General features: G+C 49.7%; 2 protein-coding genes across 5 annotated transcripts; one reads left to right on the top strand and one right to left on the bottom strand.

Moving 5' to 3' along the window:
* The first annotated feature begins 26,595 nt into the window (after nt 1-26,595).
* On the top strand, nt 26,596-30,611 carry IRGC (immunity related GTPase cinema). 4 transcript variants are annotated; one of them, XM_025367228.1, is made up of 2 exons: nt 26,596-26,725; nt 29,083-30,611. In XM_025367228.1, exon 2 carries the CDS (start codon nt 29,149-29,151, stop codon nt 30,538-30,540), a length of 1,392 nt encoding a protein of 463 aa, XP_025223013.1. In that variant the 5' UTR covers nt 26,596-26,725; nt 29,083-29,148; the 3' UTR covers nt 30,541-30,611. The 4 variants fall into 4 exon arrangements, with proteins under 4 accessions (XP_025223013.1, XP_025223012.1, XP_025223015.1 ...); XM_025367227.1 differs by having other exon boundaries at nt 26,658-26,725; nt 28,970-30,605; XM_025367230.1 differs by having other exon boundaries at nt 26,664-26,725; nt 29,185-30,605.
* Nucleotides 30,612-41,991: 11,380 nt separating this feature from the next.
* SMG9 (SMG9, nonsense mediated mRNA decay factor) lies at nt 41,992-66,882 on the bottom strand. Its single transcript, XM_025367935.1, has 14 exons — nt 66,497-66,882; nt 62,416-62,571; nt 59,783-59,857; nt 59,439-59,703; nt 59,248-59,345; nt 56,619-56,731; nt 51,643-51,754; nt 49,654-49,749; nt 49,129-49,214; nt 45,602-45,708; nt 44,458-44,565; nt 44,151-44,279; nt 43,687-43,831; nt 41,992-42,517 (listed from the first exon to the last, which is right to left on the bottom strand). Exons 2-14 carry the CDS (start codon nt 62,563-62,565, stop codon nt 42,439-42,441), a joined length of 1,563 nt encoding a protein of 520 aa, XP_025223720.1. The 5' UTR covers nt 62,566-62,571; nt 66,497-66,882; the 3' UTR covers nt 41,992-42,438.
* Between the last annotated feature and the right edge of the window lie 3,492 nt (nt 66,883-70,374).

Raw genomic sequence — 70,374 nt, 5'->3', positions numbered from 1 at the left:
GAGGTGGGAGGATCACGAGGTCAAGAGATCAAGACCATCCTGACTAACACGATGAAACCCCGTCTCTACTAAAAATACAAAAAATTAGCCAGGCGTGGCGGCGGTAGTCCCAGTTACTCAGGAGGCTGAGGCAGGAGAATGGTGTGAACCCAGGAGGTAGAGCTTGCAGTGAGCCGAGATCGCGTCATTGCACCCCAGCCTGGGTGACAGAACGAGATTGTCTCAAAAAAAAAAAAAAAAAAAAAGGCTCATCAAAGAGTGTGTTTACTGAATTTTCAGGCAAAGCTGAAACATTCTCACCTTAGCTTCTTCAAATCTCCAGCTGCCAGGAGTTTTCCTTTTTTAAACTGAGCAGTGGATTTTTTTTTTTTTTTTTTTTTTTTTTTTGTGAGACAGAGTCTCACTCTGTCAGTCAGGCTGGAGTGCAATGGTGTGATCCTGGTTCATTACAACCTCCGCCTCCTGGGTTCAAGCTATTCTCCCTGCCTCAGCTTCCCAGGTAGCTGGGATTACAGGTACCCACCACCACACCTGGTGAATTTTTGTATTTTTTGTATTTTTAGTAGAGACAGTGTTTTGCCATGTTGGTCCGCCTCAGCCTCCTAAAGTGCTGGGATTACAGGCGTGAGTCTGTAATTTACAGCAGATTTAATTAATTATCACAATGAAGAAAAAAGGCTGACTTAGGAGCTCAAAATTTACAATACGGAAAGAAAAAGGGCAAAATAGGAAGACTGACAACAGAAATGTGGGACACGGAATTTTTGCACACATGATCCCTGTGGACACAGACACGGAACATATCTATGCATGGACACACAGGCTTTCATATACATGACGTGGAAAAGAGGCACAAGCACCCACAAGCATACAAAAGCACAAAATATACACAGGCAAGCTGAAATACATTACCAACATCCACGAGCGTTCACATCTGTACACCAACATATCTATATATATATATACCCCCACGCCTTGATGGAAACACAAACACACCCAGCCACAGAAACACACACATACCCTTAAAACCAGCTTTATACACATACACATAAACACACACCCTTGTTTATACAGACATGCAGGTAAACACTTACTCACACAGTGTCCTGCAGAGCTACACTCTCCTCTGAGCTCTCACCAGTCAGTTTCCTAGCTTGAGCTTCCTTACAGTATGGTGACTGGCTTCTGAGAAGGAAGAAGTGGGAACAACCAGAAGAAGTGGGACACATCCCTGCCCTCCTGCAGACAGTTTCAGAAACACACAGATAATTCAACACAGGAAGGCACAGCCAGATGTGCACACAGACTTAACAGGCCTGCAAACTTGCACACACAAATGGCATTCTTGCAGAAGTGCGCACACGAAGGCACTTTTGCGCACTCATGGGCACATATTGATGTGCCCAGAAACTCAGCTCCATGCACGTGCATGCACACTGGTTGTCTTCCGTCCGGTTCATCTTCCTCTGTCCCCAGGTCCTCATGCAACTGTGACACACGCCAAAGCTGAGACCACCATCTGCTTCACCTGCTCAGACCTCCACAGCTGTGGCCCACTTCCGTGCCCAGAGGATAATAACTACTGCCTTCAGATGGCGGGCATCACAGGTGAGTGCCCATGGGGACAGAAATGGGGCCTGGGGCACAGCAAGACCTATCCTCACTCTCCCACTTTGCTGCCTTGCTCCAGCCATTGTAGCCTTTTCCTGGGCATGCAGGACAGAGGCTGGGGTGCAGTGGAGGGTGTGAGTTTAAAATCTACTGCCATTGTTGTTTAAGTTACTGCTGAATAACGAATTGGCCAGAACTTAGTGGCTTAACCGGTCATAAAAAGACAAATACTGTATGATTTCACTGAGTTATCTAGAGTAGTCAAAATCATTGAAACAGAAGATAGAATGGCGGTTGCCAGAGGTTGTGGGAGGGGGAAATGGAAGTTGTTCGATGGGTACAGTTTCAGTTGTGCAAAATGAGTTCTAGAGATCTGTTACACGCAACAATGTGAATATAGTTAACATTACTGAATTGTGCACTTAAAAATTGTTAAGAAGGCCAGCCGGGCATGGTGGCTCACACCTTTAATCCCAGCACTTTGGGAGGCCAAGGCAGGCGGATCATCTGAGGTCAGGAGTTCAAGGCCAGCCTGGCCAACATGGTGAAACCCCATCTCTACTAAAAATATAAAAATTAGCTGGGTGTGGTAGTATGCACCTGTAGTCCCAGCTACTTGCGAGGCTGAGGCAGGAGAATCGCTTGAACGTGGGAGGCGGAGGACACAGTGAGCCAATATCATGCCACTGCACTCCAGCCTGGGTGACAGAGTGAGACTCCGTCTCAAAAAAAAAAAAATTATTAAGAAAGCCACACATGATGGTTTATGCCTGTAATCCCAGCACTTTGGGAGTCTGAGGCAGGAGGATCACTTGAGGCCAGAAGTTCAAGACCAACCTGGGCAACATAGTGCGACCCCATCTCTATTTTTTTTTAAAGGTTAAGAGGGTATATATTATACTGTGTGATTTAAAAAAAAATCACAATTGGCAAAATAAGCTTCTCAGATTAGACAAGTATTTGTTATTTCTCACAATTCTGCAGCTGACTGGACTCAGCTGGGCAGTTCTGCTCTAAGTGGTAAAGGCTGAGGTCACTTATGTGATTGCATTCAGCTGGGAGCTTGACTGCAACTGGAATGTTCAAGACAGCTGGGGAGAGGATCTCTCCTCTGAGCTCTCACCAGTCAGTTTCCTAGCTTGAGCTTCCTTACAGTATGGTGACTGGCTTCTGAGAAGGAAGAAGTGGGAACAACCAGGCCTTCTTCTTCTTTTTTTTTTTTTTTTTTTTTTTTGAGACGGAGTCTTGCTCTGTCGCCCAGGCTGGAGTGCAGTGGCGCAATCTCTGCTCACTGCAAGCTCCGCCTCCCGGGTTCACTCCATTCTCCTGCCTCAGCCTCCCGAGTAGCTGGGACTACAGGCGCCCGCCACCACGCCCGGCTAATTTTTTGTATTTTTTTAGTAGAGATGGGGTTTCAACTTTACTGTTAGCCAGGATGGTCTCGATCTCCTGACCTCGTGCTCTGCCCGCCTTGGCCTCCCAAAGTGCTGGGATTACAGGCGTGAGCCACTGTGTGTGGCCACAGCCAGGCCTTCTAAGTGATAGACCCAGAACTGTCACAGTGTCAGTTCTGCCACAGTCTATTTGTCAGAGCAAATCCCAAGGCCAGCTCAGATTTAAGGGGTGAGGTAATAGATTCCACCTCTTGATGACAGAGTGGCAAGGTTAGGTTGCACAAGAGCATGCAGGATGGGGGATACAGTTGTGGCCATCTTGGTATCTACTACAACACTCTGGGCAGGCAGCCCCCCTTAAGGCTCCTGTCACTCTGCCCCCACAGAAGGAAAAAGTGGACTCTTCTGTAAATGGGAAGAGGAGTTCAACTTGAAATCAGCTCTTTGCTATCTTTTTACAGCATAAAGAGGCATAATAAAGATGGTGTTCCAGTCTCCAGTTCTAGATATTTCTGGGATCTTAGAGAAGTTTCTTACTAAGCCCATGAGGTGCTCATAGACAGGGTGGGGAGACTTCCCAGGTACAGAGCCGCCCTATTAATTGGAACCCTAAGGAGAGAAGGCAGGGGATCATGGAAGGCTTTCTGAACTATGTGATTTTTTATTGTTGTTGTTGTTTTGAGACAAGGTCTCAATCTGTCACCCAGGATGGAGTGCAGTGGTGCAAACTTGGATCACTGCAGCCTTGACCTCCTGGGCTCAAGCGACCCTCCCACCTCAGCCTCCCAAGTAGCTGGGACTGCACCACTATGTCTGGCTAATTTTATTTTATTTTTTTGTAGAGGCGGGGGTCCTACTATGTTGGCCAGGCTGTTCTTGAACTCCTGGGTTCAAGTGATCCTCCTGTCCCAAAGTGCCAGGATTATAGGCGTGAACCATTGCCCCCAGCCTGAACTTCATGTGTCTTAATGAACAATGACCAGCTTTGGATGTATTATGGGGAGATCTCAGGCAGAGTGAATGCCATCAGGGAAATACCCAGAGAGATTTGGGGAGTTCGGTTGGGTGGTGGGTTGTGATTGCCTTTCCTCACTAACCTGGCCTCCATCTCTCTCCAGACTTTGGAGAAGGTAACCCTGTCTCCTGGAGAAACGGTTTCTGTGTGACCTCCAAGGACTGCAAATTTGGCAACTCCATCTATGCCCTGACCTACGGCGTTGGCTTTGGCTTCTGGGTCAACACCACCTGTTGCCAAGGCAACTGCCAGGAGCCCACCCCTCTCGGTATGCTGTCACCAGAAAGCAGTCAGATGGGTGGCCACGGAGGTGGTGGGTGACTCTGGAGGCAAAGTTGGGGAAGGAATGCAGGAAGGAACATCACTCAACCCCCATCCACAACCAGGCTGCCCTCAGGCACCCTGACCCCAGCTTGGGAGGAAATCCCATCAAGGTCATGACAATGTCAAGGTCGTGACAATATTAAGGTCGTGACAATGTGGTAGAGCCTAGGAGTGCACCAAGGGCTCCGGGAGGTTCTGAGATTCCTTCTGACTGACCCTCATCCTCTTCTACACAGCAGCTTATCTGGCCTCACACACCCTGAGTGAGATCTTGTGTCCTACATGTCCTGGGAGCTCCTTGGAGCCCTGCAATTCTTCCTTCTACATGCAGTGTCCCAGTGGGGAAACTGAGTGTGTCCAGCTGGACCTGACGTCTGAAGAAGGTAATGGGGACAGCACGTGTGTGTGTGTGTATGTGTGTGAAGAAGGTAATGGGGACAGCATGTGTGTGTGTGTAGGTGTGTGCACATGTGTGTATGCATGAGTGAGCCTGAGCACGTTGGATTTGGACACTGGTGTGCTTGAGTTTGGAGTCTCCCCTCCATCCTTTACTCTGTGTAGCTCAAGGCAAGGGACTTTATCTCTTTGAGCCTCAGTTTTCTCTTCTGGTAACTGGGGATGGTAGACACACACCTTGAATAGTGTTGTGAGGACAAAGTGAACTTATGAGAGAGGTGACAGAGTAAAGGGCATGAGAACAGGACCCTAGGGCCAGGCTGCCTGGGTTCAAATCCTGAATCCACCACCTATGACCTGGGTGACCTTGACCAGGTGACTTTGCCTCTCTGTGCCTCAATTTCTCCATCTGTAAAAGGGGATAACTTGGTATGCAACAAGTTCTTTAAAAAACAGGGGAGGGCCGGACACGGTGGCTCATGCCGGTAATCCCAGCACTTTGGGAGGCCAAGGTGGGCAGATCATGAGGTCAGGAGATTGAAACCATCCTGGCTAACATGGTGAAATCCCATCTTACTAAAAATACAAAAAATTGGCCCAGCATGGTGGCAGGTGCCTGTAGCCCCAGCTACTCGGGAGGCTGAGGCAGGATAATGGCGTGAACTCAGGACGCGGAACTTGTAGTGAGCTGAGATCACGCCATTGCACTCCAGCCTGGGCGACAGAGCGAGACTCCATCTCAAAAACAAAACAAAACAACGACAACAACAACAACAACAAAAAAACAGGGGAGGCCGAGCGTGGTGGCTCACACCTGTAATCCCAGCACTTTGGGAGGCTGAGGCGAGCAGATCATCTGAGGTCGTGAGTTCAAGACCAGCCTGACCAACATGGAGAAACCCCATCTCTACTAAAAATACAAAATTAGCCAGGCGTGGTGATACATGCCTGTAATCCCAGCTACTTGGGAGGCTGAGGCAGGAGAATCGCTTGAACCCGGGAGGCAGAGGTTTGGTGAATCGAGATCGCACCACTGCACTCCAACCTGGGCGACAGGACTCTGTCTCAAACAAACAAACAAACAAACAACAACAAAAAACAGGGGAATAACAACAGTGGCTAAGTCCTAAGACTGTTGAGAGAATTGAATAAGATAATCCAGTAAACTGTATCAGTGCTGTCTGAAAGAAATGTAATGTAAGACGCGTGTGTAATTTAAAATGTTCTGGGCCAGGTGTGGTGGCTCACACCTGTAATCCCAGCACTCTAGGAGGCCAGGATCGCTTGAGCCTGGAAGTTTGAGACCAGCCTGGGCAACAGAGGCTGACCCTCTCTCTACCAAAAATTGTCAAAATAATTAGCTGGGCCTGGTGGTACAACCTGTAGTCGCAGCTACTCAGGAGGCTGGGGTGGGAGGATCACCAGAGCCCAGGAGGTCGAGGCTGCAGTGAGCCATGACTGTGCCACTGCACTCCCGCCTGGGTGACAGAGTGAGACCCTGTCTCATTAAAAAAAAAAAAAAAAAAAAAAAAAAAAAAAAAAAAATTTAAAAAGGAAACAAACATTGCACACAAGTGAAAACACACCTGTAACATACGTGTAAGGTAGAAGGAGTGACAATGAGAGAGACAGCGGTGACCAGCCTCCAGCTCAAGGAAAAGAACATTCCTCATGAGCTTTCACGAAGGACATGGACTCGAGGGGCTCGCGGACACTGAGTGTGCAAGGCACTCTGCCTGAGCGCGCCCCCACGTCCCCTCCTTGCACCCTGTCTCCGTCTCCGCAGGCGGCCGGAACGTGAGCGTACGCGGCTGCGGCTCCCGAGACCTGTGCAGCGCCCCGGACTGGACCCACGGGCTCTCGGTGCTCCCGAGACATCGGCTGTCCAGCCACTGCAGCCCCGGCCGCCGCGCTGTCCTAGAGTCCCACTGCCGCTCGGGCGCCGCGCGCCCACCCTGCCGGTTCTGGCGGTAGTCCTGGCGACCGCGACGCTGTCCTAAGGAATCCCGCCTGGACCACCCTGCTGTCCAGGAGGCCCCCTCCTCCTGCTTGTTCGGCACGTTGCTAGATGGTGCCCTGGCTCCCCTCTGCTGGGGCAATGCGCGGACCTGGAAGCTTCTGGTGAGGAACTCAGGAAGTAGGGGTGATCTTCCTCCCTCAGACTAGCGCTTCCCAAAGCCAGACCTTTTGCTCCAGACTCAGGGCTTACTCAAGGCTAAGTCCTCTTTCCTCCCACCAGGGCCCCAAAGGCCATGCCTCCATCAGCCTAGGGTGTGTCTTCCCCCCTCAGACTAAGGCCACTCACCCCCTGCTGAGATCAGACCTCTGCTCAGCTAAGGGGGGGGCGCTGTACCTCCCCCCTCTGATTAGCACTTTCCCCAAGGCCAAACCTCCTCTCTCAGAAGAGGGCTGTTCTTCTTCCTCAGGTTAAAGACGTTAGGGACATCCCCATAGCTACACATTCTTTCCTTTAGATCAGGGGGCCTCAAAGACTAAGCCTCCTTCTTCAAACGAGGGGGTCCCCAACATCTGGCTGTTCCCGGACACCAGGGATGTGTCTCTTCTACCACACACTGACAAGCCACTTCTCCTCTTTCGTTCTCCCTCTTTGGGGTCTAGCAAAATCCTGGGCAGCCAAGGTGGGGCTTGAGGATCCAATACACCCGCTTCCAAGGTTTTCAGGGCAGCCTCCTCCACCCCTACCGTGGGCCAAGACCCGGCAGGGGGCTTGGGTGGGGTGAAGAGCCCTTCTTCTGTGTGGGCTCAATCTCCCAGCTGTAACCAGATCTGAATGAATCACATGTCACAATGCCAAGTGGTCTGAGTTTCCTTTTTCTGACGTTTTAACCTCAAAGAGGGACCTGATGTGGTCCTCCTTCCTCTGGGGCTAGAGGAGGTTAAGCCTCTTCAACTGGGGAACCTGGAGGGGACATACCGACAACAGTGTCTGGGAGCCAGGGTGGGCATAAGACCAAACGCTGCATCTAGAACTGAACTCAGAGGACTGAGCGGAGAGGTGACACTGGGGAGCTCACCATAGGCACAATGCCAGGAACCGTTTGCTTTCTGCTGAAAGTGGCTGGGCGTGGTGGCTCACGCCTGTAATCCCAGTGACCCGGGGCTGACAGTGGGAGAGAGGGCTACCTAAGAAACCACTCCAGGCCATGCACCAGACAGATTAGATGGCGTAGCTCTAGGGTGCTTGAAAGAGACCGCCCCCGCCGGGCGCAGTGACTCACGCCTCTTATCCCAGCACTCTGGGAGGCTGAGGCGGGCAGATTACTTGAGGTCAGGAGTTTTAGACCAGCCTGGCTAACATGATGAAACCCCTGTCTCTATTAAAAATACAAAAAATTGGCCGGGCGCGGTGGCTCAAGCCTGTAATCCCAGCACTTTGGGAGGCCGAGACGGGCGGATCACAAGGTCAGGAGATCGAGACCATCCTGGCTAACACGGTGAAACCCCGTCTCTACTAAAAATACAAAAAACTAGCCGGGTGAGGTGGCGGGCGCCTGTAGTCCCAGCTACTCGGGAGGCTGAGGCAGGAGAATGGTGTAAACCCGGGAGGCGGAGCTTGCAGTGAGCTGAGATCCGGCCACTGCACTCCAGCCTGGGCGACAGAGCGAGACTCCGTCTCAAAAAAAAAAAAAAAAAAAAACAAAAAATTATTTGCGGGTCATGGTGGCGGGTGCCTGTGTTCCCAGTTACTCAGGAAGCTGAGGCAGGAGAATCACTTGAACCTGGGAGGCGGAGGTTGCAGTGAGCTGAGATCGCACCACTGCACTCCAGCCTGGGCAACAGAGCGAGACTCCGTCTCAAAAACAAAAACTGAAAGTAACAGAAAGCCCAGCCAAAAGAACAGAAACAATTTATTTAACATTCATCTAACAAATCTTTATCAGTCACAAGCTATGCATCTTTTTGTAAGTGAGACACTTGTGATACAGACAAAATTCTCTGCTCTCATGGAGGTTGTGTTTTAGTGGAGGAGACACATAATAAATAAATATCACCTATCATACATCACACATCAGTGAGTACTAGGAAGGAATCATAGTGCAGGGAAGGAGAATGGGCAATGCTGCCAAAGAGGTATGATCTTATATATGGTGAGTAAGAGCCTCAGTAAGGTGACGTTCGAATAAAGACCTAAGTGAGGCAAGGGAGAAGACCATGCAGGTGTCTGAGGAGGGGGAGGGGGGCATTCCAGGCACAGGGAACTGCAAAGGCAAAGGCTCCAAGGCAGATACAGTAAGAAACAGTTAATGTGGACCAGACGCAGTGGTTCACGCCTGTAATCACGTGTGATTTTAGGAGTCTGAGGTAGGAGGATTGCTTAAGGCCAGGAGTTCAAGACCAGTCTGGGCAATACAGCGAGAGCCCATCTCCACAAAACATTGAAACGTTAGCCTAGCATGGTGGTGGCTACTTGAGAGGGTGAGGCAGGAGGATCACTTGAGGCCAGAAGTTCAAGGCTGTAGTGAGCTATGATTGTGTCACTGCACTCCAGCGTGGGCTACAGAGTGAGACCCTGTCTCAAAAAAAAAAAAAAAGAGAGAACGAGAAAAAGGGAGAAAAAAGAAAGGAAGGAAGGGATGGAGGGAGGGAGGAAGGGAAAGAGAAAGAAAGAAATGAAAGAAAGAGAAAGAAAGAAAGAGAGAAAGAGAGAGAAAGAAGAAGGAAAGAAAGAAAGGAGGGAGGGAAGAAGAAAGAAAGGAAGCAAGGAAGGAAGGAGGGAGGGAGGGAAGAAGAAAGGAAGAAAGGGAGGGAGGGAAAGAAAGAAAAAGAAAGGAAGGAAGAAAGGAAAGGAAGGAAGGAAGGAAAGAAAGACAGAAAAAGAAAGGAAAGAAAGAAAGGAGGGAGGGAAGAAGAAAGAAAGGAAAGAAGGAAGGAGGGAGGGAGGGAAGAAGAAAGGAAGGAAGGGAGGGAGGGAAAGAAAGAAAAAGGAAGGAAGGAAGAAAGTAAAGGAAGGAAGGAAGGAAACAAAGAGAAAGAAAGAAAAAGAAAGAAAAGAAAGAAAGAAAAAGAAAAAGAGAAAAGAAAGAGAAAGAAAGAAAGAGAAAGAAAGAAAGATGGAGGGAGAAGGAAGCAAGGGAGGGAGGCAGGAGAAAGAAAGAAGTTAATGTTATACAAATGGAGGTAGAGCAGAGGGTATCCAGAGGTCAGTAATTCAGCGATTCAAAGGAAACATTGAGAAACTCTTTCTCCTCTGCTGTCCTCTGCATGTTTCCATGATGATGGCCATAGCTGCAGCATCATGGCCTCGTACAACCATATCCAAAGCCAGAAGTGGGGGACCTCTCATCCTTGTCTTTCCAGAAGCCCCATCCCCTAGCAGACTTCCCCTCGTACCTCCTTGGCCAATATTGAGCCAGCCAATCCCTGGCAAGATGATAGACTTATCATGATTGACTTCACCTAATCAAGATTCAGTCCCTGGGGTTGAGAAATGTTCCAGTCTCTCCTATGGATCATGGCTGCCCCAGAGTCTGGACAAATATGGGGTTTGAGAAGGGGGAAATGAAAAAAATACGGGGTTTGAAAAGGGGGACATGGTGAAAATATGGGGTTTGAAAAAGGGGAAAAGAAAAAGAAGAAATGGATCAATAAGGATCGGTCAGAAAGACAAGTTACCCTAGGCATTTCAACAGAAGGAATTTAATGCAGGGAGTTGGGAAGGGTTGGGAGAGCAAAAGGGAGAAGCAGGGGAGCTGGAGAGTAGAGAGGAAGAAATTGAGGGTTCAGTTACTGTGGCTGTGTGACATATTTCCCCCCAAAACTTGGTGGCATAAAACAATTCAGGACTGTGAATCAGGATTTAGGGGTGGGGTGTGATGGTTAATACTGAGTGTCAATTTGATTGGATTGAAGGATGCAAAGTATTGATCCTGGGTGTGTTTGTGAGGGTATTGCCAAAGGAGATTAACATTAGCTTCTAATTTAAGATTACCAATTTCAGCCGGGCGCAGTGGCTTATGCCTGTAATCCCAGCACTTTGGGAGGCTGAGGCGGGGGTATCACCTGAGGTTGGGAGTTCAAGACCAGCCTGATCAACATGGAGAAACCCCATCTCTACTAAAAATACAAAATTAGCCGGGTGTGATGGCTCATGCCTGCAATCCCAGCTACTTGGGAGGCTGAGGCAGGAGAACCGCTTGAACCCGGGAGGTGAAGGTTGTGGTGAGCCAAGATTGCACCATTGCACTCTACCCTGGACAACAAGAGTGAAACTCCATCTCAAAAACAAAAAAAAACACAAAAAAACAAGATTACCGATTATCAATTTCACTTTGAGTTCATCAATAGGGAGATCATCTTGGTGGGCTTAATCTACTCACACAAGCCCTTTAAAAGTAGAATGTTTTCTCTTGCTGGTAGCAGAAGGGGAAGTTAGATTTGAAGCATGAAAAGGGTTTGGTGCGGCATTGCGGGCTTGAACATTGAAGGAATCAGGTGGAAAAGACCTAAGAGTAGCCTCTAGGGGCCAAGAGTGACCTGAGACAAGAGCCAGCAAGAAAGTGGGGGCCTCAGTTCTATAACTGCAAGTAGCTGATTCTGTTGAACACCTGAATGAGCTGTTTTTTGGTTTATTTATTTATTATTTATTTATTTTGAGACAGAGTCTCGCTCTGTTGCCCAGGCTGGAGCACAGTGGCACGATCTTGGCTCACTACAACGTCTACCTCCCAGGTTCAAGGGATTGTCCTGCCTCAGCCCCTGACTCCCACCCCGGTAGCTGGGATTACACGCCTGGCTAATTTTTGTATTTTTAGGAGACGGGGTTTCACTATGTTGGCCAGGCTGGTCTCGAACTCCTGACCTCTGGTGATCCACCCACCTTGCCCTCCCAAAGTGCTGAGATTACAGGCGTGAGCCACCGTGGCCCGCCATTTTATTTTATTTTATTGAGAGACACAGTCTTGTTCTGTGGCCCAGGCTGGAGTGCAGTGGCGCCATCTCAGTTCATTGCAACCTCCAATTCCCAGGTTCAAGGGATTTTCCTGCCTCAGCTTCCCAAGTAGCTGGGACTACAGGCGTGTTCCACCACAACCAGCTAATTTTTGTCTTTTTTAGTAGAGACAGGGTTTCACTTTATGTTGGCCAGGCTGGTCTCAAACTCCTGACCTCAGGTGATCTGCCCGTCTTAGCCTCCCAAAGTGCTGGGATTACAGGTGTGAGCCACCGCACCCGGCCCACCTTAATCATTTCTAAGTGTGCAATTCAGTAATGTTAAGTATATTCACATTATCGTGGAATCAATCTCCAGAACTTTTTCATTTTGCAAAACTGAAATTCTATACTCATTAAACAGTTCCTCCTTTCCCTCTTCCCAGTCCCCAGCCACCACCATTCTACTTCCTATTTCTATGAATTTGACTACTCTAGATACTACGTATAAGTGAAATCATACAATATTTGTCATTTTGGGACTGGCTTATTTCACGTAGCATAATGTCCTCAAGGTTCATCCATGTTACAGCGTGTGTCAGAATTTCCTTCCTTTTTAAGGTTGAATAATATTCCATTGTATGGATAGATCCAAATGTTGATCTATTCATTGGTTGATGGACACTTGGGTTACTTTTGCCTCTTGGCTATTGTGATGCACATGCTGAATGATGCTGCAATGATCATAAGCATGGTTATACAACTCTCTCTTCAAGACCATGCTTTCAATTATTTTGGATATATACCCTGTAGAATGGGTGGATGATGTGGTTATTCTTTTTTTTTTTTTTTTAGATAGATTCTTGCTCTGTTGCCCACCAGGCTGGAATGCAGTGGCGCAATCTCGGCTCACTGCAACCTCTGTCTCCCGGATTCAAGCAATTCTTCTGCCTCAGCCTCCTGAGTAGCTGGGAGCCACAACACCTGGCTAATTTTTGTATTTTCAGTAGAGACAGGGTTTTACCATGTTGACCAGGCTGGTCTTGAACTCCTGACCTCGTGATCCACCCTCCTTGGCCTCTCAAAGTGCTGGGATTATAGGCATGAGCCACCGTGCCTGGCCTGATGTGGTAAATCTATGTTTAATTTTTTGGGGACCACCATACTATTTTCCATAGTAGTTACATAATTTTGCATTGCCACCACCATTTGTTATTTTCTGGTTTCTGTCTGTGTGTGTGTGTGTGTGTGTGTGTTTTAATTTTTTACATTTTTTTAGAGACAAGGTCTCACTCTGTCACCCAGGCTGGAGTACAGTGGTGCAATCACAGTTCACTGCAGCTTCGAACGTCTGGGATCAAGTGATCCTCCCGAGTAGCTGGGGCTATAGACATGTGCCACTATATCCAGATAAATTTTTTTTTTTTTTTTTTTTTTTTTTGTAGAGACAGAGTCTTGCTCTGTTGCCCAAGCTGGTCTCAAACTCCTGGGCTCTCGCAATCCTCCTACCTCAACCTCCCAAAGTGCTGGGATTTTGAGTGAGTCATCACGCCCTGCTTCTTTTTTTTTTTTTTTTTTTTTCTTTTTTTTTTTTTTTTTTTTGAGACGGAGTCTTGCTCTGTGCCCCAGGCTGGAGTGCAGTGGCGCGATCTCGGCTCACTGCAAGCTCCGCCCCCCCGGGTTCACGCCATTCTCCTGCCTCAGCCTCCCAAGTAGCTGGGACTACAGGCGCCCACCACCTCGCCCGGCTAATTTTCTTGTATTTTTAGTAGAGACGGGGTTTCACCGTGTTAGCCAGGATGGTCTCGATCTCCTGACCTCGTGATCCGCCCGTCTCGGCCTCCCAAAGTGCTGGGATTACAGGCTTGAGCCACCGCGCCCGGCCTCTTTTTGTTTTTTACAGTAGCCTTCCTAACGGGTGTGTACACATGGGTGCTATTTTAAGCCCCTAGGCTTGTGGTAATTCATTACTCGGCACTAGGTACCCTTGGGTGAGAATGTCAAGAGAGGGAAGCCATGTTGCCTTTCTGCCGTACCCTCAGAGATCATACAGCATCACTCTTGCCATATTCTGTTCGTCCAAGTTCAGGGGAAGGGGCAAAAGAATAACAGCGTTCTGGAAAAGGATGTAGGGCCTGAAATATTGCTGTGGTCATTTTTGTAATACCACATGTTGGTGGGTTAGGGCTTCAACATATAAATTTCAGGAGACACAAATATTCCATCCATATCACTATTGAAAGTAGGTGGGAATTGAACAATGAGAACACGTGGACACAGGGTGGGGAACATCACACACCGGGGTCTGTCGTGGGGTTGGGGGAAGGGGGAGGGATAGCATTGGGAGATATACCTAATGTAAATGATGAGTTAACAGGTGCAGCACACCGACATGGCACATGTATACATACATAACAAACCTGCACGATGTGCACATGTACCCTAGAACTTAAAGTATAATAATTAAAAAAAAAAAAAAAGGAAAAAGGGAAGGAGGTATCGTTTCTGGCTAGAACTGTGTGGATGTTTCACGTAATTTATTGCATTTGATGCCCTATGATGTAGGCATTATAAGCCCTTATTTTGCAGATGAGGGATGGAGACTTCTGAGTGTTCATCTCAAAGTCTAACAGCAAGTAGCTGGACTCAGCTATGTCTGCTGATTCACGATTCATGTGGATCAAAAGGTCAGCAGGTCCCATGTTGGAAGAAAGGACGGGAATGTCCTTGCAGGGACTCTGAACTGTGGGCGGATGTAACCTGAGTCATTTCCAGCAGATTTCAGAGCTTGAGTGGTTTGTCAGCCGGGTATGGGGGCTCATGCATGTAATCCCAGCACTTTGGGAGGCCAAGGTGGGTAGATTGCTTGAGCGCAGGAGTTCAAAACCAGCCTGGGCAACATGGCAAGACCCTGTCTCTACAAGAAATTTAAAAAATTAGCCAGGCATGGTGGCACACACCTGTGGTCCCAGCTACTTGGGAGTCTGAGGCAAGAGGATCGCTTAAGCTCGGGAGTTCAAGGCTGCAATGAGCTATGATTGTGCTATTGCATCCCAGCCTGGGCAACAGAGCAACACCCTGTCTCAAAAAAAAATAAAGTGATTTGCCCTGTCACTGCTCTCTCTGCCATATGGACCACAAGGTTCCCGATAGAGTCCACCTGCCGGCTTCTGGAGTGAAGCTGACATTGAACAGAGCCACAGTGGACTCCAGCAGAGATGTGATAGGAGCGAGCAACCTGCTGTTGTAAGTCACCAAGACGTTGGGGCTGTTTGTTACTGTAACATCACCTGGCCTATCCTGACTAGTCCAGAAGTCTCAGAGGGGATTGATGACAGAGGTGAGGGTAGAACCAAATACGTCAAATTGCTGCCCCAGATAGGTTGGTGAAGATCTTTGGACTCTTCATGTACCCTATAAATATACATACCTACTATGTACCCATAAAAATTAAAATTAAAAAAACTGAAAAAAATAAAAGATCTTTGGACTCAAACAGACCTGGTGGGTTTGTGGTGTGGATTCACAATTTATCTTCAGTGTAGTCTTGGACAAGTTTCATAACCTCTCTGAGCCTTGTGTTCCCATATTGTAAGCTGCTATTGTAACGTATGTTAAGCACAAAGCTTGGCCCACACTAAGCTTTCAACCAATTGAAACAGTCATGTCTTCGGGTTGTTAATCATGAGGACTGTGCTATTATTTATCCACATTGTATAGAGGAGGAAACTGAGGCTGAAGGAGGCTAATAGGCTGCTAGTATGTAGAACATTGGGATGGAACACACATCTATCTGACACTAGAAGATAAAATTTCCCCCCCTTAAATGTTAAGAAAACGTCCAAATATATACAAAAGTAGAGAAAATAGTATAATATCTATGATAGACTGATACCCCAATCTATGATGGAATCAGAATGTGACTGAGCCCAGAGCCCGTGGCAGAGTGCTCAGGAAAATGTTTGCAGGCAGAAATAGTCATTAAGTGTCCAAAATTATCCACATTTTGCCAAATTATCTCTTCCTTCCTGTCTTCCCTGCCTCCTCCTTTCCTATACCTTCCCCTCTTCCTCCCTCCTCTCTTCTCTCCTTTTGCTTTTTTTTTTTTTTTTTGAGATGGGGTCTCGCTCTGTTGCCCAGGTTGGAGTGCAGTAGCGTGATCTTGGCTCACTGCAACCTCTGCCACCCGGGTTACAGCGATTCTCATGCCTCAGCTTCCTGAGTAGCTGGGATTACAGGCACACATCACCGTGCCCAGCTAATTTTTTGTATTTTTAGTAGAGACAGGGTTTCACCATGTTGACCAGGCTGATCTCGAATTCCTGACCTCAAGTGACGCACCCACCCTGGCCTCCCAAAGTGCTGGCCTTTCCTTTGCTTTTACCCTCCCTCCTTTGCTCTTTCTCTCTCCCTCCTTCCTTTCTTCCTTCTTTCCTCCTCTTTCTCTTTCTCCCTCCTCTCCTCCATACTTCTTTCTTCCTTTCTCCTTTCTTTCCTTCCTGTATTCCCTCCCTCTTCCCTTCCTTCCTTTTTGTGCTGAGACATTTAAAGCAAATCCCAGTCATCATGTTCCACCCATAAATACTTCCATGTGTATCAAAGCCCATGCTTTCAACTCTTGTAGGACAGATGCATCCTTTCTGGGAGGGAGGATGGAATAAAATAAAGCATATTGAGAGCTTAGCATAACCTGCACCCATCTCTCCCTGTTTGCAGAAGGCCTAGAATATCCTAATCTTTCAGGGGAGATCTCCCCTCACCCATGGATCTGTGACATTCTTCTAAATCCTTCATGGAAAAGCTCATATCAAAAGTGACAGGTTCACCTGTCTCTACAAAAAAAATTTAAAATTAGCCTGGGTGTGGGGGCATGCACCAGTGGTTCCAGGTACTCAGGAGGCTGAGGTGGGAGGATCACTTGAGCCTGGGAGGCTGAGAAAAAAGTGACTGGTTCAATATGGATACAAGAGACACATCCACAGAGCTCAGCATAGTGGTTCAGAGGATACTCAGGTTCCAGTCTGTCTGGGTTTGAAAGCCAACTTTGCCAGTTACTAGTTTTTTGTTTGTTTGTTTGTTTGTTTTTTAACCTTTGGAAACAGAGTCTCACTCTGTCGCCCAGGCTGGAGTGAAGTGGCGCAAACTCAACTCACTGCAGCCTCTGCCTTCCAGGTTCAAGCGATTCTCCTCCCTCAGCCTCCCCAATAGCTGGGATTACAGGTACACCACCATACCCAGCTAATTTTTGTATATTTAGTAGAGATGGAGTTTTGCCATGTTGCCCAGGTTGGTCTCTAACTCCTGAGCTCTGGCAATCCGCCTGCCTCGGCCTCCCAAAATGCTGGGATTATCACCGTTTTGTGAGCCACTGAGCCCAGTCACTAGTTCAGTTACTAGTGGCCTCAGGTGCGTATCTTGACCTCAGCTTTCCCATTTGTGAAATGGGACAATAATGGGTCCTACTCATAGAGGAGACATGCGGTTGAGGGAGTCCACACGTGCACAGAACTCAGAACAGCGCCTGGAATTCAGAGTTCAGCGCAGGTAAACGGTGGCCCTTACTGTCATTATTGGGGAAGGGAGTGCCCTTTGGGTCATGGGTGTCGTTTCTGTCTGTTACCCAATATGGCCTCCCGTTGTGAAGGTTGCCCGCCCCAAGGTATGGGTGGGAAGGAACCTGGGGGTGGTGAGGAAGGAAGGCAACATCTCTGCCAGACTGGAGTCTCTGGGGGATGAGTCCCGGATATGACCCATCCTGGCTGAGTCCAGAGTCCATGGCAGGTGGTCAGGAAATGTTTGTGGAAAACAGTCATTTAATGGTCCTGGAATCTGCAGGGGTAAAAGGGACTTGGGGGATAGGGTGGGGCTAACCTGGGTGAAGAATTTGATGTTATTGTACATTGCTAATTTTCCATAGGGGCATACATGTAGGCATATTATTCAAGTTTTTAAATTTTATTATAAATTATTTAAAACAAATAAAGAATAAGTGGAGTCTCCTGGCACTCAGTTGAAAGACAAAAAACATCAAAACATTTGAAATACACGCCCAGGGGCCACAGCCTTCCCTGGCCACAGCTCCTTTCCTCTCTCCTCGCCTGAGATCACCTCTTTCCTGCACATGATATCTCTAATTTTGTCACCTACAGGCATGCTTTTAATTTTCTTTTTTTTCCCCAAAGTCTTACTCTGTTGCCCAGGCTGGAGGGCAATGGTGCTATCAATAGCTCACTGCAGCCTCAACCTCCTGGGCTCAAGTGATCCTCCTGCCTCAGCTTCCTGAGTAGCTGGGACCACAGACATGTGCCACCATGCCCAGTCCGTCCTTCCTTCCTTCTTCCTTTCCTTCTCCTTTCCCTTCCTTCCCCTCCCCTCCTTTCCCCTCCCCTGCCCTCCCCTTTCCTTCCTTCCTTCCTTCCTTCGTTCCTTCGTTCCTTCCTTCCTTCCTTCCTTCCTTCCTTCCTTCCTTCCTTCCTTCCTTCCTTCCTTCCTTCCTTCCTCTCTCTCTCTCTCTCCCTCCCTCCCTTCCTTCCTTCTTCCTTTTTTTTTGAAGGGGGAGTCTCACTCTGTTGCCCCGGCTGGAGTGCAGTGGCACAATCTCAGCTCACTGCAACCTCCGCCTCTCAGGTTCAAGTGATTCTCTCAGCCTCCCAAGTAGCTGGGACTACAGGTGCATGCCACTGCGTCCGGCTAATTTTCTTTTGTATTTTTAGTAGAGATAGGGTTTCACCATGTTGATCAGCTGGTCTCGAACTCCTGACCTCAGGTGATCCACCTGCCTCGGCCTCCCGAAGTGCTGGGATTACAGGCGTGAGCCACCACACCTGGTCCCTTCTTTTCCTTCCTTCCTTCCTTCCTTCCTTCCTTCCTTCCTTCCTTCCTTCCTTCCTTCCTTCCTTCCTCACTCCCTCCCTCTTTCTGGTCTCCCTATGTTGCCCAGGCTGTTCTCAAACTCCCGAGCTCAAGCGATTTTCCTGCCTCCAACTCCCAAGGTGCTGGGATTACAATGATCAGTGTTGAGTCACTATGCCCAGCCACTTTTAATTTTTTAAGGGAAGTCTTTTCTTCTTTTCTGCTTGGTTCTCTCCTCACCTTTCTCTTCTCTCCCCCACAGACTCCTTCATAGGAATGCTCGTAGCTCACTGCAGCCTTGATCTCCTAGGCTCAACTGATTCTTCCACCTCAGCCTCCCATGCAGCTGGGACCATGGGCATGCACCCCCATGCCAAGCTATATGTATATGTTTCGTAGAGATGGGATCTCACTATATTGCCCAGGCTGGTCTTGAACTCCTAAGCTCAAGCGATCTACCCACCCTGGCCTCCCAAAGTGCTGGGGTGACAGGCAAGAGCCACTATGCCTGGGCAACTCTCTGCATCTTGCTTTCCTCAACCCTCCGAGTCATTCGATTCACCCTTTCTAATGGCTGTGTGGTGTGGTTTCCATGGCCTATGGCATGGATGTACCAACATTTATTCAGCAGTCACTGTCCTATTGAGGGGAATTCACCTTGTTTTCTCTTTTGTCCCTCCCACTATGAGAGATGTAAACATCCTACTGACAAGACAGTTTATCATCTGTTATGTGTCTCTGTGTCTTAAATAATTTCTAATGAATTTTAAAAGCTTGGGGCCGGGTGTGATGGCTCACACCTGTAATCCCAGCACTTTGGGAGGCCAAAGCGGGTGGATCATGAGGTCAGGAGTTCGAGACCAGCCTGACCAACATGGTGAAACGCTGTCTCTACTAAAAATACAAAAATTAGCTGGGCATGGTGGTGCACGCCTGTAATTCCAGCTAGTAAGGAGGCTGAGGCAGGAGAATTGCTTGAACCCAGGAGGCGGAGGTTGCAGTGAGCTGAGAGCTGAGATTGCACTCCAGCCTGGGTGACAGAGCAAGACTGTCTCAAAAAAAAAAAAAAAAAAAAAAAATTGCACGCCGTATGCCTTTCATGCATTTTTTAAAAAAATTCAAAAATGTGTAATTAAATGAAATTGAAAGTTACAGTTAAAAATTAGAAGCAAGAGGCCAGGTGCGGTGGGTCACACCTGTAATCCCAGCACTTTGGGAGGCCAAGGTGGGAGGATCATTTGAAGTCAGGAGTTCGAGACCAACCTGGTCAACATGGTGAAACCCTGTCTCTACTGAAAAATGGAAAAATTAGCCAGGTGTGGTGGCGCTTGCCTGTAATCCTAGCTACTTGGGAGGCTGAGGCAGAATAATCGCTTGAACCCAGGAGGTATAGGTTGCAGTAAGCCAAAATCATGCCACTACACTCCAGCCTGGGCAACAGAGAGAGACTCTGTCTCAAGAAAAAAAAAAAAAAAAAAGTAAGAAACAGTGAAGTGGCCCTCACCTCCCCAGGTGTGCTCCACTCCCCAGGTGCCATTTCCATCCAGATGGGGCCCCCTAGACATCCTTTTTCCCCTGCAGACTCCAGGGAGTGGTCAATGAAATTCCTTCAGTCATGAAAAGGTCCATCGGATAGATCTTTAGGAGCAGGGATGCTCAATTGAAGGAAATGTGTGCATTTAATTCATTAATAAGTGTTGTCAGATTTGCCTCAAGTGTTTCATCTGGGGCCTTCCTGCATGGGGAACACCTGTTTCTCTCTATCAGGCCGAATCCAACTTCCCAGCCATCCCTTCTGCCTCCTCCCACCCTCTCTCTTTGAACCTTCCAAGTGAACCTTCCAAGGCCACAACTTGGGGTTCTGACCAGTGTTGTGCTGAGCCACGTGGGACCTGATACAAAAGGCACTATTTACTCATGCCCCTCTGTCATGGTTTCATGATTTCATGTTTTTTTTTTCTTTCTTTCTTTTTTGAGACAGGATCTGGCTTTGTTGCCCAAGCTGGAGTGCAGTGGCTTGATCTCAGCTCAATGCAACCTCCGCCTCCTGAGCTCAAGCCATCCTCCTACCACAGCCTCCAAAGTAGCTGGGGCTATAGCGCCTGCCACCAAGCTCAGCTAATTTTTGTAGAGACCAGGTTTTGTCACGTTGCCCAGGCTGGTCTCTAACTCCTGGGCTGAAGCAATCCACCCATCTCGGCCTACCAAAGTGCTGAGATTACAGGTGTGAGCCACTGCACCTGGCCCTCACGTATTTTTTTGTTTTTTGTTTTTTTGAGACAGAGTCTCTTTCTGTCACCGAGACTGGAGTGTAGTGGTGTGATCTCAGCTCACCTCACTCCTAGCTTGTTACGGGAAAACCTGTGGGTTGGCTGGGCTCAGCTGTATGGTTCTTCTGCCCCCATGTGGTGTTGGCTGGGGTTACACCTGTGCCTGCATTCAGCTGGAGCTCATCTGTGGCTGAAATGTCCTGGATGGCTTCAAGCTCATCTCCATGTGGCTGCAGTCTCTACATGAGGTCTCTCCAGCAGGGTAGCAGGACCTCTTCGAATACAAGCTTTGGAGAAAGAAGGAGAAAACAGGAGCTGAAACCTGTTAAGGCCTGGGTTTGGGAGTCTCAGAGTGTCACTTCTTGTGACAAAGAAAGTCACAAGACTGGCCCAAATTTAAGGGAAGGGGAAAGAGACTGTGCCTCTTGCTGGAAAGAGTGGCACATGCCCACAGGGATGGGAAAATTGCCAGTGGCAGTCTACCCCTTCCCCAAACCCCTTCCCCAACTGCCCATCTCTATCTTCTTGCTTGCTTTTCCTTCGTTTTTCTTATCATTACTTGACACTATCTTAATTACTTTTGCTTATAAGCTCCATGAGAGCAAGGACTGTTTTGTTTTGTTTTGTTTTTTGTTGTTTTTTGAGACAGAGTCTTGCTCTATCACCCAAGCTGGATTGCAGTGGCACAATCTCGGCTCATGGCAACCTCTGCCTCTTGGGTTCAAGCAATTCTCATGGCTCAGCCTCCCGAGCAGCTGGGACTACAGGTGCCCATCAGGACACCTGGCTCTTCTTTTATTTATTTATTTATTTATTTATTTAGTAGTTTTAGTAGAGATGGGGTTTTGCCATGTTGGCCAGGCTGGTCTCAAACTCTTGACCTCAAGTGATCCACCCAAAGTGCTGGGATTACAGTCGTAAGCCACCATGTCTGGCCCTTTTTCTTCTTTTTTCTTATCACTACTTGACACTACCTTAATTACTTTTGTTTACTATCTATATATTTTAAAAATATATAAGCTCCACAAGAGCAAGGGCCTTCTGTGTCTTATTCATCACTGTATCAGTACCTAAAACTGTGCCTAGCACCTAAAAGACAGCCAATATTTACATAAATATTGAATATGAATCCCTGAGGACTGATTTCAGGTTTACCCAGGTTGTGGAGAGTGGAGAGAAGGTGGAGGCCACCACATGTATATATTCCTAGGGACATGCTTTAGAATTTCTAAGAGACACAGAGAGAAAGGGCAGGCAGGAAAGGAGGCTTGGGAGTGGGCAGGAGAAATGGTTCAGGGACTGTCTTTGTCACTGCTGTGTCTCCAGCCTCGACCAGCCAGGGCCTGGCTCACAGTAGGTGTCTGGAAAGCATGTGTTGAATGAATTAACTTTCTCCAAAAATCCTTCACTGACTCCATCCCCACCCCTAGGCTGGGTCAGGCACCCCCATGGCTCCCACACCTCTCTGGGCAGCTTCAACCCCATTGTGGCCACCGTGGGTCATCACTGTCTGAGGACGGAGGTGTGTTCCCTTCTAGACTCAGAGTCCACAGGGTTGGTGCTGTCTCAGTCACCACTGGATCCCCAACATCAACCAAGGGGTCCTTGGAGGTAGTAAGTATACTTTGCATCAACCTCCTCTCTCTGGGGTAGAGCCGGCCCCATCATTGCTGTATGCTCACCCCAGAGGGACACAGAGTAGACACTCACAGAACACCTTCGTTGATTCTAAGATAGATTCTTTTTCCTTTTTCTTTTTCCACGTTTTAACAATTTTTTTTAAAGAGACAGAGTCTCACTGTTGCCCAGGCTAAAGTGCAGTGATGTGATCACAGGCCACTGCAGCCTTGACCGCCAGGGCTCAAGCAATCCTCCCACCTCAGCCTCCTGAGTAGCGAACCACAGGCACACGCCACCATGCCTGGCTAATTAAATTTTTTTGTGTGTGTGTGGAGACGGGGTCCCCCTATATTGCCCAGGGTGGTCTCAAACTCCTGGGCTCAAGAAATCCTCCTGCCTTGGCCTCCCAAAGTGTTGGGATTACAGGTGTGAGCCACTGGGTCTGCTGCAATTTTTCAAATAAGACAACTGACTGGGTACAGTGGCTCACATCTGTAATCCCACTTTGGGAGGTCGAGGCGGGGGGATCACCTGAGGTCAGGAGTTTGAGACCAGCCTGGCCAATTTGGTGAAACCCCATCTTTACTAAAAATACAACAATTAACCAGGCGTGGTGGCACGTGCCTGTAATCTCAGCTACTCGGGAGGCAGAGGCAGGAGAATTGCTTGAACCTGGGAGGCGGAGGCTGCAGTGATCTGAGATCGCGCCATTGCACTCCAGCCTGGGTGACAGAGTGAGACTCTGTCTCAATAAGTAAGTAAGTAAATAAATAAATAAATAAAACAAGACAACAGTGAAGTTTGCTGCATCATTTGCCTCTTCCTTCACAAAAGATTTCTCTGTAGCATGCGATGCTGTTTGATAGCATTCTACCCACGGTAGAACTTTCAAAATTGAAGCCAGTCCTCTCAATCCCTACTACTGCCTTATCAAGTAAGTTTATGTCATATCCTAAATCCCTTGTTGTCATTTTAACAATATTCACAGCATCTTCACCAGGCACAGATTCTATCTCAAGAAACCACTTTCTTTGCTCATCCATAAGAAGCAACTCCTCGTCTATTCAAGTTTGATCATGAGATTGCAGCAATTCAGTCGCATCTTCAGACTCTACTTCTAATTTTAGTTCTCTTGCTATTTCTAGCACATCTGCAGTAAATGCCTCCACCGAAGTCTTTTTTGTTGTTGTTTGTTTGTTGAGATGGAGTCTTGCTCTGTCACTCAGGATGGAGTACAGTGGCGCAATCTCGGCTCACTGCAACATCCGCCTCCCAGGTTCAAGCAGTTCTTCTGCCTCAGTCTGCCAAGTATCTGGGATTACAGATGCATACCACCATGCCCAGCTAATTTTTGTATTTTTAGTAGAGATGGGATTTTGTCACATTGGCCAGGCTGGTCTCAAACTCCTGACCTCAGGTGATCCACCTGCCTCAGCCTCCCAAAGTGCTGGGTTACAGGCATGAGCCATCATGCCCTGCCATTGTTTTTTGGTTTTTTTTTTTTTTTTTTTTTTGAGACAGGGTCTGGCTCTGTGGCCCACTCTGGAGTACAGTGTTGTGGTCATAGCTCACTGTAACCTTCAACTCTTGGAATCAAGCAATTCTCCCTCATCAGCCTCCCAAGTAGCTGGAACTACAGGCATGTGTTACCACACTTAGCTAACCTTAAAAATTTTTTATAGAGATGGGGTCTCACTATATTGCCCAGGCTGGTCTCAAACTCTTGGCCTCAAGGGATCCTCCAAACTCAGCCTCTCAAAGTGCTGGGATTACAGGCGTGAGCCACCACGACTGGCCCCTATCTCGGCTTTGGACAGGCCTTCTTCACTAAGTTTAATCATTTCCAGCTTTTGATTTAAAGTGAGAGACATGTGACTCTTCCTTTTACTTGGACACTTGGAGGCCATTTTAGAGTTATTAATTGGCCTAGTTTCATTATAGTTGTGTCTCACAGAAGAGGGAGGTGCAAGGAGAAGGAGAGAGACAGGAAAACGGCTGGTCAGTGGAGCAGTCAGAACACATATAATGTTTATCAATTAAGTTTGCTGTCTTCTGTGGGCACAGTTTATGGTGCCCTGAAATGATTACAATGGTAACGTCAAAGATCACGCTAGCAGAGATAATAATGATGAAAAAGTTTCACATGTTGTGAGAATTTCCAAAATGTGACACAGAGACATGAAATGAGCACGTGCTGTTGGGAAAATGGCACCAACAGGCTTGCTGGACACAGGGTTGCCACACACTTGCAATTTGTAAAAACCATAGTATCGGCCCAGGCGGGGTGGCTCATGCCTGTAATCCCAGCACTTTGGGAGGCCAAGGTGGGAAGATCACTTGAGGCTAGGAGTTCGAGACCAGCCTGGCCAAGATAGCGATACCCCCGTCTCTATTAAAAATACCAAAATTAGCTGGGCATGGTGGCGCACGCCTGTAGTCCCAGCTACTCGGGAGGCTGAGGTGGGAGAAGCACTTGAACCTGGGAGGCGGAGGTTGCAGTGAGCCAAGATCATACTACACACTCCAGCCTGGGCAACAAGAGCAAAACTCCGTCTCAATACATAAATGAATGAGTGAATGAATGAATGAATGAATAAATAAATAAATAAATAAATAAATAAATAAAACAATAGTTGGGAATGGTGGCGCATGCTTGTTGTCCCAGCTACTTGGGAGGCAAAGGTAGTAGAGATTGCCTGAGCCCAGGAGGTGGAGATTGCAGTGAGCCAAGATCATGCCACTGCACTCCAGCCTGGGTGGCAGAGCAAGACCCTCTTCTCCACCACATACCCCCACCCCCGGCAAAAAAAAACACATAGTATCTGTGAAGGACAATACAGCTGAGTGCAATAAAATGAGGTGTGCCTGAAATTGAATTTATTATTGAATGAATGAAAGTTCTCTCTCAACTCAGGGTTTTTGCAGAGGCTGGTCCCTTAGCCTGGGATGTAACTCCCTAATGTGCCATCTGGCTCACTCCTACTTATCCTTTGGATCTCAGGTCAGGTGCCCCCTCCTCCAGGAAGCCCTCCCTGACTCCCAGGCTGAGTCAGGCATCCCCCTTTGTGCTCCCACAGCCCTCTGGGGTCCCCCATCCCAGAGCTGCCCCCTCTGTCATCATTATCTTGGGATGGATCTGACTCCACCACTGGACTCTGAGTCCTGTGGGGGCAGAACCTGGGGCTGTGTTGTTCATTGCTGTGTTTCCAGCATGCAGATAGGCAGGGTGCAACCCCTCCCTGGCTGGTGCTCTGAGGAGCTGCTGGGGGCATCCTTGGGAACATGCCAGTCTGCATCGGTGCATATGTGCAGGCAGCGGTGGCTCTCTTTCTTGGTCCACAATCATCCTGGGCTGCAATTATCTCCATTTTCTTGGGTCTGGAGCCCCTGAAGCAGTGCCTGGGTTTGATGCATCTCTGGGGCCCTAGCTGCTGCAGCAGAATGAATGAGGTTCCTGAATGGAGTCAGTGGGTTTCGGGGTTTCTGTATATGTTGTCAGTGTGTAATTGTGTCTCTTAAAGTCTGCACGTCTGTGTCCCTGAATGAGGGTGTTTGTGAGGCTTTGGTAACTGTGTGTTTGTCTGAGTCTTGCTTTCCTTCAATGACTCTGTTGTTTTGTTTCGTTTAGAGACAGAATCTTGCTCAGTCACCCAGGCTAGAGTGCAGTAGCACGATCATGACTCACTGCAGCCTTGAACTCCTGGGCTCAAGCAATCCTCCTACCTCAGCCTCTTGAGTAGCTGGGACTACAAATGTGCACCACCACACCTGGCTAATTTTTTTTTTTAAAGAGATAGGGTCTTGCTGTGTTGTCCAGGCTGGTTTCGATCTCCTGGGCTCAAGAGAACCTCCTACCTTGGCCTCCTAAATTGATGAGATTACAGGCATGAGTGAGCCATTGCGCCCACCAGCAATGACCCAATTTGTATCATCAATTTTCACACTTGTCTGGGGAACTGAGAGTCCCCGGGTGAAGGGTGGAGTGGTAGCAGGGCCAAGCCCTCGGACACCAAGCTGTGAATCTAAGAGTTTGTCCTGGGGGTGATGGAGACCATGGAGGATTTTGAACAGGTCTCAGTGTTAGAGAGATCTCTCCGGAGCCTTCAGCGGAACTGGAGGACCCCGTGTGAGTGGGTGGTGAGCCCATGAGCAGCTGGGGTCTGGAGACCCTGCTCCACCTCCAGGCCCCGCCCCCTGACATCACTGTCGCATTATTGCACCAAGGCTGGCTGACCAATAAGCTGCTGCTTGCTATTACAATGGGTCCTAGCAACGGCGTCTGACCTTGGGTTAACAGGCAAGGAGATCCTATCAGTGGGGAGAGTGTGAGGGGAGAGGGAGAGCCTGCAGGGCAGGTGAGTCCCCCAGGGCTCTCTCGCTGGGCCCCTGTGCATGTGCGGAGCAGGGGCTTGCGGTCCTAATCTGGACTCTCTCAGCCCAAATTCCAACCACTGACTCGTCTGCCCCTTGCTGCCAGGACCTGTTCCAGGTTCCCACTCTTCCCACCCAGACCATACTAGGGAGAGGGCATAGGCAGGAACCCTTCTGACCCAGGATAGGAGGTTCAGATCTGGAGGCAACAATGTCTTTATTTATTTATTTATTTATTTTTCTAAGACCGAGTCTCGCTCTGTTGCCCAGGCTGGAGTGCAGTGGCGCAATCTTGGCTCACTGCAACCTCCGCCTCCCGGGTTCAAGAGCTGGGACTACAGGCATGCGCCACAACACCTGGTTAATTTTGTATTTTTAGTAGCGATGGGGTTTCACCATGTTGGCCAGGCTGGTCTCGAACTCCTGACCTCAAGTGATCCACCCACCTCGGCCTCCCAAAGTGCTAGGATTATAGGTGGGAGCCACCACGCCCAGCCAGGAACAATGTCTTAAGGACACATTTCTGTGGGGGGTGGAGTGCGGTAGCAGAGGATGGGGTGAGGGGTGGGAGGTGAAGAGACGGGATGCAGGGGGCAAGGAGACAAGGCGGGAGGCAGGGACATGTGGCTGAAGGGAGAGTAACTCTCTAGAGGGGTGAAGGAGCCTGGGGACCTGGGTTTGGGTCCTGGCTGTGCCTCTGGATGAGGAGGCCTCACTTGTCTTGTCTGAGCCTCAGTCCCTCTCCCTATCAACTGGGGACAGTGATCCCAGACATAAGCAGCTCTCCCAGGGCTCCCTGAAGACCCTTAGTGAGTAAATGTATTTTAGAGGTGATGGGCCAGAGGAGGGTGAGTGGGAAGGGGGAGGACCAGGGAAGCTCCTGGCGAGGAGGAGGGATCTGAGGGGGGCCATCACGACAGGAGCTCCAGGGGGATGGGAGGGGAAACTGAACCCCGGGAGGCAAGGGCTGCCATGGCAGGGCTGGGATTTCATGGAAATGACTCCCAGTGTCCAGGTGGTCCCCATGCCTGGCTTCCCGAACCCAAGGGTATCTGAACCCAAAGTCAGCCTAGGGCTAGCTGAACGGGGTTCATGGTCATCACAGCAGCCCTGCGAGGTGGAGGGGAGTATCCCCCACAGAGCAGCTGAGGCTCAGAGAGGGCGAGGACTTGCTCAAAGTCACACAGCTAAGAATATTACTAATGATAAGTACAATGACGACGATGATGATGCCAACGACACGTGGCACCTGCCCTGAGCCAGGCGCTGTTTTATGGGCTGTTTTATGTCATAACTCATTCAAGTGACAGAGATCCTACAGGGTGGTTTGTCGTGATTGTAGGTATCATTCTCAGTGTACAGATGAGGACAGTGAGGGGAGAGTTAAGTAACTTGCCTCACATCACTCAGTGAGTATGTGGTGGAGCCAGGATTTGATCCCAGGCAGTCTGGCTCCGGGTCTGGGTCCCCTTCACCCCACCCTCCAATCCCAGCCGCAGCAGGAGGCAGCTGTTTCCTCTGAATGGGTCTGTGCCACAGGCCAGGAGCTGGGCTTAAGCCCTTTCCTATGCAGCCCTGGCTATGTAATTTGCAGAGCCCAGTATGAAAATAAAATATGGGGCCCCTGGTTCAAATATTACAAAGAATTTCAGGCCAGGTATGGTGGCTCATGCCCTTAATCCCAGCACACAGAAGCCAAGGCAGGAGGACCTTGATCTCGGAAGTTCAAGCCCAGCTGGGACAACATAGTGAAACTCCCATCTCTACAAAAAGTTTTAAAAAGTAGCTGGGCATGGTGGCATGCACCTGTGGTCCCAGCTATTCAGGAGGCTGAGGTGGGAGGATTGCTAGAGCCAAGGAGATCAAGGCTGCAATGAGCCATAATTGTAGCACTGTGCTCCAGCTTGGATGACAGAGATCCTGTCTCAAACAAACAAAGAATTTCAGCCAGTGTCAGCAGAGCATTAAACCAAGCACTGGGCTACTCTAAGCACACAGCCCTCCAAGGCATGCATACATCTGGAAAACTGACCTGTGCCTAGATTACCCTGGAGATTCCAACAGTGCTCCAAGAGGCTGCTTGGTGGTCATGCCCATTACACAGAGAGGCGCTTCATTTTGCCCCTGGTCACACAGCAAGTTAGTGGCAGAAAAGGGATGTGAACCTGGGCCTGCCAGATCTCAAAGCCCTTTAACTTGTGCCAAAAATGTGTCCCCAGTTCTTGAAGGAGAAAGAGAGTTGTGGGCTTCCAGGGGGACTCCCTTCACATCCGTGATGTCTGTCTCTCCCCACCCTATGCCAAGGCCCAGGTGGTGTGAATGGCTCCCTTCTCCTCTGCAGGCGCTGAGGATCACGCATCCTGTGACTCTCCCCTGTCCCCCGCCACCCTCTGAACCACTGGCCACCATGGCTACTTCAAAGTTGCCTGTGGTGCCTGGGGAGGAGGAAACCACCATCCTCATGGCCAAGGAAAGGCTGGAGGCCCTGCGCACAGCCTTTGAGTCGGGCGACCTCCCCCAGGCCGCCTCTCACCTCCAGGAGCTGCTGGCCTCCACGGAGAGCACCCGCCTGGAGGTGGGCGTCACGGGCGAGTCGGGCGCCGGCAAGTCCTCCCTCATCAACGCCCTGCGTGGCCTGGGGGCCGAGGACCCTGGCGCGGCTCTCACGGGCGTTGTGGAGACCACGATGCAACCGTCGTCCTACCCGCACCCACAGTTCCCCGATGTGACCCTCTGGGACCTGCCAGGGGCCGGCTCTCCAGGCTGCCCGGCGGACAAGTACCTGAAGCAGGTGGACTTCAGCCGCTATGACTTCTTCCTGCTGGTCTCCCCCCGCCGCTGCGGGGCCGTCGAGACCCGCCTGGCCGCCGAGATCCTGTGCCAGGGCAAGAAGTTCTACTTTGTGCGCACCAAGGTGGACGAGGACCTGGCGGCCACACGCAGCCAGCGGCCATCGGGCTTCAGAGAGGCCGCTGTCCTGCAGGAGATCCGAGACCACTGTGCTGAGCGGCTGCGGGAGGCCGGTGTGGCTGAACCTCGCATCTTCCTGGTGTCCAACCTCTCGCCAGCCCGCTACGACTTTCCCACGCTGGTGTCCACCTGGGAACATGACCTGCCCGCCCACCGGCGCCACGCTGGCCTGCTGTCGCTCCCCGACATCTCACTGGAGGCCTTGCAGAAGAAGAAGGCCATGCTTCAAGAGCAAGTCCTCAAGACTGCCCTGGTGTTGGGCGTCATCCAGGCCCTGCCCGTGCCGGGGCTGGCGGCTGCCTACGATGATGCCCTGCTCATCCACTCGCTGCGTGGCTACCACCGCAGCTTTGGTCTGGACGAGGACTCGCTGGCCAAGCTGGCCGAGCAGGTGGGCAAACAGGCAGGTGACCTGCGCTCTGTCATCCGCTCCCCGCTGGCCAATGAGGTCTCGCCTGAGACTGTCCTGCGGCTCTATTCCCAGTCATCCGACGGCGCCATGCGGGTGGCCCGCGCCTTTGAGAGGGGCATCCCTGTGTTTGGGACGCTGGTGGCTGGCGGCATCAGCTTTGGCGCTGTCTACACCATGCTCCAGGGCTGCCTCAACGAGATGGCCGAGGACGCCCAGCGTGTCCGCATCAAGGCCCTGGAGGAGGACGAGTCGCAGCCAGAGGTCGGCTTGGAAGCGGCCGGTGACAATGGCGTGGAGAAGGGGGGGTCCGGGGAGGGAGGCAGCGAGGAAGCCCCACTCTCAACCCGCAGGAAGCTGGGCCTCCTTCTTAAGTACATTCTGGATAGCTGGAAGAAACACGACTCAGAAGAGAAATAAAGAGTGCAGCCCCGCCTCCCTGCCTCACCCACAAACTAAGTCTTAACAAAATCCAACAAACCAACAAAAAAGGCCAATGTGGTGAATGTGAGGGCTGCAGTTGCCTGGAGGGTGGGTGTGGAGGGAGCCTGCGTCGGGGGCAGGGAGGGGAGCCTGTGTCCGGGGCAGGGCAAAGGAGGGGGCACTGGGGAGGGGAGGAGGGAGGCAGGTGGGCCCAGGGCCAACAGGAGTGTAGTGAAAGGGGACAGGAGTGCCCTGGGGAGGGAGGTTGGAGACATGAATGGTGGGCCCAGGGTTCCCAGGGCTTCTTGGTGGTGTCTTTCTCCCCGGTCCCCAAGGGGCCAGGAGGAATTTGTGGGGCACAGGACAGCAGGGCCAAGACAGGAGATTGTGTCCTGCTAAGGTACTATTTAATTTAATTTAATTTAATTTAATTTATTTTATTATTTTTTGAGATGGAATCTTGCTCTGTCACCCAGGCTGGAGTGCTGTGGCACGATCTTGGTTTACTGCAACCTCCACCTCCCGAGTTCAAGCAATTCTCCTGCCTCAGCCTCCCAAGTAGCTGGCATTACAGGCACACGCCACCACGTCCAGCGAATTTTTGTATTTTTGGTAGAGAGGGGGTTTCACCATGTTGGCCAGGATGGTCTTGAACTCCTGACCCCAGGTGATCCGCCCACCTTGGCCACCTAAAGTGGCGCCCGGCCTGATTTTTGTATTTTTAGCAGAGATGGGGGTTTTGCCATGTTGGCCAGGCTGGTCTTGAACTCCTGACCTTGGCCTCTCAAAGTGCTGGGATAATAGGCGTGAGCCACTGCACCTGGCCCCTGCTAAGGTACTTTAGTTTCAATCTTATGTCCCTTTCTGAGAACCCAGTGTACCAAAGACAGCCCCTGTGGCCTGGGATGAGCACAGTGGTGTCCAGCAGTGGCTAAACAGGTTGGGGAGAGTGGGCATCTGTGCCTGCCTGCTGCTTGGGAGCCTTGGAGGGGTGGGGGGTAGTAGGGAGAGGGAGGGCAGGTGGCCACAGGGCTCACCTCTGTGTGGTGCTGGAGGAGACAGAGAATGGCATGGGGAGAGAGTGACTGGATGTTTCCTTGAATATCGGAGGGGAGAGGAGGCTGAGAACACGGCTCCATGGCCTAGCATGAGTCTCCCTCCAGAAGGATGGGGGGTATGTCTCAGAGCAGGAAGGCACATGGAGTTGAAACATCTGGCGTGTCTGTGATTGGGAAGAATCCTGGTCTCTCCATGACTAAAAAAAAATTTTTTTTTAGAGACAGGGTCTTGCCCTGTCACCCAGGCTGGAATGTAGTGGCATAATCACAGCTCCCTTCAGCCTTGACTTCTTGATTTTGATGCTGTGAGTCTAAGATTGTGACACATTTGCTGAGTTTGGGGTCACCTGTCTCTGTGGGATTGGATTGGGGTGTGCGTGTGTGAATACTGGGACCTGCTGAAAGGCCCTGGGTCTTAACGTGAGGGCAACTATGTGTTGAGGTTTCTGACCAGCCTGGCCAATATGGCGAAACCCCATCTCTATTAAAAATACAAATATTAGCTGGTGTGGTGGTGCCTGCCTGTAGTCCCAGCTACTCGGGAGGCTGAGGCAGGAAAATCGCTTGAGATCCGGAGGCGGAGGTTACAGTGGGCTGAGATTGTGACCCTGCACTCCAGCCTGGGTGACAAGACTCTGCCTCAAAGAAAAAAAAATGCTAAGTTTAGAGATTCATGTCTACATTTTTATTTTTCACTTTGACACACTCAAATCCAACTTCTCCCTGCTCAAGACCAAATTAAAAAGTAACCATAACAATAAAAGTCGTAACAATGCCGAGTGTCTAAGGCATCACCAGTAATAATACTGAGAGCGTAACCACATGCCAGGCTAAGTACTTCATATTAGCTAACATTTATTCATCACTGCTAGGTACTCCTGGCTCATAACAGCCTGGAAAAGAAGCTTCTCCTACTGTTTACATTTGGCAGTGAGAGAATGATTAACTTGCTCGGTCAGGTGTGGTGGCTCATGCCTGTAATCCCAGCACTTTGGGAGGCCAAGACGGGTGGATCACCTGAGGTCAGGAGTTCGAGACCAGCCTGACCAACATGGTGAAACCTGTCTCAACTAAAAATACAAAAATTAGCCAGGCGTGGTGGCAGGCACCTGTAATCCCAGCTACTTGGGAGGCTGAGGCAGGAAAATCACTTGAACTGGGGAGGCAGATGTTGCAGTGAGCCAAGACTATGCCACTGTACTCCAGCCTGGGCAACAGAGCAAGACTCTTTCTGAAACAAACAAACAAAAACCTTGCCCAAGGCTGTTGTAGGGAGGTGTCAACCAGTATTTGTCCAAGCTTCTATTATCTAATTATGGCATTGCTGGAGACCATCAACAATTAAAGGATTAGGAGCATAAGTTATTTTTGCTTTTTTTTTTTTTTTTTTGGTGAGACAAGGTCTTGCTTTGTCATCAGGCTGGAGTACAGTCACATGATATCAGCTCACTGCAACCTCCACCTCCGGGGTTCAAGCGATTCTCCAACCTCAGCCTCCTGAGTTGCTGGGATTACAGGCATGAGCCACCGTGCCCAACTAATTTTTCTGTACTTTTAGTAGAAATGGGGTTTCCCTATGTTGGCCAGGCTGGTCTTGAACACCTGGCCTCAAGTGATCCTCCCGCCTCGGCCTCCCAAAGTGCTGGGATTACCGGTATGAACCACCATGGCCAGCGTATTTTTTCATTTAGTTAAATTGTTTTTTTTGCAATTTAAAAATCTAATTTCAAAGTCTTTTCTGTAGACTGTAGTCACTGTTAGGGTGAAACAGTAAATCTGAACATGTAAGTCTCAAAGTTTCACTCTGTGGCTGGGCGCAGGGCTCATACCTGTAATCCCAGTACTTTGGGAGTCCAAGGCAGCAGGATTACTTGAGCCTAGGAGTTGAAGACCAGCCTAGGCAACATGGTGAGACCCTGTCTCTTCAAAAAATTAGCCAGGTATGGTGGCACATGCCTGTAGGCCTAGCTACTCAGGAGGCTGAGGTGGGAGGATCACTTGAGCCTGGGAGGTCAAGGCTGCAGTGAGCCATGATCGTGCCACGGCACTCCAGCCTGGGTGACAGAATCAGATCCTATCTCAAAAAAAGAAAAAATAGGCTGGGCGTGGTGGGTGGCTCATGCCTTTAATCCCAGCACTTTGGGAGGCCAAGGTGGGCGGATTACTTGAGGTCAGGAGTTCAAAACCAGCCTGGCCAACATGGTGAAACCCCATCTCCACTAAAAACACACAAATTAGCCAGGCGCGGTGGTGGGCACCTGTGATCCCAGCTACTCAGGAGGCTGAGGCAGGAGAATCGCTTGAACCCAGGGGGCGGAAGTGGCAGCGAGCCGAGATCGCGCCACTGCACTCCAGCCTGGGCAACAAGAGCGAAACTCTATCTCAAATAAATACATACGAAAGATGTGAATACAGAAGTCAATGCCCTTTAGTTTGGCAGCACAGGGACTGGTGAGAAGGACTTAATATGGACCTTTCTGGTAAGGCTGGATAGGACTCTTGTGTAGGTATCTTTTCCGATAGACAAAGTCGCCTGGCTGCAGATCATGGGGCTGTAGGTCTTTGTCTCCTATGATTGTGCTGTGGAAAGATTGTTCTATCAAAGTATGATTTCTATCCATTGCTTTAATGCCTTTACTTTATTCAGGCTTTATTAATATTGGAGTATGTCTGTTTCATTTTTGTTTTTGTTTTGAGACGGTGTCTCCCTCTGGTGCCCAGGCTGGAGTACAGTATCGGGATCTCAGTTCATTGCAACCTCTGCCTCCCGGGTTGAAGTGATCCTCCCGTCTCAGCATCCCGAGTAGCTGGGACTACAGGTGCACACAACTACGCCCAGCTAATTTTTGTGTTTTTGTAGAGACAGGGTTTTGCCATGTCACCCAAGCTGGTCTCGAACTCCCAGACTCAAGCAATCCCCTTGCCTCAGCCTCCCAAAGTGTTAGCGTGAGCCACTGCACCCAGATGGGTATGTCTCCTTTTATCAATTAAGGGTCAAAAGCAGAGGAGCCCAAGTGCATAGGATGGCCTGTGACTATTTCAAAAGGTGAAAGTTTATGAGCCCCAAAGAGTGGCCCTTAGATTTAATAATACCAAAGGAGGAACTTAGGTCAAGGAAGATGTAGATAAATTCTGCCAACTGGGTTTTTTGTTTTTGTTTTGAAATGGAGTCTCACTCTGTCGCCTAGGCTGGAGTGCAGTGGCTTGATCCCAGCTCACTGCAACATCTGTTCCCTGGGTTCAAGCAATTCTCCTGCATCAGCTTCCCTAGTAGCTGGGATTACAGGCGTGTACCACCACACCCAGCTAATTTTTGTATTTTTAATAGGGATGGGGTTTCACCATGTTGGCCAGGCTGGTCTTGAACTCCTGATTTCAAGTGATCTGCCTGCCTTGGCCTTCCAAAGTGCTGGGGTGTGATCTGCCTGCCTCGGCCTTCCAAAGTGCTGGGGTTACAGGGGTGAGCTACCGCGCCCAGCCATCCCATCAGGTTTTTATAGTTCCACTTGTTTGTTCCACTGAGCCAGAAGATTGGGGATTGTAGACAGTGGAAATGCTGAAAAATTGGCCAAACTGAATGCACTTGTTTTATTATATGGCCAGTAGAATGGGCTCCTGATCATGATGTACTTCAAGGGGAGTTCCCTAGGTGAGAATCCTTTTTTTTCCAGAAGAATTTTGGCCACAGCTGAAGCAGTGGCTTATCTACCAGGAAAGCCTCTACCTAATAGGAGAATGTGCAAACCATTACTAGTACATATATATATATATATATATATATATAAATAGTATATATACACATATATATAGTACATATATGGTATATATACACTATATAGTACATATATAGTATATATACATATATAGTTATATATACATACATGGTATATATACTATATATAGCAGTGTATACACATATGTAGTACATATAGTATATATACACATATATAGTACATATATAGTATATATACACATATATAGTATATATACGTACTATATATAGTACATATATAGTATATATACACACACACCCACATACACATGGAAGTGGGTAGTTGGATAAAATCCATTTGCCAAACCTTGAAGGGCCTATTAGGTAGATAAAAATGTCCAGGATCAGGATATACACATTTTCCTGAGTTAAACTTACGGCAGGCGGCAGAAGTCAAATAGGCTTTTTTTTTTTTTTTTGCCGTGTTTTTGTTGTTTGTTTGTTTGTTTTTTGAGAGAGGGTCTCACTCTGTCACCCAGACTGGAGTGCAGGGGCACGATCTCCGCTCACTGCAGCCTTGATCTCCTGAGCTCAGGTGACTCTCCCACCTCAGCCTCCCGAGCAGTTGAAACTACTTCTTTGATATTTTTAGTGGAGACAGGGTTTTGCTGTGTTGCCCAGGCTGGTCTTGAACTCCTGGACTCAAGCAATCGGCCCGCCTCGGCCTCCCAGAGTTCTGGGATTACAGGCCCGAGAGCCACCGCACCTGGCCAGTACAGCTTCTTTTAATGTCACTCCCCCTAATATTGTTTCATAAAATAATTTGTAAGTTCCCCAGTGAGTCAAATTCTGTACTGCAGTTAACAATATTGAGTTAGAGAGAACTAGTTATCAGGCCTAAACTATAGCTTTTTTTTTTTTTTCCAAATCATTAAACTAGCAGCGTGATCTTTCCAATTTTGTTTTTTGGTTTCTGGTGCCCAATTTTGTGCATCTTTGGTAATCATTTTTAGATCATCTTTTGGTGGCTCTTTTAGCTGGGCCACGAGAGAGATTTGAGGAACCGAACCTTTAACAGCAGCATCCTTTGTGGCATATCAGCCAAAGCTGTTTCCTCTAGCTTCCGCAGAGGCTCAGCTTGAATGTCCGGAAGTTTCCATAATAGCCAAGGCAGCTGGCAGCTGGATGGCATCCAGTAAGTCCTGTACATAGGATCCATTTTTAATTCGATCTCCAGTGGAAGTGAGGAAACCCCTTCATTTCCATAGCAGTCCAAAATCAGGAGCAACCCCAAAGGCATATGTACTATCTGCATAGAGTAACAGATTGCCCTTTCACGAGGCCAGCCCAGGTAAGGGCAGTGAGTTTAGTTTGTTGGGCAGAAGTAGCCACAGGGGCTAGGCGCAGCAGCTCACACCTGTAATCTCAGCACTTTGTGAGGCCAAGGTAGGCAGATCACTTGAGGTCAGGAGGTCAGGACCAGACTGGCCCACATGACGAAACCCTGTCTCTACTGAAAATACAAAAAAATTGGCCGGGCATGGTGGTGGGTGCCTATAATCCCAGCTACTCGGGAGGCTGAGACAGGAAAATTGCTTGAATCCAGTGGGTAGAGGTTGCAGTGAGCTGAGATTGTGCCACTGTACTCCAGCTTGGGCGACAGAGCAAGACTCCATCTCAAAAGAAAAAAAAAAAAGTAGCCACAGATAAGGGGGTGGCTTCAGCAACTTCGAAGGAAGTGGTAACTACATATCTTGCACAGTTTTTACCATTGTCATCTTTCAGATATGATCCATCCATATCCATAGTTCAGCTAGTTCAGCATTATCTAGTGGAAATTCTTTAAACATTTTTAGGTAATCAAAAGATAGTGTCAAACAGTCATGGAGAGCCGTGTGCGGTGGCTCACACCTATAATCCCAGCACTTTGGGAGGCTGAGGTGGGCGGATCAACTGAGGTCAGGAGTTCGAGACCAGCATGCCAACATATAGTGAAACCCCATCTCCACTAAAAATACAAAAAAATTAGCCAGGGGTGGTGGCAGGCACCTGTAATCCCAGCTACTCGGGAGGCTGAGGCAGGAGAATCACTTGAACCCGGGAGGCCGGAGGTTGCAGTGAGCCGAGATTGCACCATTGCACTCCAGCCCGGGCAACAGAGATAGACTCTGTTTCAAATTAAAAAAAAAAAAAAAAAAAAAAAAAAGCAAAGAACCTGTGGACCTATGCCTGTATTCCTTTAGACTTTCCAATGGTGGTTGTGGATGGCTATTTTAAAGAAAACATGCTTGAAGCGGGAACTTATTTACATGGCTCTGATGTTGACTGACCATCCCATAGGGCCATGGTCAGCCACTGTAGGATGTTGTTGGGTTTTGGGTTGGTGAGAAGAAGAACAGGTGGGCTAAACTGCAAGCCACAAGGGGAAGGGGAAGTTTTAATGAGGATAAGGTGAGGAGGTTTTCACTGGGTTTCAAACAATGTGTGTCAGGCCTAAAAGTGGATGCCAAGGCAGCAAGTATATTGTAACACATGCAGAGGGATTGGAGAATGGGTAACTCAGGGTGAAAATACTCCCTCACCTGTTCTGCTGAGGGTCACCAAGTTCTGAAGCTGGAGAACTAGGGATCAGGCAACCTACGGGGCAAGTACAGCCCAGCCAGCCCTCAGCCAGTTCAAGAGACTGATGCTATCATGAGAGGTGGCGAGGGCTCTGACAGAGGCCTGCAAGGTGTGGAATCTGCCAGCAGTTGCTGCCAAGTTGCAGGCCACATTTTGTTCATTGGAGAATGTCAGGGTTCACATTGGCACTACCAGGGCCACAGGCTCAGGCAAGTTGACCTATCAACACCATGAGAGGCTACGAAATGAAGACCCCAACTCAGTCTGCATGGGTGTGATAGAAATGGCTGTGGACCCTACAGCCTACCTGCATCCACAGTCATCATCAGACCCTCCAGGCATAGGCATGCCCACTTTCCAGGCTAACAAGTACCTCCAGCAGGTGCTGCTGGACCGTTACAACCTCATTATCATTGCATCAGAGCATTTGACCACCAACCATGCCCAGCTGGCTGGCGAGATCCTGCAGCAGGGCGTTTCTCCTTCCTTTGTTCCAAGATGGAGTTTGCCACCCCCACAGCTGCCACCCCAGCACCCTCTCTGAGGAGAGTGGGCTCAGCCAGATCCTGGATGGCTGTCGACAGTAGCTGGAGGGTCAGGCAAAGGCTCTGGGGGACTGGTGGCAGAGAAGGAGGGCCTGGACCCTTGAGAGACTGCCTACCTCTTCACCTTCACCTTCCAGCACAGGCCCAGAGTGGGAAAAGGTGTCACCCCAGGTACCATCACATGACTGAACTAGACTCCACAGTGAAATAATGCTTTTCAGTTGCCACTCCCTAAGAGTCCGCACTTCTCAGTCACTGGTGACAGAGACCAATCACGTGCATTAAGGAGAAAAAAGAGGATGTATTGGCTCATGTATCTGCAAAGTTAGAGGACTGCAAAATGCTATGTGGCCAATGCAGACCTGGCACCTGTGGATGATGGTGGCATCTAACAATTATTGAAGCTCAGCATAGGTCAGGCACTGATATGGTTTGGATCTGTGTCCCCACCAAATCTCATGTCAAATTGTAGTCCCCACTGTTGGAGGTGGGGCGTGCTGGGAGGGACTGGATCATGGGGATGGTTTCACATGAATGCTTTAGCACCAACCCCTTGGTACTGTCCTCACGACAGTGAATTCGTTCTGTGAGATCTGGTTGTTTTGAAGTGTATGCCACCTCCCCTCTCTCTTGTCCCTGCTCTGGGCATGTGAAGTACCTGCTCCCACTTCACCTTCTGCCATGATGATAAGTTTCCTGAGGCCTCCTCGGAAGCCGAGCAGATGCCAGCACCATGCTTCTGGTACAGCCTGCAGAACTGAGCCAATTAAACCCCTTTTCTTTATAAATTACCCAGTCTCAGGTATTTCTTTACATCAAGGCAAGAACCGACTAAAACAGACACAATTATCGTGAACTCAATCACCACAACACCTCTAGGAGGTAGGTACAATCATCACCTTATTTTGCAGACAAAACAGATGCCCAGCAAGCTTTGGCAACTTGTCCAACGCCCCACAGGTGGTAGATGGCAAAGCTGGTATGTGAACATACGCAGCCTGGCTGCAGGGCTGACATTCTTAAGCCAAGTGCTGTGCTCGTGACAGGCGCTTGAGCCCAGGCAGCTGCCAGCATCACATGGCCTGCTCCCATGTAGAAGCTGATTGAGCGGTGCTCGTTTCCTGCAGCGGAGGGTGAGAAGGATACCGATGTATTCCTGTGTCTGAATTGAAAAGGGTGAGTTCCACCTGCTGGGAATGATGGTGAAGGGACTGGAGAGCCACAAGCAGCAAGCATTCCTGGTGGCCAGGCCTATCTTACAGCCCATCCTAGAGCAAAAGACCCCCCTGCAGCAGCCTATCTAGCTGGTATCGACAGTGGCCTGCCAGCAACATCAGCCTGAGTCCTCCGCTGGGTGTAAAGGCGGTGGCAGGTGACCTGTACATACCTACCCACTGTTCAGAAGGCTACTGCCAGTGTGACTCCTCTGTCAAACTGCCTCAACGGGCCAGCCCCTGCACAAAACCCTGGCGGTGGGACAGGGCCTTCGGACCAAGGTCACCAGATCACCACAGTGCTGGTGGTGGAAATGCTAGGCCGGGTTTCCAGAGGTGCCTCCTTTCACCCATCCTGGGCACCCTGGTCACCTGCTGCACCTCCTTCACCACCATCTACCGCACGCTTCACACGGCCTGGATTTGGCAGCCAGGGAAACCAAGTGTGCTGATTCAGACCTTCTTTGGCAACACTGGCCACAAGATCACAAGTGAATCCAATCAACAATCTCAGCCCTGAGCTGGGCCAGCAGGAGGTGGCAGGTTAGGGCTGGGAGGACACAGTTCTACCTGTCCCCAGCCATGTGCTGAAAGGGGCTGGGATGAAGAAACTGAAGCTCCTGCTCTCCTGGACTGAGACGCGTGCTGTCTGGTGCTGTCTTGCCTTGGGTCTCCCATCCTTCTCTGGCTTTTGCCCCCACTACCTTTCCTACTCTGGCAAACCCCCAAATCAACCAGCAGGCAGACCCCCTGGGGAAGTAGGGGTGGGGATGAGACACGGGGCAGAAGTTTTGACGAGGCAGGGAAGAGTTCAGTTATCTAGCTGGAGAGGATGGTCAGGAGGGTTCGGTATAGACCATAACAGTGGGGCAAAGGATTTAGAAGCATTTCGGTAAGAGGGCAGTGAATGTCACAGCTGTGAAGGGCCTTGAGGATGACCTTAATGTTGAAATAATGGCCAGGGGAGGGAAGGCTCCTTGCCTACTATGGTCAGTCAGGAAGTGGCCATGCCAGAGCCTGTGCTGGACCTCCTACCTCCCAGGCCTCAGCCCTCTGTAGAGACTGGCATTCTGTCCACTTCTGGCCTGACCTTCTCTGGCCCTACTGAGCGCTTTCTTCACAGACCCCCTGCCCTTCCCAACTTCAGTTGTTTCTCAAAAGGCCCCGGATCCCTATGGTATGAAACACCAGGGCTGTATGGGATAGTTGAAAACAGGACGAAACCAGGGAGACAAAGATGTGCCACAGGTTGGAGGGGCACGGGGAGGGCAGTGGCTGAACAGACTCAGCTAGCTGGACTGGAGCTGACTGCTTTACTGAACGGTGGATTAATTTGGGGTGGCGAGACCAAATTGGAGACATACTTTGGGAAACCTCAAACTAAGATTATGCACTGTATTTAACTGAGCAGATGAGGGTTGGTACCGTACCAAATCGGAGAGTGGATTTAACTGAGGGTAGGTTCTGGGTTTACATTAAAGGTAGGGGTTGCTCTTTCTAAGCAAAAAGAGGTTTATGAGAGGAAAGTCACTGTATTTAACCAACAGAAGGCACAGTCTGTACAGGTGAGGCATGGTACTTGGATTAAGGGTAAGTACTTACTACATTTAAGGACAAGTTCTGTTTTTTAAACCAAAAATAAGCATTGTATTTTTTTTTTTTTTTTTTTTTTTTTTGAGATGGAGTCTCTCTGTTGCCCAACCTGGAGTGTGCAGTGGCATGACCGTGGCTCACTGCAACCTCTGCCTCCCAGGCTCAAGCAGTCCTCAAGTAGCTAGGATTACAGGCGTGCACCAGCTAATTTTTTTTGTATTTTTAGTAGAGACGGGGTTTCACCATGTTGGCCAGGCTGGTCTTGAACTCCTGACCTCAAGTGATCTGCCTGCCTTGGCTAGGATTACAGGCATGAGCCACCATGCCCGGCCAGGCATTGTATTCAACTGGGCATTTAACTCAAAGGCAGGCAACTGTCTTTAAGTGAGAGCAGAAGACACCAGGGTAGTTGCTGTACTCAGCTGCACAGTGTATTTTCCCATCCAAAACATACACAGGGGAGGCGTGATACCACCCCCGGAAACAGAATAACCCCTTCTAGGGACTTCCTTCTTAGCGGAGACTGGTCTCCATCTGTTCCCCACAACTCTATGACCCACAGTGAATGTGGCCCTGAGGGAAGCTTGTTCATACTCCAATGGGTAGTCAGGGGATGATCTGTGCACAAGGGCTGGGCGTCCAATTTGTCCTGCTTCCCAGAGCTGCATGTTGGGTAGAGGAGTAAATGGAATACAAGAACAGGCTTGCATGACTGTCTTTATTTGAACCACCAGATCTGCTCCAATAAAGAGCTCTCCAGACCCTGCCTCACCTTACAGGGAAGGGCTTAGAGTCAGGGAAGAGGGACCTGTTGCTCCTGTCCCTGAAAAAGGAAGTCAAGATGGAGCCAGGGCTTCCTGGTGCCCATTCAGACTCCTCCCACTGCTTGTCCCTGTGGAGGACGTAGGATGGACAGCCCCATCTCAGGCTGGGGTGGGGGGGAATCGCTCACAGTCACCCCCTGAACAGCCCCCAACTGAGGGTGGGGGACCTGGCCCTGGACACCTCATGTCTCTGGGCCAGGAAGCCACGATCCCTCATCCATCAGGCCTGTTGCTGCTCTCCACCCCGGTGGGGGACGGATGTTTGTGCTCCCTCGCCGTCCACTGGGGACCCAGGAGGTCCCCTGCGTGACATTCCTCTCCTTGGCCTCAGGCCAGCAGGCGGCTGTACTCTGCCAAAGCAGAGGACTTTTTCACCCCATCCCAGATCCGGGCAGCATAGTGGAACCTGTGAGAGGAGGTCAACAGTCGGGGCTGCCTGGCCGGGGCTCCCCGAGCCCAGCACAACCCTGGACAGGTGGGGAAACTGAGACCCCTTTTCTGACCTGAGATGTGACTCTGAACCTCTTGGAGCCCAATCTCCTCAACAGGGATACAGGGAGGATCCTGACAGTGATGGGAGGTGGCCCCACTTTTCTTAGCTCACCCAGGTTAAGCGAAGCTGAAGGTTCCAGGGCTTGGACTAAGACCTCAAGTCTCCACCACCTAAACTTCTCCCACCGCTGGCTTTGTGGGTAAGGGTTCAGTTTCCACCTCCCTCCAGAGTCTTACGACATGGAAAACGCCTAACAGCAGCTGCACAACCCACAATCTTCCCCCTCTCCCCTCTGGGTCCTGGTTTAGACACACGGCAGGAGCAGAGCTGGGATGCAAAGCTCTGCCCCATCTCTGCCCTACAAGCCCTGAGGGGCTTCCTGCTGCTTTGTCTGCACTCCTGACCCCTTCCAGGCACAGCCAACTGCAGATGTGGGAGCCAAGGTAGAGAGGCTGCACCCAGTCAAGCTATTTAGCTTTCCAATTTTTCTCTTTGAAGTAAGATGAGGGAGACCTGGACTCATATGCTGAGGGCTCTGGACAAAGAAGTCATGTAAAGTAGGGGCCACAGAGGTAGGGCAGGGCCAAGCGAAAGCAGGGAGAGAAAGCCACAGGCAGGAACCAAGGCAAATGCAGAAGTGTGGACAATGAGACCCTAATGGCTTTCTGGTTCCCATCTCCTGAAGGGCCCTGTTTTCTGTGATCAGGTCCCTAGAATAAATCTTCCTTAAGCTAAATCCGGTCACTGGTCCTACTCCCAGCAATCAAATGACTCCTAGCCACAGATGTGTGGCCTTACTACGTAACACTTTTCTCTGAGCCTAAATTTCCCCACCAGGAAAACTGGTGACAAGGACCTACATGATGCTGGCTGATGAGGAGGATTCAAAGTCACACGAAACAGCACGTTGCTGCGTGGGTGAGATGCTTACAAGACAGTAGCAATCATCACTGTTCCAGAAAAGGAACCTGAGATCTGGAGAGGAGGGGCTTCATGAGGTCATGCCGATCTAAGAGATGCCCCCTTCTCTCTACACCAGGGTGAGGTGCCTCAAACTGACCCCCTCTGCAAAGAGCACTTACCAGTTCTTCTCGGTGAGGATTGTGTGTGACAGCTGTGGTCGGGCCATGGACATCACTTGGCTCCGGAGCTTGCTTACCAAGGACTGGAAACTGGGGTGGCCGCGATACCCAGGCAGCAGGGAGAAGAGTGGGCTGGAACTAGGCCCTGGAAAGTTGGGGCAGGGAGGGTAAGAGGGATAGACTGCCAGGGTCTTTCTCCCAGGTAACAGCATCCTGGGCTTCAACAAGCACCTGAGAGTTGAGCCCCGGCCGAGCTCTTCCTATACTTTCATGACTCTGAAACACACTCCTCATAAAGGGTCCATGCACCCCGGGAACGAACCAGGGTCTTCTCTCAGACCAGGTAGGCTCCACACTGCTCCCAAACCAGGGCAACCCATGTTGCCTCCTAGACCAGGGGGTGCTGGGTCTCTCGCCGATTAGCACAGGACTTCTCTCCATGAACCCATTGAGGGTAACTGTACCTGCTCTTGGTGGGTTTTCACTCTCTGCTTCACTGTCCATGAAGGGTACCAGGAATAAGTTGACCTCAGAGTCCAGGAAGTCAGGTGGAAGCCCCGGGAAGACATTGCATTGTAACATGGACAGAGTCCCTGGAGGAGAAAATGCTTCAGCCTTCAGGTACCATGTTGTGGGTTTTGGGGGGTGGGAATCGTTGACAGTCAAGGCAGGATCAGGAGGCTAGTCTGGGGGTAGAGACTGACCCACGGGGCTGGATCAGGAAATCAGGAGGCTGTTGACTAGCTTGGGGGGTGATCTGGGAACCCTCACCCTTGTAACGCAGGTGGGAGTGGGCCATGAGCTGGTCGATCATCAGATGCATCTGCCGCAGCTTCCGAGGACAGAAGTCCTCTCGGCGAGCTTTGTTCTGCAAGAAGACTGAGGGTGGGAAGAGACGGGCCCTGTGAGGCAGACAAGGCTTGGCTTCATGGACTCCCCTTTCTCACCCCAAAGACCTGCTATTACCCCTGAGTTCAGATCACTGTGTAAATATTTATGTAACTTCACTTCACTTCAGCACCAGGCTCTGGTTAGGGCAATGCTGGGGACCCAGAGGTGAGTCAGATCTGGTTTCTGCCCCTAGTCTCTTTGAGGCCCTAGCAAGGGATCATAAAATGAGCTGGGTCTTTGCAGAACAGTGGAGCGGAGAAAGCATGAAACAGGCAAAGGAACGACATGTGCAAAGGCTGGAGGAGGGAGAACAGGTGGATGGGGTCACTCAGATGAACCCAATCTAATATTCATTTCCTGAGCTGGGAGATTCCACGGACCCAGATATAGGCAGACCTGGGGCCTGTCCCATTTCCATCACAGAGCCAGATACAGGCTCAGGGGGTCATGCCCTCAACTGTCAGGGTGGACCAGGGCAGTGGGAACTTGGGAGGAAGGAGCAGCTAATCCTTTTTGACTTCACTCCTCACAACTCTCTTTTTTTTTTTTTTTTTGAGGCGGAGTCTCGCTCTGTTGCCCCCAGGCTGGAGTGCAGTGGCGCGATCTCTGCAAGCTCCGCCTCCCGGGTTTGCAGTGGCTCCCGGGTTGCAGTGGCTCACTGCAAGCTCCGCCTCCCGGGTTTACGCCATTCTCCTGCCTCAGCCTCCCGAGTAGCTGGGACTACAGGCGCCGCCACTACGCCCGGCTAATTTTTTTTTGTATTTTTAGTAGAGACGGGGTTTCACTGTGTTAGCCAGGATGGTCTCGATCTCCTGACCTCGTGATCCGCCCGTCTCGGCCTCCCAAAGTGCTGGGATTACAGGCTTGAGCCACCGCGCCCGGCCCACTCCTCACAACTCTCAAAAGTGCTCCACCCAGAACTCCACTCCTTCCCTGTCTCTCCCCACCTCTCCAGCATGCTCCTGACCTTCAGCCCCTCATTTTTCCTCCTGCCCACCCCTCCAGCCCCCAGAAAGCCTCTCACCCAGGTGGGGGTAGTACTCGGTGCCTTCATCGGAGCCTGATGAGCTGCTGGACTCGTGGCTGGGGGATGGGGTGGAGGGCTTCACCATCTCTGCTGTCTGCAGGAACCTTGGAGTTTGGGGTAAGTGGCTGTTGCTCTTGCACTTGCACCCCAGGTCCCACAGCCTGGGACAGGGGCTTCCTTTGAGATTCTGATGAAAGCTACAGCCATGCTCAGAAAAATACCATAAACACACTATGTTTCTCACAATTTCAGAGAATTCAGAGATAATCCTCTTGGATACCAATCCATGGACTCACATCAACTGTATAAATTCTTTGAGTTTACCCTATTTTTTTTTTTTAAAGATCATTTTTTAGAGCAGTTTTAGGTTCACAGCAAAACTGAGCAGAAAGCAGGTAGAATTCCCACACACCCCCTGCACATGCACAGCCTCCCTGACTATCAACATCTCCAACCTGAATGGTTCATTTGTCAAGACTCACAAAGCTGCATTGACACATCATTATCACCCAAAATCCCTGTTTACATCAGGGATCACTCTTGGTGCTGTACATTCTACAGGTTTGGACAAATGTATAAGGGTGTGTGTCTGCCATTATAGCATCACAAAGAGTAGTTTCACTGCCCTAAAAATCCTCTGTACTCTCCCTATTCATCCCTCCCTCCCTCCAACCCCTAATCTTTTCACTGTCTCCATAGTTCTGCCTTATCCAGACTGTCTGTATAGCTGGAATTACAAGTATACAGCGTTTTCAGATTGGTTTCACTTAGTCTGCATCTAATGATCCTCTATGTCTTTTCATAGTTAGACAGCTCATTTCTTTTTAGTGCTGAACAGTATTCCATTGTCTAGATGTGCCACTGATTATTTATCCATTCAATTTACTGAAAGACATCTTGGTTGTTTCCAAGTTTTGGCAATTATGGATACAGCTGCTATAAATATCTGTGTGGCTGGGCATGGTGGCTCACACCTGTCATCTCAGCACTTTGGGGGGCTGAGGCGGGCAGACCACCTGAAGTCAGGAGTTCGAGACCAGCCTGGCCAACATCATGAAACCGTGTCTCTACTAAAAATACAAAAATTAGAGCCGGGCGCGGTGGCTCAAGCCTGTAATCCCAGCACTTTGGGAGGCCGAGGCGGGTGGATCACGAAGTCAGGAGATCGAGACCATCCTGGCTAACATGGTGAAACCCCGTCTCTACTAAAAATACAAAAAAAAAAAAACTAGCCGGGCGTGGTGGCGGGCGCCTGTAGTCCCAGCTACTCGGAGGCTGAGGCAGGAGAATGGCGTGAACCTGAGAGGCGGAGCTTGCAGTGAGCCGAGATCGCGCCACTGCACTCCAGCCTGGGTGACACAGCGCGAGACTCTGTCTCAAAAAAAAAAAAAAAAAAAAATTAGCCAGGCATGGTGACACACACCTGTAGTCCCAGCTACTTGGGAGGCTGAGGCAGAAGTGCTTGAACCTGGGAGGCAGAGGGTGCAGTGAGCCAAGATTGTGCCACTGTACTCCAGCCTGGGTGACAGAGCGAGACTCCATCTCAAAAAAAAAAAAAAAAAAATGTGTGTAGGTTTTTGAGTGGATATAAATTTTCAGTTTGTTATTTTAAAATAATTGTTTCAAACAGGTAAGAGTACACAAACCTGTTTTCTAAGGTAAAGGATATTGGGATCTGCTAAAATACAGGGACATTCTCCTCACACACAAACACATCTACAATCTCAAGGGGCTCCCCTACTCTGAGAAGCCCACCTGTAGACAAGAGCTTAAAAACAAGGCTCTGCCATGTGCCAGCCTGAGCCAATACCCCCGCCAGAACGTAAACTCCCCAAGGAGTTTTATCTCTTTTATCTGTTTTGCTCACACCTGTGTCCCTAGTGCCCAGAACAGTGCCTGGCACACCTAGATGTGAATGAATCCCAGATGGTGGTAGGAATGGGGGTTTCAGAATGAAATCACAGCTTAACCGCATTAGATCTGGTCAGAACAACCAACTCCCCAGCAGGCCTTTTTTGCTGTTGGCCAGACTCTCAGCTCATCCCCGTCACCAGGGTTACTAATACGAACACTAAGTTCTCTTTATCAACCACTTACTATGTAACAAGGACTACGCTGAATGCTTTAAATTCCTTAACTCACTGAATCTGCACAACGTAATTCTGCTGATGAGGAACTGAGGAGGGAAGAGACACATGCCCAGTAAGAGCTAGGATTCGAAGGCACTGCCTAGCTCTGAAGGAATCTGCTTCCTAATTTCATCTCTCCCCTCCCTACAAGCTCCTGTCTCTTCCTTCTGCCTGGTCCCTGTGCCCAAAGTTGCTCCCCACAACACCTCCCAGTGGTCTCCTGGGGCCTGAAGCCAGGAAGAGCCTTTGTGGCCACAGGTTCTGAGCCAGTCTCTTCTGGGGGCATTTCTGGAACCTGTGGTTGCTTCAGTCAGGACTCCTGCCAGGTCCTGCCTCCCTTTCTTTTCCTGCCTGCCTGAATACCAACAGGATGGCACACAAACCTGAAGGACATGAACAGCAAAACTCCATAGACCAGACAAGCCAGCTCCTCATGCTACTTATTCAGCAAATTTGTAGTAAATATCCACTGTGTGCCAGGCACTGTGTGAGGTGCTGGGGACCTTGCCCTCCTGGGGCTTACATTTGAATGGGGAACAAAGATCACGAGGAAAGCTATAGTATCCTATTAAGGAGAGGTAAATGCAATGAAGGAAAACACAGAAGGCAGGGAGAGTAACAGGGGATGCTGTGTTAGATGGTCAGGGAAGGCCTGAAGTTGACTCGAATGGCACGAGGGAGAGTCTGAGATCTGCGGTAAGGGTATTTCCCACTGAGGGAGGCGGAGTGCAGAGGTCCTGGGCTGTAGGAAGAACAGCCACAAGGCTCTGTGGCTTTAATAAAGGGAGTGAGGCCGGGCGCGGTGGCTCACACCTGTAATCCCAGCACTTTGGGAGGCCGAGGCGGGCAGATTACCTGAGGTCAGGAGTTCAAAACCAGCCTAGCCAACTAGGCTAGGCCGCAAAAATTAGCTGGGCATGGTGGTGGGTGCCTGTAATCCCAGCTACTCGGGAGGCTGAGGCAGGAGAATAGCTTGAACCCAGGAGACAGACGTTGCAGTGAGCCGAGATCGTGCCACTGCACTCTAGTCTGGGTGATAGAGCGAGACTCCGTCTCAATAAATAAATAAATAAATACACAAACAAATGAATAAATAAATAAAAATAAAGGGAGTGAGGGGAGGCAGTGAGAGAAGTCAGCAAGGTGACCCGAGGGCGCAGGACTTTGTAAGCCATACACAGGCAGACTTTGGATTTATTCTGGTAGATATGTAAAGTCACTGGAGGGGTATGTGTGTGCGCACAGTGCTTTGAGGTTAGATGGTGGTGATTTGTTCCAACTTAAATTTTAAAAGGGTCCCTCTGGCTGCTGTCCCTTGAGGCAGTGGCTCAGTCTCTGGGCCTTTGTCTCCTGCCTCGTTCCTCCTCTCCATCCCCCAACCCCTCAGCTCCTCACCTGTAGAGACTGAGGTCTGTGAACCAGTCCTGGACGACAATCACCACGTGGCAGACCGTGAAAAGGAAGGCAGCAATCTGGAGTGACTGAGGGTGGGCAGGAAGGAAGGGAGGTGAGGACCTCTTTTGCCTGGACTAATCAGGAGTCCCTGATCCCAGGACTCAGCTCAGGAGGCAGCAGGGCAAGGAGCCTTCAAGCAGCTACTGTGTGCCCAGCACTGTGATGGCACTTCTCTCACAGGCCATCCCTAACTCAGGAAGGGTGGGAATTATCACCCCCATTTTACACAGGCAGATGCTGAGGCTTCAAAGGGGTTGGGGTGGGAAATGACTTGCCTGAGGGGCAGAGCCAGGAGTTGAGCCGGTTCTGACTCTCAGTGCAGTCCTCTTCCTACAGCCCTTGGGGCAGCCAGGGCTCTTATGAAGCAGAAACTAAGTGGACCACCCATACCCAGCTCTTCAGATCCTAGGAGGATGGGGGTGGGGATGTAAAACCTCAGTCCTGGGCCTGGCTTGGCTCCCTCACCTGCATCTCAACGTAAGTGTGGGGAAGGTTGTACTCTGGAGGCAGTTTGCGGTCATTATTGATGAGATGGTCTAGGATAGAAGGGCTCAGGATGGGCTGCAGCAAGGAAGAGAACAGAACGTCAGGGAAAGGGCTGCTCACAGACACCCAAGTTTCACATGCTCAAGGCAAATACATCGCCTATCTCAGGACAAAACAAGGTCAGAAACAAAGGCAGGCAATTTCTAATTAGAACAGTAAGGAGAAGCTAAAGAAAAATAACTCAAAGCTGATACACTTTTCCAACTCCTTTACAAATCACTGCTGCTCTCAAGCGCCTCATGCCCAAAAAGAAATCGCTTTCTGCTAATGAATTTTTAATGTTTACTCAAATGAGTCATGTCCCTTCAAGACTCATTTTGTTGTCAGTTGTTTCAGACCCTTTCAAAACTTTGCTAAGATACTTACTTAGGTGAAAAAAAAAAATGATTAGAGTGAAAACTGGTGAGAATTTAAAAAACTGCATCAGTATCTACAAGAATCAGTGGTGAGCTCACCAGACTTTTTTTTTTCTTAAAGGAACATTCAATCAAAAAACTTTAAGAGCTAAATTAAATTGGCCTGATAGTCTACTGGCTTCTTGCTGCAGTGAAATTCTTTTAGAAAAGGGCTTTCACAACTGCTCGCTTTCTCGAACACCAAACACTGAGACGTGCTCTATTCTGTCTTGTTTTGTTAACTTCTGTCCTCCTCTTCACAGGTCTCTGACTCAGACCACAGCTGGTCTGGTTTGTCTCCAGGTCTCTGTAGCCCCTGCACACAAGGCTCACATCACATTTGTAGATTTTCCACTCTGTGTCATCAATGCCACAGTGATCGGAACTCTGTTCCACCAACTATGAGTGCCAACTAAGGGCCAGGCCCTGTGCCCCAGCTCTCAGCCCCAGAGCCAGGGCTCTGCCCTGAAGAGCTTCAGGCAGGTAGGGACTGGGAATAGACATGGTGGCAAATCACATGCTGTGGTGGGAGGTGCATATGGGCAACAGTGGAAGGGGAGGGCTTCTGAGAGGAGGCCACACCCCAGTGGAATCTTGAGGAAGAAGAAGGCATCAGCCAGGCAAAAACGCAAGGTGAGAGACTATTGTACTGATAATGGTATTAATCACTAACAGTGTTTAGCACCTAACTCCTCTTGGGTGCTGTCATTGGGACTTTACTTGCATCAATGCACTGAAACCTCACAAACCTCCTATGAGGTAGGCAATATTGTTTTTCTCACTTAAGAGAACTGAGGAATGAAAATAAATAGCTTGACAAGGTCACACAATTCGCTGGTAGTTTCAGGTAAAAACAAGATATGCAAAGTTCAGAGAAGAGAGAGATCAGTGTGTGCGTGCTTGCGGTTTGGGGGCTCCTCCAGAGGCGAGGATAGGCAGTCTGAGGGAGTCACGCCATACCTTCTGAATGCCAGCTTAAGGAATCTGGACTTTGCCTGAGAACAAGGGAGAAGCCGAGGAAAACTGCCAGGTAAACGCATGACCAGTCAGTTCTAACAACAGTGACGAGCCTGAGCACTAATCTTGTGCCAGGTCCCGGCCAAGCCCTTTGCCTGGACTATTCCACTGAATCCTTGAAACTCCTAAGAGGCTGAGTACAGTTATCATCCCTACTTATAAAGAGCTGTGGTTTAAGGGAGTTTAAAACTTAAAATCACCCAGCTGGTAAGAATTAACAGGCAGGATGAGAACATATATTCTCCAGGGCCCACACTTTTCAGCACTATACTAGAAGATCCTTTATGCTACTGTGTAGAAGGTGAATGAGATGGGGGTAAAACTGACAACAGACTAAGAGCCAAGAAAAGACACAACTTGCCCCAGGGCACCCAGCATGTCCATGGCTTGACTGGAAGCACACGGAATCCACGCAGGGTTCTGGCTTAATCACATTCCAGGAAGAGGCTCAATGCAGGATGTGGCAGGGTGGGGCAAAGGCAGGCGGGGCTGGCACCTGGGTGTCCAGGAAAACAATCCGTTCTTGGGTAATAAAGAAGTCGATGCCACTGGTCTGGTTGCCCCCTCGTTCCTTCATTTCAGCGCTCTGGGCCCGGAAAACATAAGCCCTGTGGAGAGGAGCAGGCAGGGGTGCGTGAGCGCTCTGGTGCTCAGCCTTGGAGGCATCCGAAGTGTGACCCTGCAAGCTGGGCATGTGAGCCGAGGTATCCAGCCTGTTCCCTAAGCTTCCCATCTGCGGCCATGTCAGGGCGTGGGAGGCAGGGGCGGTGCACGTTTTGAAGCACACTTCACTCCTACCCATAATGAGATCCATTAGTTCAATTGATGAAGCCAGTACACTGAGGTGTTGAAGGGCAGAGACTCTGCCAGTCTGCCAGGATTCAGATCCCAGCTCTGCCTCTTCCTGGCTGTGTGGCTTTAGATACATTCCTTAACCTTTTTCCATCAGTTTCCTTATCTGTAAAATGGGGATAACCACATGATCAAAACTCTGTGTATTACTGTGAGGTCGGTATATGTAAAGCCCTTAGAATGGTGCCTGATATATAGTGATACATACTTTTAGCTGTTAATTACCAAACAAACCTGCTAGATCCCAGGCACTGGAGAGAGAGCATTGAGTGCCCTCCACTCCCACAGTGAGGAAGTTTTGGTCTTGTTCCCAGCATCTTCCCCTGTCAGATGAGTCTCCCTCACTTCTACGTGTGCTGGGTGCTGGGAATATGAGGGCAAAGAAGGAAGAGCTGGGGCCAGGCGCGGTGGCTCACGCCTGTAATCCGAACACTTTGGGAGGCCAAGGCGGGTGGATCACGAGGTCAGGAGATCGAGACCATCCTGGCTAACATGGTGAAACCCCGTCTCTATTAAAATACAAAAAACTAGCCAGGCGAGGTGGCGGGCGCCTGTAGTTCCAGCTACTCGGGAGGCTGAGGCAGGAGAATGGCGTGAACCCGGGAGGTGGAGCTTGCAGTGAGCTGAGATTGCGCCACTGCATTCCAGCCTGGACGACAGAGCAAGACTCCGTCTCAAAAAAAAAAAAAAAAAAAAAAAAAAAACAGAAGGCAGAGGCAGAGCTGGGACTTGCCCTAAACCACTAAGTTCAACTTGGTGACTCTGTCACTTGGGCAAAGTGATTTTACCTTTTGAAATCTGTAAAATCAGGGTAACAGTACCTACCTCTCAAAGGGTAATTTCTATCTCCCCCCAAGATATATAATCTGTTGTCTGACACAGAGCAGGCATTCTTCCACTTTACAAACACTATACGGAAAATCTCTTATTTGCCAGATACCAGAATATAGCAGTGAACAAAAAAGACTAAGTTGGCTTCTGTGGAGCTTCTGGTCTACTTTACAAATTACCAGAAATCAGTAACTGTGGGTGTTAGAAAGAGGAGGCGTGCAGTGCTCCAAGTGCAGATCATTTAGTTGCTGGAGCCAGGAAGGGCTGCCCTGGAGAGGGAAATGACAATGCTGAGGCTGAGAGAGAAAGAGGGAGTTAATTGGCGTTGGGTGGGGGATGGACGCAGAAGGTAGGTGGTTTGTTGTACCAGGACTCAAAGACCAGCATGGCAAAAGCAGAAAGATGGTGTGTGTGGGAGGGGAGGGAACAAGAGGCTACAGACCCTTGTGGGGCGTGGTAAGGCTTTGGCCTATGAGCCTAGAGAAGGTGCTGGAGAGATCTAAGTAGAGCAGTGACAGGATCCGATTGTGGTTTGAAAGGTCCCCCTTGCTGCTATGTGGCGAGGACCGGAGGGTGGAAAAAGTGGAGATAGGCTTACAAGGCCCAGTGCCGCGGTGCCTCCTTCTGCCTCTCTGGCCTTATCTCCTACCCCTTCCCTTCCAAGGCTGCCATGCTCTTCTGCACATACTCTGGGCAAGCTCCCACTTCAGAGGCATTGACTGTGCCAGTCCCTCTCATTGGAATGTTCCTCCAAGCACGCTTTTTCTCAAACGTTCCCCTTAGGAAGGCCTTCCCTCACCATCCTATTTAAACCTATAAACTAGTCTGGGAAACACAGCAAGACCTCATCTCTACAAAAAAATAAAAAAAATTATTAACGGCGTGGTGGCTCACATCTGTAATCCCAGGGCTTTGGGAGGCCAAGGCGGGAGGATCACTTGAGGTCAGGAGTTCGAGACCAGCCTGGCCAACATGGTGAAACTCTGTCTCTATTAAAAACACAAAAATTAGCCAGATGCAGTAGTGCACACCTGTAATCCCAGCTACTCGGGAGGCTGAGGCAGAACTGCTTGAATCTGGGAGATGGAGGTTTCAGTGAGCCAAGACTGAGCCACTGCACTCCAGCCTGGGTGACAGAGCAACACTTGTCTCAAAAATAAAAAATAAATAAATTAGCCAGGCATGGTGGTACACAAATGTAGTCCCAGCTACTCAGAAGGCTGAGGTGAAAGGATAACGTGAGCCCAGTCTGGGCAACACAGTGAGATCCTGTCTCTACAAAAAATTGAAAAATTAGTTGGGCATGGTGGTGCATACCTGTGGTCCCAGCTACTCATATGGTCAAGGTGGGAGGATGGCTTGGGCCCAGGTGTTGGAGGCTGCAGTGAAGCCATGATCACGCCACTACACTCTAGCCTGGGTGACAGAGCAAGACCCTCATCTCTTAAAGAATAGTAATAATTTTTAAAACCTGTAACCTAGGCCCAACATCACCTCCCTATAACCCTTTCCCATTTTGTTATATTCTAATGTGCCAAATAGTGTGTTTATTTTGTTTACTATCTCCCCTATTAAAACATAAGCCCCATGAGGGCAGATTTTTTCCAGTTTTGTATACCGTTGTATCCCCAGCACCTAGAACAGTGCCTGGCACATAGTAAGCAATTAATACAGTACTTGTCAAACTGAATTAAATCACGAAGAGCAGATAGAAAACTCTTGGCATCCTCCATGTAAGATATTAATGGCTTGGACTAAGGAGGTGGGAGTGAAGGAGGGAAAAAACACATGAATTAGAAAAAGAATTAGGAGGAAGGCCAGGCGCAGTCGCTCACACCTGTAATCCCAACACTTTGGGAGGCCGAGGTGGGCAGATCACCTGTCAGGAGTTCGAGACCAGCCTGGTAAACATGGCAAAACCCCATCTCTACTAAGAACATAAAAATTAGCCGGGCATGGTAGTCGCAGCTACTCAGGAGGCTGAGGCACATGAATCAGTTGAACCCAGGAGATGGAGATTGTGTTAAGACGAAATTGTGCCACTGCGCTCCACCCTGGGCGACAGAGCGAGACTGTCTCCAAAAAAAAAAAAAAAAAAAAAAAAAGAGAGAGAGAAGTAGGAGGCCAAACCTAGACCTGATGAAAAGAGTTGATACTAAAGTCTACCACACCACAGGCTGACGTGGCTCAAAAAGACAAGCCGGGCGACAGGATTCTCTCTACCTCAGGAATCTGAACTGAGAGCCACGGGGAAAATCTGCTAGTTGGGGTGAAAAGCTGAAATGGAAAGAATGTTATCTAAGATCTGGAGCTGTTCCAGAGTGGAGCCAAACTGAGTCATGAGTGAGCAGAGAACAGCAAGGAGAGAGGCAGAGGAACCTCACAGCTCCAGCTCTATGGGATGCATATTCGCACAACAGTGGTCTTCACCTTTTCTAGACCTCCATCAGCCCACTCTGAGATCTGGTGCAAACTAGGGACCTTTTCCCTAGAAGAAAAGCCTGACTGCAAATGTGTGTAAAATTCTGCATATGGCTAGCGGTGGTGGCTCACACCTGTAATCCCAGCACTTTGAGAGGACAAAGCGAGAGGATTGCTTGAGTCCAAGAGTTTGAGACCAGTCTGGGCAACACAGGAAGATGCCATCTCTACCAAAAAAGTTAAAAACTAGCTGGTGTGGGGGCATGCCTCTGTAGTCTCAGCTACTTGGGAGGCTGAAGTGGGAAGATCACTTGAGCCTGGGAGGTAGAGGATGCAGTTAGCTATGATCATGCCATTGCACTTGAGCCTGGGTGAAAGAACAGGACCCTGTCTCAAAAATAAATAAATGAAATTCTGCATATCCTGTTAAGGGGTTAATGGACTCATCGCTCATCCATGGAGGCCAGGGTAGTATCGCCTGCTTTACAAAAAACAGATCCCTGTATTTTTAGGTAACTTCAATGTGTCTGTGTTCTTTACCACCCCAGTGGCTACCATCCATTCTCATTCCCCATTTTGATTCTTCCTTAATGAGATGTTTATCCCCCCCATTCCCAAATTCCTACCTTTTTCCCTTTCCTTCTCTGCCCCCAGTTTTGGGACCTGTTTCTTAAGCTCTCCCCTCCCCAAAACCTGCTCCTGTGCCCTTATGCTTTATCTTCATAATCACATTCCATCCTCACTCAAGAATGTTGTTCAGGCCAGAGAATCCTCATGTCTGATCCTCCCCAGCCTAGAGAAGCAGAGCCATTTTGCCAAGGTGACACAGTAGGACTGAGGCTGGTACAGAAACCACTCTCTGTCTCCAGATCTCTTTCCCCACCCTATTTCTCACATCGTATCAGCTACCATCCTGTGAGTACTTGCTCTGTGCCAGGTATTCATTAACTTTTGCCTTCTTGATCTTACTTTATCCTCCAAAAATCTACCTGGACAGGGGATACTGGAAATGAAGTCACCTGCCCAAGGTCAACCAGTTATGGAGCAGGGCTGAGCCTGAGGTGGGCCCAAATCCAAAACCTTAAAAACTACATCATCCCACTTCCTGTCTACGGCCTGTACCATTTCCTGGGGCCAGGCAAGAAGGGAGGGAGGGCGGGAGGGAGGAAAAGGATTGGATGCCTTGGAGCTACACAGATTTAGTCCAGCCCATTATCATCCTCATCTCATGAAGACACTGAGGCCTAGGGAAGAAAAGCAACTTTCCAAAGTCCTTTGGTAACACCACTTACAACACCAGAGCCTACCTTGCCCCAATCCCCGGTGGGTGCCCACCTCCCTCCTGCACCCTACCTGATAGCCCCTCACCTCTGGTCCTCCTCTGGAGTGTTGGCTGACAACAACGACATCACCATGGACTTGCCTGTCCCCTGGAGCCCCAGGACACCAACCACCAACACATCAGTCTGATCCAACAGGTACTGTGGGAAAATACAGAAATAAGACTCTGACAAGTCTGTCAGTTGCTGGAGCCGGAATCAGAGGGGGGACTCCAGAGACCCTTGTGGCTCCCGCATCTGCCTTATCATATAGGAAGAGAAACGCCTATTGTTGCAACCCCTTCAACTAGGCATAGGGCCTCTGTTCCGTGTCATAGTAGGATTATGTCAAATGTTCTAGACACAAAGAACAGTGTCTGTGAGAACTCTGAAGTGGAAAAGAGCCTAGCACGGTCAAGAAGCTAAAAGGAAGTCAGCGTGGCTGGACACAGCGGGAAAAAGGGAAATCTGATCTTGGAGAAGTGAAAGTGAGTCACAGGAACAGAAGGGCAGGTTGGAGAAGATAGGACTCGGCGACTGAGGGCTACTGGCACAGATTCCTGGGAAACCTGGGAAAGTACATAAAAGGGAGTGGTGTGCAAACAGGAGCCACCCAGGCTCTCGTCTGTGTGTTTTTTTGTTTTGTTTTACATTCATATGCTGTTGTCTGTGGGATTTAAGAGCCCCTCTGGAAATTACTGAGACCAACCCTGGGCCACCAGTTCTGCTGACTTTCACCACCAGGGGGTGTAAGAGACACTACTTAAGGAAAAAGCTACATCCTGAACTGTGGCTGCTGCTCATTAGAATTACCTTAAAATTTTTTTGTTTTTCAAAAGCGAATCCTACAGGCCAGGTGTGGTGGCCCATGCCTATAATCCCAGCACTGTAGGAGGCCAAGGCAGGAGGATTGCTTGAGGCCAGGAGTTCAAGACCAGCCTGGCCAACATGGTGAAACCCCGTCTCTACCAAAAATACAAAAACTGGCTGGGTGCAGTGGCTCACACCTGTAATCCCAGCACTTTGGGAGGCCAAGGCAGGCAGATCACCTGAGGTTGTGAGTTCGAGACCAGCCTGACCAATATGGAGAAACCCCATCTCTACTAAAAATACAAAATTAGTTGGGTGTGGTGGTACATGCCTGTAATCCCAGCTACTCAGGAGGCTGAGGCAGGAGAATTGCTTGAACCCGGGAGGCAGAGGTTGCGGTGAGCTGAGATCGTGCCACTGCACTGCAGCCTGGGCAACAAGAGTGAAGTTCCGTCTCAAAAAAACAAAAAAAAATACAACTATCTGTATGTGGTGTTGCACACTTGTGGTCCCAGCTATCTGGGAGGCTGAGGCTGGAGAACTGCTTGAACCTGGGAGGTGGAGGTTGCAGTGAGCCGAGATGGTGCCACTGCACTCCTGCCTAGGCAACAGAGCGAGACTGTCTCCTAAATAAATAAAGCAAACCCTGGGCCCAATCAGAATTTAATGTGCTTTAACACATTAAAGCTGAATATCTAGGGATGCCCTGTTCAATCAGTAGGCACTGATCATACATGGCTGTTTAAATAAGATTAAACAACATTAAAAATTATTTGGTTGTACTAGCCACATTTCAAGTGCTCTAAAGCCATATCTGGGGATAGTGGCTACGATACCGGACAGATAGTTCAAATATATATGATCTTCATCACTGCAGAAAGTTTTCCTTAATAGCGCTGAAGGGTAGGGCTTGGCTCTTTGTTTTTTGAAAGCTCCCCAGTTAATTCCAATGTGAGAGTGGACATAGAAGTGGCAGGGGCAAGGCAATAAATGGACTTGAGCTAATAAGTCCAGGCTGCTGGGTAGGAGAAGTGACACCTCTGGGAGAATCTGAGCAGGTGTGTGACAGGTCTAGGGGAGAAAAAGCAAAAGAGGGGATACAAAGTCTGGGAGACTGGAGGTACGTATGATGATCTAGGAATGTGAGATCTGAACTTGAGCAGGGGGTGCTGGGATGGATGGGGGGGCACTTCGGGGGAGTGACATTCAAAACGGTTAACACTGAGACAGCGTGGGTTTCTTGTTCTTTTTTTTTTTGACACAGGGTCTCACCCTTGTTGTCAAGGTTGAAGTGCAATTTCATGATCACAGCTCATTGCAGCCTTGACCTCCTAGACTCAAGTGATCCTCTTACCTCAGCCTCCTGAGTGGCCTGGATGCCTGCCACCATGCCTGGCTAATTTTTATATTTTTGGTAGAAATGGAGTATTCCTATGTTGCCCAGGCTGGTCTTGAACTCCTAGGCTCAGGCGATTCTCCCACCTTGGCCTCCCAAAGTGCTGGGATTACAGGCATGAGCCACAGCAAGGGTTTCAACCACATAAGAAGGGTACTGGGGCAGGGTCGAAGAGACTCCCCTGCTGTGGATGGCACAGGAGATCCCAGGGGTCCTGGGGTGGTAGGGACAGTACCTCTTTACCAATCAGTACCAAAGCAGTTCGGTATTTTACCAACTAGCAAGCACAGCTAAGCTAGCTGAAATTCAGCTCTGATGAGGTGAGAATGTTCTGATTCCACCCCGTCGCAATGCTGTGAGTTGCCTGAAAGCTCTCCAGTCTGGTGTTGCCTACCAAGAGGTGGAGGAAGGGGTGGAGGATCAGAGGATGCAGGACGTGTGGAAGCTCAGGCAAGCAGGGGCCCGTCAGTACCTCAATGGCACTATCACACCAATTCATCTGGTCATCTACCAACTTGATGCTGTGCTTCATGCGCTCTGGGGGCAGCAGTTTGGCCTGGCCCACGACAGCTGGAGATTGGAGAAAGCAGGAGATAGAGAATGCAGTGAGGGTCTGTGAGGAGATGCCAGTTCCCAACCCAGTCCTGCCCGGCCCCAACTCACGGTCCATGGCTGCTGGGGCGGCAGTCCCCATGCCCCGGTTCTGGATCTGGTACACAGGCTGTGTGGGTCTCTGCCCCTCCTTTTCCCCCTTGGGTGGCGCAGGGGCTGCAGGGGGTGGTGGGGCGGTGCCCTCAGGGGTAGAGGCACCTGTCACGGCCACAGGCCCCTTCCCCTCCTCCCGTGGCTTCATGAGGACGATGGGCTTCTCCAGAGGGGCTGGAGCAGGCGGGGCAGCAGGGGCTGTTGGAGGTGGTGGCTGCTTTGACTACAGAGGTAAAAAAGTTTCCATCAATGGGGGCAATCCCTTCCTTAATGGCTCCCCTCCTCCCTCCTTCTCTGCTCACCCGCTCTGCTGGAGGTTTTGAGAGGATGATGGGGGTTTTCTGCATGACGGAAGTGCTTGTCTCTTCGCTGGCATCCTGTGGTGAGGGAGGGCAGTTACTCAGGAATGGCTCACTGGCTCTCCTGGACATTTCAGATCTTTATGTGCCATGAACTATTCTAAATGCTGAAATACATTAACTACCTTGATCCTACCAACAGCCCTGTGAGATAGATACTATTATTACCCCCACTTTACAGATGAAGAAAATGAAGCCCAGAAAGGTTAAGCAGATTGCCCAAAGTCACAAAGCCCAGGCAGCCTGGCTGCAGAACCAAATCCTCAAGCATTCTGCTCAGCTGCCTCTGCAAGACAACAAGCCCAGGTGGGAAGGAACTAGGAGCTAGACAGGTCTGGGTGCAAACCTGGTCCCGCCTCGTGTTGGATGTGTGAACTTGAATAAGGAGCCAGCCTCACCACCTTCACTTATGCCTCATTTTCCCATCTGTGAGTGGGTACGGGAATTCCTTCCTCACAGGATTATGATGAGGATGAAAGGAGACAGAACTCCTCAAGCGCCTAGCGTGGCACCTGACACATGGCAGGTGCTCATATGTGAGAGCTGCTGGTGGCACTTGCTATCCTGATCACCTCTGCCCTCAGCCCCGCTCCTGCTCTAGCAAAGCTGGCAGGCTGATCCCACGCCTTGACCTCTTCGTGCCTCCCCGACTCACCCTCAGTCTGCTGAAGAGGGGAGAAATCTGAGTCTCAGTCCCGTTCTTTCTCTGGTTCCTTGAGGAACCTCAGGACAGTCTTGACCCCTCACTGCTTCTGTTTCTTCACCAACAGACTGAGGACACTTACTTAAATCCTGCTCACTTCACTGGCTTACGGTGAAGAACAAACAAAAAGATGATGTGAAAGTGCTTTAAAAAGATGTTTCAAGGGAAAAACTACAGGAGGAGAGGCTGTGGACTTCCAGGAGGCTAGGAAGGGGGAGATTATATAGGCTGAGTATCCCTTATCTGAGATGCCTGGGACCAGAAGTGCTCTGGATTTGGGATTTTTTGAACTTTGGAATATTTGCATATTTACTGGTTGAGCACCCCAAATCCATCTGCTGCAAGGCTCCAATAAACATTTCCCTTAAATGTCATGTTGGTGCTCAAAACGTTTTGAATTTTGGAGCACTTCAGATATTCACTCTGTACCTGGAATGAGCACTGTGAGGGTGGAGAGAAGACACACAGATATACCCAGGTGGCGGAGTGTAAAGCACTGGTGCCTGACTAGCACAGACGAAGCAGGGGAGAGGCGAGGGAGGCATTCAGGATGAGGCCCAATGGGCTGTCACTGATATGGGAGAAAAAAATGGGAAGAGGAAAAATGGCAGAAAGATGCTGAGGTCAGCAGGGGACACAGAGGATGAGAAGCCCATGGGTGTGACAGGAGGCTGCCAGGGCTCAGTAGCATATTTAGAGACAAAGATGAGATTTAGGAGTTGCTTGTTCAGGGGTTAAACCTGAAGGTGTGGCGGGATAACATTCCCCAGGAGGGCATTATGTGGAAGGAAGAGAGACGACGCGTTCTCATTTACGCTGTGGCCCAAGAGAAGGAGCAAGTAAGAGCCCAGCTCACTGTGAATAAACTATTCTTCATGTTTGTACAGTTTTATAGCTCAGAAGCTGGCCTCAATTGTTACCTACTTCCACCCTACCAGACATGTCTGAGGTGGACAGGGCCCTAGAGAAAAAAGCCCAGGGGGCAGGTTCGGGCAGTGAGTCACCTAAGTACAGGAGGGGAGTGAGGCAGGGTCTGGGCACAAGCCGATCCCTCCTGATTCCCAGCCCAGGGCGCTCTCTACAGCACGCAGAGTGATGCCATATGTGAGACTAAGCTGGACCTGGATCTAAGTCCTGGACCCAAAGTTTATTGACTCTCATTATGGAAAAGTCCCTTCACCTCTGGGGCTCATTTTCCTCATTAGTGAAAATCAGATCTATTATAGAATCTACTTCATGGGGTAGCTGTAAGGGTTCAGGAAGACCCAAAGGATGTAAAGGACTTTGCACAGTGCAAGCACAGTATAGGCTGCTCAGTAAAAAGAAACAGAAACAGTTGTTGTTATTATGACATGACTCTTTAAAACAAGCTATGAAACCTCTCAGCTCAAACTCTCCAATGCCAATTTCACCCAGTGAAATATAAAGTTCTTTCCAAGGCCTACTAGGTCCTACCTGATCTGGCCCCAATTAACTGATTTCATCTCCTCTCTCCCTCCTTCCTCACCCACTGCAGCCATCCTGACCTCCTCTGGCTACTCCTTGAACACGCCAGATATGGGCCACCTCAGGTCCTTTGCGCTTGCTGTTCTGTCTAGAATGCTATTCATCTCAGATGTTGGCATGGCTTATTCCCTCATGTCCTTAAAGCCTCTGCTAAAAAGTCACCTCTTCAGAGAGACCTTTTCTGACCATGCTATCTAAAACAGTCTCCTTTATCACTCTCCACCCTCTTTATCCATGAGGGCGGTAGGTTTTCTTTACAGATATATCCCTGGCATCTGGATTAGTGCCTGGCACATGGCAGGTGCTCAATAATCATTTGTGGAACCAAATAGATACATGAATGCTGCTCCTGGGTCCAGACACTCACCCGTCTCTCTCTTTCCCATGGTGCAATATAGTCCCTCTCCCGACCACCAGGCCCAGAGAGATTCTGGGGGCCACCAGAGCCAGGCTCCTTCCACCGTCGCCGCCGCTCTATCCCATAGAGTCCAGGCTGACTGTGTCCAGACTCAGACATGGTCACCTACGGAGGGAATGAGGGGATTTCAAGATGAAAGAGTCTCTTCCTACTCTACTTGGCATACCCTAGACTATACGAAGTCCCTTCCTTCCTTTTTTTTTGGAGATGGAGTCTCTCTGTCGCTCAGGTCGGAGTATAGTGGCCTGATCTTGGCTCACTGCAACCTCTGCCTCCCGGGTTCAAGTGATTCTTCTGTCTCAGCCTCCCCAAGTAGCTGGAATTACAGGCACCCACCACCATGCCTGGCTAATTTTTGTATTTTTAGTAGAGATGGGGTTTCACCATGTTGGCCAGGCTGGTCTCGAACTCCTGACCTCAGGTGATGCACCTACCTTGGCCTCCCAAAGTGCTGGGATTACAGACGTGAGCCACTGTGCCCAACCAAGGCTCTTCCTTTCTTCTTTTTTTTTTGAGACGGAGTTTCGCTCTTGTCGCCCAGGCTGGTGTGCAATGGTGTAGTCTCGGCTCACTGAGCCTCCGCCTCACAGATTCAAGCAATTCTCCTGCCTCAGTCTTCTGAGTAGCTGGGATTACAGGTGCCTGCCACCGCACCCGACTAATTTTTTTTGTATTTTTAGTAGAGATGGGGTTTCACCATGTTGGCCAGGCTGGTCTCGAATTCCTGACCTCAGGCAATCCACACATCTCAGCCTCCCAAAGCGATGGAATTACAGGTGTGAACCACCGCGCCTGGCCAAGGCCCTTCCTTTCAACAGAGCTCGGGCCTGTGGTAGCAACTGCAAGCTGGCTCCTAACATGCACTCCTGACTTCTTCCAAAAAAGTAAAACTCTCAGTTCTGAGCTAGGTACATGGATGGCTATCCAGAACAAACTTCTCATCCTTGTTTGCAGTTAGGTGTGGCCATGTGAGTAAGTACTTTCTGGCTATGGTATGACACTAGAAGTGTGGCTTGGCAGCTTCCAGAAACTTCCCTTCACAGACTCCGGCACATGCCTTTTGCCCCTTCCTCCCAGTGACAGGAATGTGGGTGTGGAGGTTGGAGCTCAAGCAGCTATCCTGGGCTGTAAGGCAACTTAATGGAAGGTACAATAAAACAAGACACAAAGTTGGGGGTTCCACGTTAACCCTGAATTGCCTACTTCAAGAGGCAGCGAAAAACAAATACACACCTATCTCTTACTTGCAGCCAAAACTATTCCCGACTATTAAAATGCTCCAGCATCAATAAACTCACAGGGGCAAGTTCACGTAAAAATAGGATATTCTCCTTAACAAAATGCAGCAAGGCATTTGCTTACAAACCAGCAATGTGATCCTCAGTCCAACAGCTACTCTTGATGATCCATTACTAGTGCATGTCATGGTGGGGCTCCAGCACTCAAGGGCCTGTTTTCACCTGGTACCCCACTACATTTCAGTGTCTGTCTTCCGTTCCTGACGGTCTGCCTTCCCTCCCACTGAATTTCATTTCAAGGTATCCCCCGTGTTTATTCTATTTGACATGTTATTTAATGTCTGGCTATCTATGCAACCCACTCTCCACCATTTTAGTATCTGTTTACAGGTCCTTAGAGAGTTTTCCAGCTGTTCACACATCATCCTAGGGTGGCCTTTGCTACTTAACTGTTTGTAGAACTCAATGGGGCTATCTGCTCAAGCTCAGAGGTCAGGCTGACAAAGTGTGGCCTAGAGGCCAAATCTGGTCTGCCTTCTGTTTTTGTAAGTAGAAAGTTTTATTGGAACATGGCCACATCCGTCAATTTACAAATTGTCTATGGCTGCCTTCTTGATGCAATGGCAAAGCTGAGTAGTTGAGACAGACAATACAGTCTGCAGGGCCTAAAATAATTACTCTCTGGCCTTAACAGAAAGTTTTACTGAATGGCCGAGTATGGTGGTTCACACCTTTGGGAGGCCGACACAGGAGGACTGCTTGAGCCCAGGAGTTCCAGATCAGCTTGGGCAACATAGCAAAATCCTGTCTCTATAAAACATTTTAAAAAGAAAAAAATAGCTGGGCATGGTGGCATGCACCTGTAGTCCCGGCTACCTGGGAAGCTGAGGTGGTGGGATTGCTCGAGCCTGGGAGGTCAAGGCTGCCATGATTGTGCTGCACCACTGCACTCTAGCCTGGGAAACAAAGCAAGACCCTGTCTCAAAAAAAAAAAAAAAAGAAAAGAAAAAAGAAAAAGCAGAACCCTGTCTCAAAAAAAAAAAGTTTGCTGACCCTTGCTTAGCTTGGAAGTATCTGTTAAATCCCTCCATGAATCCTCCCCAGCCCAACCTCATAATGACATAAACAGGTCCCTCGGAGACTCTCCAGAACTGAAGGGTCTGTTTACAAGACAGAGTCATAATTTTGCTAGCCAGACAAGTGGCTTGTCTAGCTCCTCTCTTACTGTGCTACATGACCTCTCCCCCAGCCACAAGCCAGGTTGAAAACTGCTTTCCTAGACAGAGGACAAGGGCCTGTTTACAGATGCTTAGGGAAAATGACTCATTCAATACCGAAATAACTGCTTACAGTCTGTTGGACTGCTTACAGTCTGTTAACTGCTTACAGTCTGATGGAGATTCTCCCCAGCATCTGAAACTCCTCCCTCCCTTGCAATTAAGTGTCTTTACACATTATTCTGAAATCTACCCAGTGCTTAAGTACCTGTCTTCATGTCTCAATTGGGATTCCGCCCGGCCCTGAAGTTTCTGTTTACCCACCTATGAGGATACCCTTTCCTGTGCAAAGTAAGCGCACCATGTGTGTGCTTTTCTTTTCTTTTTTTTTTTTTTCTGAGACAGAGTCTTGCTCTTTTGCCCAGGCTGGAGTGCAGCAGCGCGATCTCAGCTCACTGCAGCCTCTGCCTCCCGGGTTCAGGCAATTCTCCTGCCTTAGCCTCCCAAGTAGCTGGGATTACAGGCGCGTACCACCAGGCCCGGCTAAGTTTTGCATTTTCAGTAGAGACGGAGTTTCGCCATGTTGGCCAGGCTGGTCTCGAACTCCTGGCCTTAAGTGATTCGCCAGCCTCCGCCTCCCAAAGTGATGAGATTCCCCATGAGCCACAGCGCCTGGCCTCCCTGTGCCCTTTATTCCGGGAGCTTCCACAGTATCTGAATGTGGGGAGTTCCTTGGAACTTAAGAGCCCACCTAAGCCAGGTGTGGAGGTTACAGTGAGCCGAGATCGTGCCATCGCACTCCAGCCTGGGCGACAGAGCGAGACTCTGTCTCAAAAAAAAAAAAAAAAAAAGGCCCACCCCACATGCAAGCTGGGGACTTCCAATGCTGTTTCCGGGCTCCTTTGGGGGATTTCCCCCAAACTTAGGAAAGCCGGTTTATTTTTAAGTGTCTACTGATGGACTTCTAGGGTGACTTCCCGAAAACTAACAATCGAATTTACATATTTTTGGTGAGTGTCTCCTCAGTGCTTAGGCATCGCTTCACACACTCCCTTCGGGCATCTCCCAGAACCTCAGTGACTATTCGCAAATATTTGGGGAGACTCTCCCGATTCCTGAGTATGTAAGCCCACTTCGTGGGACACTCCCCACCCCAGAACTGTAGCCGATTTGCACATTTTCCTAAGGACTCCCTAGGATTTAAACTCTCTATGGGGTTCTAGAGGGGGGCCTCCCCGGATTTAGGCATTGATTTACAAAGCTTCCCTCAGGGAACCCAACTCAAGTTCCTTTTTACGCGTTATTGGGGCGGCCTCCCCAGTACTTGACGGGCAGTTTGCAGGCTCCACTTGGATCTCGCAGAGCATTAGTTTCTTATTTACACGTTATTTCCGTCCCCCGCCCCCATTCCTGCCAACCCAGTAACGAAATGACCGGCCCCGGACCCCTACTCAGTGCCGCACCCCCGCCGGACATCCCAGCGACCTTTTAATAGCCAAGGCGAGGGCGGGGCCTGCCGGCGCGCCCCGCCCCCTGCCGGTGCGCGAGCCTCGCGCGGACTCGCGGCTCCCTTACCTAAGGCGGCTGCTGATTGGTTCTCGGGGCGCGGTGTGGGCTCTCCAGTGACTGGAGTCGGGTGGGGGCGGGGAGGCTGACCCCAACCACCCGCCTGTAAATGGCGTCTGGGGGCCAGGAACGTGGGAAAGAGAAAAAGTGGGCAACCCCCACTCCGAAACTGGCCTCGGCGTCCGGGTTGCGGCCCCTAAGGAAAGCTGGCCCGAAGAAGGAAGAGGAGGAGGAGGAGGTAATGCGGGGCCAAGCTGAGCTCAGGTCCCTCAGGCTGCTGGTCCTGCGCATGCGCTGAGGGCTGGACGCTCGAGAACCGAACGCGCGCGCCGGGCGGAGCATGCGTGGATGGAGGCGGTCGACTTCAGCACGCATCGGGTTCCGGAGGGGAAGGCGGGAGGACGCCGCGGCTCTGACTCAATGCGCGTGCGCGCGGTTGGAGCTTGAGGGTGGGGAGATGAGTAGGGAAATAGATACGCCGAGGAGCGGGAGGGGAACCTGGGGTTCGAGTTGTGCCTCTTCAGTGATGTTGGCGGGATGCGGTGGGGTGGGGCGACAGGGAGGAATTTCACTGTTCTGGGCTCAGTGCCAAGAACACATGAATGAATCAGACTTGGCGTGCGTCCTGGAAGACACCCCAGCCTGTGGAGAGACTGCCAGGGCCTCAAATCACTTAGGAAAGGGCGCGGGTCCGGTTGGACCTTGAAGGACAGACAGGCGAGGGCACTCCAGGGGACAGCTAAGCAAAGGCGGTGAAGACCCCGGGGGAGAGGTCCAGACTCGCTTGGATTCAGGGTACCCCAGGGTGGGAGGTGAGGCAGCAGAGTGGGCAGATCAGACCCTGAAGGGTCTCCTGTGTCAGTTTTATCCTTAAGGCCTGGGAGATGCAGAATAGTCCGAGAGAGAACCATGTTTAAAACCCTCGAAGGCTGCGTTGGAGGAGGGAATCCGCTCCAGGTTCGAAAATTTAAACACCCGTGGGCGGAGTCTTGCTCGCGCGGAAGAGGAGCATTGGGCGAGGGGCGCGGCCTGGGAGCGCATGCGCAGTCGGAAGGGCCAGCGGTTCCCCGGTGGGCAGAGTGGGTGAATGGGAAGGTTCTAGCTTCTTATTTGAATTTCTTTATTTTTATTTTATTTGTTTATTTAGAGACGGAGTCTCGCCCTGTCGCCCAGGCTGGAGTGCAGTGGCACGATCTCGGATCACTGCAATCTCCACCTCCCGAAATTCAAGCGATTCTCCTGCCTCAGCCTCCCGAGTAGCTGGGATTACAGGCGCCTGCCACCATGCCTGGCTAATTTTTTTGTATTTTTAGTAGAGACGGGGTTTTGCCATGTTGGCCAGGCTGGTCTCGAACTCCAGACTCCCCGCCTCAGCCTCCCAGAGTGCTAGGGTGACAGGCGTGAGCCAACGTGACTGGCCTAAAAAATGTTTTATAAAATTGTATTTGAACAGGTATTACATGTACATACACAATTCAAGCCTCTCTGGCTGTATACAATAAAAGCAAGTCTCCACCTCTGGTTCCCATTTTCCTTTTCTAAAGCACTGGTTCCCGGTTTCTTTCTGGAGCTGCTGTTACATTAAAGCATTGGAGTTAAGAGCATGTGTTGAGTTCATATAAATAGCGGCTGACCTTGACCAAATGACTTAATGCTCTCTACTTCTACGTCCCTGTTTGTGAATTGGGTGTGGTATAACCTTACAGCATTGCCGCCAGCATTAAATGGGTGAGAGTGCGTAGAACAGTGCCTGTTGCCTAATAGCACTGTGTGTTGTCACTGTGTTTTATTTTGTGATCTACCATGATGATAGTTGTAGATTCTGAGCAGCCATCTCCCCTCCAGGCCTCATCCCTACTGTCATTGTCCCAGTACCAGTACCAGGTGGAGCCACCTCTCCAGGCTGCCACAGGTAGAAACACCAGTCACCCAGACTGACTTGAGTCCACTGTTGATGGATTCTGGGGAGAGATTCTGGGTGTTTGACAAAGATACACATGACAGGCCATCTCTGTATTATGTCTATCGGTGTCCAATTTTACTTCTTTGGCTCAAGCCATATCTGAATTTCTCAACCCCAGATCACCCACGATTGCCAGTTTCACATCAGGACAACCCTCAAAGGTAGAATTTTCTTAAAAGAGAGAAAGAAGAGGCCTGGCATTGACCTTGGACCCACTGTGTGCCAGGTTGTTTGTTCTCTGCTTTATATACATCACTATAATCTTCTCCCCTAATTTGTTTAACAGATATTGACCTGTGCAGTGACTCATGCTTGTAATCCCAGCACTTTGGGAGGCCAATGCAGGCAGATCACCTGAGGTCAGGAGTTCAAGACCAGCCTGGCCAACATAGCGAAACTCCATCTCTACTAAAAATACAAAAATTAGCCAGGCGTGGTGGCATGCACCTGTAATGCCAGCTGCTTGGGAGGCTAAGGCACGAGAATCACTTGAACCCGGGAGGTGGAGGTTGCAGCGAGCTGAGATCGCACCACCACACTCTAGCCTGGGTGACAGAGTGAGACTCCATCTCAAAAAAAAAAAGAAAACAGATGTAGACAAATGAGCCTGGAAAAGAGAAGGGCCTTACCAAAGTCCCCATAGCCAGGAAGCAGCAGGCCTGGATTCAAACCCAAGCCTGTCTCACTCTAGAGCAAGCCTACACTTTTTCCCTGGCACCAGGGAGCCAGCCTGGTGATGAGTCAGCAGTACAGTCAGGCACCCAGTGAGCTGCCTTTTGTATTAGTGGCATGGTGTGCTGTTCTGGAGATATATCATACTTTAACACTTTCTCTATTGATGAGCATTTAGACTGTTGCTAAACTTCTGCTCTTACAAACATTTACTGCAGGGGTTTGTGTGTATGTTTTTATTTTCTAATTTTTTCTTTTTCAGACATGGTCTTACTGTCTCGCCCAGGCTGGAGTCCTGTGATACAGTTGTGGCTCACTGCAGCCTCAACCTCCTGGACTTAAGCAATCCTCCCACCTCAGCCTGCGGAGTAGCTGGGACCACAGGCATGTGCTACCACACCCAGCTACTTTTTTATTTTTTGTAGAGATGGGTGTTCACTATGTTGCCCGGGCTGTCTCAAATTCCTGGCTCAAGCAATCCTCCTGCCTCAGCCTCCCAAAGTGCTGAGATTATGCTACAGTTAATATCCTTATACACGTGACTGCATGTATATGTTAGTATTGTCAGTAGACTATCTCATTTGAAGTGCAGCTAGAATTGCTGGGTCGAAGGGTATGTGCATTGGGAATTTTGAGAGCCATTGCCAAATGATCTGTTCATCTCTTTATTTTTTGTTTTTGAGACAGGGTCTCCCTCTGTCACCCAGGCTGGAGTACAGTGGCATGATCACAGCTCACTGCAGCCTCAGCTTCCCAGGCTCAAGCAATTCTCCCATCTCAGCCTCCCGAGTAGCTGGGACTACAGGCGTACGCCACCATGCCTGGCTAATTTTTGTATTTCTCGTAGAGACAGAGTTTCACCACGTTGCCTAGGCTGGGCTCAAGCAATCCTTCTACCTCAGCTTCCCAAAGTGCTGGGACTACAGGTGTGAACCACTACACCTGGCCCTGTTCATCTCTTTCTCACTTCTGTTCCATTTCTTTCAGTTATATGTTGAATGAATTATGGAACTCTAGTCATCTTCCAGGCACAGCTGTAGGCTGGAGATCCTGTAGTGAATAGGAAGAGCACTTACCCTTTGGGAGCAGATATTCTAGTGGGGCAGATGATATCACATAAAGGATGCTTGGAAGAAAAGGAAATTGGGGGTGAGGATTGTGAAGACATTGCAAAGGATATTAAATTTCAGTTAGACAGGAGGAATAAATTCAAGAGGTCCAGTCCACAACATGGTAAGTATAGTTGGTAACA

This window comes from Theropithecus gelada, chromosome 19, assembly GCF_003255815.1.
Source record: "Theropithecus gelada isolate Dixy chromosome 19, Tgel_1.0, whole genome shotgun sequence".
Classification (NCBI taxonomy): Eukaryota; Metazoa; Chordata; class Mammalia; order Primates; family Cercopithecidae; genus Theropithecus; species Theropithecus gelada.
The sequence above is the reverse complement of the archived record's forward strand: the minus strand, read 5'-3'. Positions and strand labels throughout refer to the sequence as shown.

Excerpts from the sequence above, each read along its gene's own strand:
- IRGC (XM_025367227.1), top strand. The coding sequence starts at position 29,017 with ATGTCTGTCTCTCCCCACCCTATGCCAAGGCCCAGGTGGTGTGAATGG.
- SMG9 (XM_025367935.1), bottom strand. The coding sequence starts at position 62,565 with ATGTCTGAGTCTGGACACAGTCAGCCTGGACTCTATGGGATAGAGCGG. Across the intron at positions 59,704-59,782 it reads CAAAACCTCCAGCAGAGCGG|TCAAAGCAGCCACCACCTCC; the intron begins GTGAGCAGAGAA and ends TTACCTCTGTAG. Across the intron at positions 49,750-51,642 it reads TTGTTTTCCTGGACACCCAG|CCCATCCTGAGCCCTTCTAT; the intron begins GTGCCAGCCCCG and ends TCCTTGCTGCAG.